At 28.9% G+C, this 69,489-nt stretch overlaps 5 protein-coding genes and 1 pseudogene across 5 annotated transcripts; 2 read left to right on the top strand and 4 right to left on the bottom strand.

Moving 5' to 3' along the window:
• Positions 1 to 22,426: 22,426 nt before the first annotated feature.
• LOC126554541 (zinc finger MYM-type protein 1-like) lies at positions 22,427 to 24,103 on the bottom strand. The gene is made up of 2 exons (XM_050209601.1): positions 22,645 to 24,103; positions 22,427 to 22,581 (listed from the first exon to the last, which is right to left on the bottom strand). The coding sequence occupies exons 1-2, from the start codon at positions 24,101 to 24,103 to the stop codon at positions 22,427 to 22,429; spliced, it is 1,614 nt and encodes a 537-aa protein (XP_050065558.1).
• Positions 24,104 to 39,738: 15,635 nt separating this feature from the next.
• Positions 39,739 to 40,626, top strand: LOC126554543 (uncharacterized). The gene has a single exon (XM_050209602.1). The coding sequence runs from the start codon at positions 39,739 to 39,741 to the stop codon at positions 40,624 to 40,626; it is 888 nt and encodes a 295-aa protein (XP_050065559.1).
• Positions 40,627 to 47,718: 7,092 nt separating this feature from the next.
• On the top strand, positions 47,719 to 48,567 carry LOC126554544 (uncharacterized). The gene is made up of 2 exons (XM_050209603.1): positions 47,719 to 48,240; positions 48,538 to 48,567. Exons 1-2 carry the CDS (start codon positions 47,719 to 47,721, stop codon positions 48,565 to 48,567), a joined length of 552 nt encoding a protein of 183 aa, XP_050065560.1.
• A 1,041-nt stretch (positions 48,568 to 49,608) lies between these two features.
• Positions 49,609 to 50,323, bottom strand: LOC126554545 (uncharacterized; annotated as a pseudogene).
• Positions 50,324 to 50,605: 282 nt separating this feature from the next.
• Positions 50,606 to 52,320, bottom strand: LOC126554540 (uncharacterized). The gene is made up of 2 exons (XM_050209600.1): positions 51,350 to 52,320; positions 50,606 to 51,060 (listed from the first exon to the last, which is right to left on the bottom strand). The coding sequence occupies exons 1-2, from the start codon at positions 51,773 to 51,775 to the stop codon at positions 50,734 to 50,736; spliced, it is 753 nt and encodes a 250-aa protein (XP_050065557.1). The 5' UTR covers positions 51,776 to 52,320; the 3' UTR covers positions 50,606 to 50,733.
• A 4,373-nt stretch (positions 52,321 to 56,693) lies between these two features.
• Positions 56,694 to 57,605, bottom strand: LOC126554546 (piggyBac transposable element-derived protein 4-like). The gene has a single exon (XM_050209604.1). It carries the CDS (start codon positions 57,603 to 57,605, stop codon positions 56,694 to 56,696), a length of 912 nt encoding a protein of 303 aa, XP_050065561.1.
• Positions 57,606 to 69,489: the final 11,884 nt, after the last annotated feature.

The following is a 69,489-nucleotide window of genomic DNA, read 5'->3' on the forward strand; positions in this document are numbered from 1 at the left end:
AATAGTTTGGAAGGTTCCACATATTACTGTTGATGATGAAGAAAGGTTAAAATTATTAAAACTTATTGAAAAAGAAAAAAGTTTGTTTATCCCGTTCAGATCTTTTGAAACTTTTGAATATCCTGAACTCGGAACCACAAAAAAAGTAGTGTGGAACTTGAAGACAGCATCAAAATTAGAAAAAACCACGATTTATCATAATTGGATTCCAAAAAGGACGTAAAAATTCGTTAGAAAAAGATTGTAGTATATTTGATCACTGTAATATAACAAACGTTAAAGTATTTCTTAACTCAATAGCTTATCCATATGATAATTTGAATTTAGATTTTACGAAAAATAATTTCACCTTATTATATGATATGTATACATCGTTTCAAGAATCGTACTATGAAAAAAATATACGAAACCCCTTATTAAGTCCCTCTACTTTTCTATCGAACGCACCAATTGTAGTTATCGATACTTCAAAACAGAACGATTCGGCTACAGCATCATCAGTAGATGTGCAATTGGAAATTGAAGCATCGGAATCTCTTACAGGTGTAACTGCTTATTGTTATTAATTCATGATCGGATTGTTGAATATGTACCTTTTACTAGAGAAGTAAGAAACTAGTGTGAATAATATTAAAAAACTGATTTATTTAAAATACTTGATGTTAAATACTATTAATTAATTTAAAATAAATAAACAAAATGATAATAAAAAAAATGATTTTATTTATTTCAGAAATTTAAACGAAAATGATTCGTTTAACTAATAACTAATCATGTTTTATTTTCAGTAAAAGTAATAGGGTGATTTTTTATACTGAAAGAAGGACATTCCGCTTTAAACATTTTTTGTGTCCCTATAAAAATGGAGCAAAACGCCTCATGGTTTCCCTGAAACAACGTGGGGCGACTGACTCCATTTAACAGCGAGAATTTCTTATACTGCAAGGGGACAATACCTCCTCAAACTTTTTTCATCTCCGCTGAAAAATGGAGCCAGACGCCCCATATTTATACTAAGAAATGGTTAGAAATACCATGGGGAGTCTGGCTCCATTTTACAGCGGGAATTTCTTACACTGCAAGGGGACCATACCCCTCAAACTTTTTTCATCTCCGCTGAAAAATGGAGCCAGACGCCCCATATTTATACTAAGAAATGGTTAGAAAAACCATGGGGCGTCTGGCTCCATTTTACAGCGGGAATTTCTTACACTGCAAGGGGACCATACCCCCTCAAACTTTTTTCATCTCCGCTGAAAAATGTAGCCAGACGCCCCATATTTATACTACTGTTGTTGCTTTCTTTCTTTCGCTGTTTTCTTTGTTGTCATAATGTTGTCATTTTGTTTGTCATAATCAATAGCGACATTAATATAGTTTTTTTTCTTGCTGAACTGCAGTGATAGTTATACATTGTCTTATACATTTTTGTCTCCATTTTTATATACATAGATTTTTAATTTCTTTTTTACTATGACAACGATTTTAGTTTGTATGTCTATTTACTTGCATTATTAAAAAGCGGGCAAGTGAGTACCGCTCTGCTGTACATTAGGTGCCGTATGGATCATTATTATATATTATAGGAGTGTTAAATTTGAATCCAATGATAGTTATCATTGTATACGAAAAACGATTCTGAACGAAGATGATTTGTCAGCCTAGGATATAATTTCTAGTGGTTGGTGAAAAAGGTGGTTTATGTTTTAATGGCCTGAATACAACAAAATTTAAGTTCTTTTATAATAATTGTAAGCTAAACTTATGAAAAACCTTGTATTAAATTTTCAACTCTTAGCTACATATACAAAAATTTTTATGAAATATACCTACAAAATAATTTGCAAATATTCATGGTTTTGACGAATTTTTGTCAATATTTGAACTTCAAATGCTAATCAAAAAAATTGTGCCTATGTATTCTTATAATTTTTTAATCACTATAATAATAACTTATGAGGAACTTTGCATTAAATTTTCAAGTATTTTGATAGGGCCAAAAGATTTAATCGACACAAAAAAAACAATTTTCAGAAAAATTGAAAATTTCAGTTGTCTATAAATAGCTCAAAAAAAGTCAAAATATTTTGAAAATTAAATCACGTAAAGAAAATGCGAATCTTAACAACTGGTAAAATTTTTAAGTATCTACGACTTATACTTTTTGAATAATAACAAATATTTAAAATCGTTTGAGGATAAATCGTTATCGTTCGCTATTTCGTTAAAATTTAAAATTCAAACGCACTTAAAATTTTTCCTATAATGATGCTTTGAGTTTTCTCTATAGATACTTGAAGGTAAACTTATGGAAAACTTAGTGTTGTATTTTTAATCCTTAGTTATAAACACAAAAAATTTTATGATTTTTCAACTTCAAATAATTTGCAAATATTCATGCTTTTGACGAATTTTTGTCAAAATTTTAACTTTAAATGCTAATAAAAAAAAATTGTGCCTATGTATTCTTATAATTTTTTAATCACTATAAGAATAACTTATGAGGAACTTTGTATTAAATTTTCAAGTATTTTGATAGGGCCAAAAAATTTTTATCGACACTTCAAAAATATTTTTTCAGAAAAATTGAAAATTTCAGTTGTCTATAAATAGCTCAAAAAAAGTCAAAATATTTTGAAATTTAAATCAAGTAAATAAAATGCCAATCTAAATAACTGGTAAAATTTTCAAGTATCTACGACTTATACTTTTTGAATTATAACAAATATCAAAAATCGTTAGGTTAGGTTAAACCGTTATTTAACGCGGTTTTGTAAAAATTTAAATTTCAAACACTCATAAAAATTTTTTGTCTGAATCCGGTAGAGTTTTTTTTACAGATATTTGAAGAAAAATGTATGGAGAACCTTGTACCAAATTTTCAAAACTTAGTTATAAAAGAAAAAAAATTTATGATTTTTCAACTTCAAAATTACTTGCAAATTTTCGCGTTTTCGACAGATTTCGTAAAAATTGAACTATAAACTCTTATAAAAAAAAATGTGACTAACGATTTTTAATTTTTTTCAGCTACAATAAAAACAACTCATAAGGAACCTTGTATTAAATTTTCAAAACTTTTTGGTCATCCAAAAATTTTTATCGACACTTCAAAAAAAAATTCGCATAAAATTCGAAAAATTCAGTGGTCTATAAATAACTCAAAAAAAGTCAAAATTTTTGAAAATTTAACTATATACGGATACCACTGACATTAACATTTGGTGAAAATTTCAAGTATTTTCAGTGATTAGTTTTTGAATTACAACCATAAAAAAAAATCGATTTGGTCGAAAACTGGTTTTGCGTAAAAATTGCCGTTTTTCCGTCATTTTTTTTTTGTTTTTCTCGATTTTTTTGAAAACTGTTGGAAAATGTTAACTTTTTACCTCTATAATGCACCAAGGATATTCATTTTTACATCGGAAACCACCCCCATAGTATGAAATTGGAGCATTATTTTGACTAGTTATGCTGTACACAGACACAAAAAAAAACACACATCATTGTAAAATCAATACATTCATCACTTCGTTCAGAATCTAAAACAACCTTGCTATAACATTTTCAATAAATCATTTATTTAATTTAAATGGTTGCCATTGACTACCAAAAATAATTTAGTTTACTATTTGCTGGATAGATGGCGCCTCTGTAATTTCATCACCATCTCGTCATATTTCTCAAACCTGATAACTTTTTCAAATTTTTCGTCCGTAAGAACCTTCTCCACAATGAGCTCTTCAATTTAAAAACAAAAATCAAAACGATCGGTCCAGGGGTTGTTGAGTTATGCGCTTACCAACACATTTTGCGATTCATTTTTATACATAAAAAAAGATAAAATCCTTTATTTAATGGTTTAATTTGAATTATTAATATTGTAAATAGTCCATAGTAATCTGGTCAAATTTATTTGGAATACCTCTGTACTTAAGTCTACCAGTTGAGAAACTAATAACAATTTGTACTACAGTACACTGAGTATAACATCAGCTAAGCTTGGTTACACCATTGATTAAATATACATAGATAGACCATAGCTATACGCAATATGGAAACACGTAAATTAGTACGGATTATATGACAATAGATAGCGTTGGTAAATACTAAATTGTACACAATACACAAACCGGTAGAATAAAAATAAACCGCAATAAAAATAATTCCAAGAATATAAATTAAATTGAATATTGTTATTTACTAAATTGAATGGCTAATCATATAATGATATTTTATTTTCAAATATTATGTTTTCTCATGGCACTACCATGATGATTGCTGAATAAAGTTAAGTTTAAAATGTTAATTTTAAGTAAAATTATTATTTTTTTCAAATAATAATTTTTCAGAAGCAACTCAAGCACACTAAGCAACATTATTGATTTATTTTATATTTAATCAATGAGAATATAGGTACCATAGTTGATTTAGGATCTAGCAAAATATTTTTATTTTAAACAAAACAACTTAAAAACTTACATATCCATCTAAAATTATTAATAATAAATTTTAAAAAAGCTGTGATTTTACACTTTTAGTATCTTTTACAAATTAACAAACACATAGATACATTATTTTATAATCAAAAATTAAAACAAAAGTAAACACAGGTTGGATCAGATCTAAAATCTTAATAATAAATCGTAAATTTAAGACAATAACAATTTTAAATAAAAGTATAGTATAGATAATGTAAATATAATTATTACATTTTACGTAGGTGCTTAAGAACGGCGTTTTACATATAGTTTAATAATAACCTATAAATAATAATAATTAAACACTAAAAAAACATAAAAAAAATAATTAAAAAACTTCCAAAATAATGTTACATAATAATAGGTAGGTAATTAGGTACCTAATAATAATTATCAGTTAATACACAAATTAGAGAAATGAGGATCAAACATTCTTTAAAATCTTAAGTTTAGCAACTGTTTGGTTTTTATTATTTTTAGACTTCCAATTAAAATCTCTAAGCAATTTACAGTTGATCAAATGTAAAATAATGAACTCTAGATGAGGTTGACATTCAGTTTTGAAATTAAAATAAGATGGAACTAGTTTTTTGTAAATTATTCTTTCAATCGTTTTTCCGATTTTATTCATAAATGGTTTTTCAGCTACTATATTACCTAATATTAATTGACACTCTGTAATGAATTTTCTAAAATTATCGGTTGGTTTTTTTAAATAAAAATTTTCTGATTTTATGCCGTAGTTTTTACAAAATATTAAATAGTCCGTTTGTTTATCATAGTTTACTGGGTCTAAAGTTAACATTAAATTTTGACAATCAACACAATTAAATTTTTCATAACATTTTTTTCCTAAGTAACCACTAAAATAACTATCTGAGCAAACAGAAAGAGTTACGATAGGCTTAACTAAATTTTCATTTATTTTAGCCAGTGGTGATATTGAAAAAGAAGAAAGACTAGAGTCGGATTGTTCGTCTTCTTCATTAACGATAGAGTCATCAGTTGGTTTTATAATTGTATTTGTATCAAACTCAAACATAACACTACGATCGTCATCTGCTTCACAATTTGACAATGCAGATGGTTTCATCAATTGCATATTAGATAACATTTTAAAAGTAATTCTAAATGCCTTTGCTGTAGGGTTTGTATTATATCCACCTCTTTGGCGAAAAACGGAAAATGTATTTTCAATTACATCTTGATTTAATCGCGCCGTTAACAAGTATTCAAACCCTAATTTTGATTGTTCTTCATAGATATTAATGACCGCGTTAATTGTCCATTCTAATCCGTCAAAACTGTATGGTCTAGAATGGCCACTGCATTTTTTTAGACTTTGGTACCATGTTTTTGCACTTTCTAAAAATTCGAGTTGTTTAGGTCTCTCTTTTGATATTGCACACATGTAAGGATTTGAACTGTACAATGATCGACTATTTAAACAGTCAAAAAGATTATTAACAAATGTAATAAACTCAGCAGTAAACAATGCTGAAGATGATTTAAGTTCGCCAGTTTTTATACAAGTTTTAATTGCTGCACTCATTGTATTGCTAAATATTTGTAAAGCCAGTTTACAGCTCATTTTTTGAAATTGCCCGGGATTAATATGACTGTCCGTTATTTTAAGAAGAGCTCGACTTGAAGTACTTTGTTTATCAATTAAATATGTTTGTTTTATGTCCGAAAATGAAACTTTATTATCTAAACAAATTATATCGCTTGATAATAAATTATTTCTTAAATTTTTAAAAAGATGTGGTACGTCATATATGGCAAAAATGTTTATATTATTAACTATAAACCATATTTTCTCTTTTGTTAGATTAAGCAGACCTGTTATTCGGGCCTTGATCACATACTATAGCTCTAACTTTTAACCCACAGTTCATTAATTGTTGTACATGATCAATAACTAGCTTACTCAAAGTAGTTGCTTTCATTGATGTAGCAGAAAGAAAATATGAAACAGGCATTTTCCAGCTAGAATACATGCCTCTAATTAAAAAAACCATAGCTTGAGTAGCTAATGCGTTACTACATCTTTTTGTACCCAAATCTTCATATCCTTCAACGACATCTAAATATTTGGAGTACTCTAAGAACTTTTTAATTTTCATTTCGTCAAAGACCAGAGTACAATATTTTTCTTCATCTGACATTGAACCGACTTTTAACGTAAGTTGTTTTAAAATATTTGCATTTAAGCCTGGCTTAAATTTATAAGAACTAATTAAACGTCTAATTGTACTGACCCCAGGTAGATTAATTTGTATGTTTCTTAAAAATTTATAGGCTGACGGAGATTTGTAATAAAGTTTAAGAGCAAAGTTTTGTTCATCTTTTGACCATGATTTCTTTGACATTTTACCTCTCATAATTTGCATATTTACTAATATTTGAGCATCTTTTGATGGAAAACGCAAGGATTTTGTTACATCATGAGAACGAAATAAATGACGAGCGTTACTTAAACTTTTACGGAGCTTTGATATTGTCGAACGTTTACTTTTTAAATTTTTTCTTAAATTTTCTATTGTTTTTTTAAGTTTCTCTATTTCCTGTTTAGAATCCTCGTTTGTATTCGCAAATAACTTAACTGGTTTAAATATGAGGGGACTAGGCATATTAATTGAATTTTGAACTAAATGTTGTGTTTTTGGAGTAAGAATTGGTGTTTTTTGTTCTGATACACGAGAAGAATTTATTTTAGTCGGTGTTGGTATATAAATCGATTTTGTGGGAGAGTATTGCTTTGAAGTTGACATTGAAGGTGAGTTATGCTTTAAAGTTTTAGATGAATACGTTTTTATTGGAGTGCGGATGTGGAAAAAAGTATTTTCTTGATATGGTATTGGAATGGCTGATTTTTTTAAATATTTTTTAGTATCATTGTTGAAGTCAAAATCTTGAAAATGATTCATGCATATATGTTTTTTATACAAATCAGCAGTTTCTAAATGAATGAGGTCGTCATTGCCTAAAAAAGTTTTTTATTTAATTTTTAGAGTAGTTTGAAATATTTTAAAATTATAAAAATAATAGTTTAATTATTATTTAATAAACTTAAATGCCCAGAATGTATTTTTGAAATTATTTAAAAAAAAAAAATAATAATTAAAAAACGTTTCGAGTATCTAACAATATTTTTTTTATAACTTATAATTTAAAATATATTTTACCTGAATTTATAACCCATTGTTGTTGAAGTTTTGGGTTTTTTGGAAATCGGTAAAGCTTAAGACCACTTACGGTTCGTCCACTTTTACCACAGTTGAAATATAAACACTTGTGTCCACTTTTTCGAGACATTTATATAATTATTATAGACGCACACCACCAAAACGTTTAAATTAATTAAATAAAAAACTACTGTGCAGAAACGAGATAGTAATATTCACTACAGACACGTATTGATCACTGATCAGTATAACAAAATAAAACGTTTTAAATGTTTGTTGTTTCAAAAATAAATAGTATATTAATTGACAATAGAATTTTAAGACTATTTATATTCTGTGATAACGAGTTAATACCCATTTATAACACATATACAGCACATAATATTGTTACTCGTGAGCAACAATGTGTAAAAATAAATAGCCTCTAATATCTAAAATACTTCTTGTCTAATGTTTATAAATACTCAGGAAAGTAATTAAAATAGTATATATTCATTTTATGGTGAATATAATAGTAAGGAAATAACTACTTAATTCGCTAAATTTACATATTTGAAATTTTGAATTGTGTCGTTAATACAAAATATAGCTTTTTTTCGAAAATTGTCTAGTAATTTTGTTATAGGTAACAGCTAAAATGATCATATATATTAATTAAAAAATGCTCAGCCATGTTTAATTTATTTCAATATGAATAAATTCTTAAGATATAGGTACTTAGTCAATAGTCGTATTGTAAAGATAAATAAAAGAAAAAAATCTGTTGTACTCTGCAGGATTCGAAATCGGAACCCCTGGGTTCAAAGCCGTATAATATGACCACTGAACTACAAAAATAGCGCACTCTGATGTCTAGCTCCCATACTACTACATTTCTGGCTCCCCCGGTCGGTTATTGGGAGCTTCCATACATTATCATTGTATGGGCTATCTATGTATATTTAATCAATGGTTACACTATAATATGCATATTTGATGATAAAATTCAGCCATTAGTAGTATCTAAACAATAAACAAAATACATAATTATAAGTAAATATTAAGTAATTTAATGTGATAGGTACTTATTAAACTTACATAATGAAATCTTTAAGAAATGGCTCGTCTTGATGTTAATATGTAATTGTTACACACAGAATCAACACGATGTAGAATCATATTAATTTAAAACGATTACAATTTAATACATGGTTAATTCATAATAGAAATAAAATTTTAAAAACCGTAATCAACCAACAACGTCAACATACGGAATGTAAACAAAACATAAAATATCACAGATATAGATAAAGTTTATTATCTATATCAGCAGCTGCAGCTGTTCAAGGTTTATAGATTATAATAGATTATAATCTATAAACCTTGGTTGTGTACAATATTATATGTGATTATATCTAATTCCGTGTACTATACACATAGATAATAATTATGACTACTCTATGACTATACAAACTATACCACGGTTGTAGATAATATTATATATATGGGATATCTACCTTCGACTATATAAGCTAATGGACGCGCCTTATTATATGCTTGTATAGGCACAATTATGTAGCCATCATATTTAATGATATGACGTCACGTTTGGGTAAATAATTTCGTGTTATTTTTAGTTCGTTTATTTGGCGTTCACACTTTTACAGCGTTTGCCCTTTGCCATTTGGAACACATTTTTACTATCGTATTGCCTTATTAATTATTAATATAATTATTGCAATTAAGCATATTATTATTTATTATTCATATTTTCTATATAATATTATATTATATAAAAAAAATGTTAATTTTTCACGTAGCACAGATTGAATAATAATAATAATATAGGAAAAAAACAAATAAATAAATAAAAGAAACAACAACAAGTGTATAGGTATGATACCAAATGAAAATTAATATAATGATAAAACAAAACAACTAGCGAAAAGAGAACTTTCGTTGCACAGGTCGCAACTCAAACAAGTAGTCGCAAGAAAAGTCAAAAACCTACAGAAAAGCATTTACAAGTACTTTTTGATATAAGCTATAAAAAAAAACAACTGTCGCGACAGATGCAGTCTGCGTAGGCGGTGGACGGAGACGAGTCGTAACGCTCGGTTAAAAACAGACAAACGCCGCCGAAGCTCTCGGCGGTCGTCACCCACGCCGCGGGAGCTTCGGGGCTCATCGCCGACTCAGAAACTGGTTCGATTAATCGCTCGGGCGTCCCGATTGATTATCGAACGAGTGGTGATACCTAGGCAAGGGGGTCTAGCGGGTGAGATCGCGGTATTCGTGCGACACGACCGTGTCAAAGTTTTCACGATGTTATAGGTGATAATGCAATTTATTATTTATTTTATTTATTATTTTATCCATTTTAGGTATAGACGAATAGTAATATAGATAATATAGATACATAGAATAATAGGTTAATATAATTATAGAATATAAATTTAAGTAGTGTTAGTTGTTTAATCTATTCTGTAGTTGTAGTGTGAGTATGGCTAATATCAAGAGGCAACTTAGATTAACTTGTAACTAGTAGACTAGAGCACTTGCGATTGCTTCTTGAGCAGTAGCACTCCGTTCTCTGGCAATAACACTCCTTTCTTTTGCTATTACCATTCTTTCTTTTAGTTCGATTTTTTTTTTTAAGTAAATCAAGTTTGGCTTTGTAATAGCTCTCCACTATTGAATTGCGGGTTTCGATACAATTTATTAGTGGCTTCAGCAGTATACTTTAGCCTATCTGCTTTTGAAAATTTGACACTGATACATAATAAAAGGTATGTTAACAATTTATAGTTTAATTATAAGTTATATCTTTAATATTTCTATATAAATTAAGTTTATGTACCGTTTAGATTGAGACAACTCTGGGAATACTATTTTGGGTGGCTGAGTAAAAGATGCATTCTCAGTATTCTAATTATTTAGTTCAGGCATTGGCATAGGTTGTAAGTTACTTTTATAAAATATAAGAATTTTAGATTTAATGCAACAATAAATAATTTATTATTTTTTTATTGTTATATTAATAGCTTACTGAAAAGTACTTGTGGTTGCAGGCATGTGAATAGGTTTGACTGATTCTGGCACACTAATATTGGAATCAAAACTGAAATTAACAGTTGAAACCTGAATATGAGGATCCCCACTTATCGGTACTTCCCCAATTGTACCTAATATCCTCTCTTCAACAGGATCTAACTTTTTAGTCTGAGGAGGACCTCCACCAGTTCCAGAATAATCACTCTTAACACCACTTTGCTTTTTTAGCTTTGGCTTTAAGATCTTGCCAAGTCTATGATTATAAATTTATATTTGTTTATTTTAATTTATTTTGTTAAAAAAACATAGTTATGCCTTTTGTACCTTGTTATGACATTTGTATTGAATTGAGTTAGTCAAACATTGTCAATATGATATGCTACAAATATCTACAATGTAATCTAAATTTAATTTAATAACAAAAGTACAAAATGCATGAATAATATAATTAATACTAAATTGAACGTTAGATTTTAATGTCTATATTGTACCTATGATGTACCTAATAATTTAAATTAGATATATTTAGTTAACTATTTTTGTAATACAACTTAGTAAGATTAGTTTAAAACTTTGTTTGTTTAAATTATTTTTAAATCTAAAAATGAACTGCATACAAATATATACATACATCACACTGTGTCTGTTTATACATTTTCTTAATAGTTGATACAATCTTGTCAAATAAAATTAATAATAATATTCATAGGGATTTTAGAACATTTGTTAATAATTATTAATTATAAAGTGAAAGTCTTCAATAGTTGGTGAATAAACTATAATTAATATAGTTTTAAATTACTAATTAAATATTACCAATTAAGTTAATTTTGAATTTTTGTTTTATCTAGAATATACTTTAGTCTATAACGATTTGTCGATTTAAATTCGTAGAATATTAGAAAATATTGTTGGGAAAAAAGAAAGATATTTTCGTAATTATTTCTACAAATAGCACGGAGGGCTAGTAATGCTTAGTATACTAATACAATTTTAAAATAATAAATAATAACATTGTAACAATGTGACATTTAACCGCCCGTATGACCATATTATATAAGATATGTCCATACCTACGAGCTCACGAAGTCACATTTAAATATTTAATAATACCAGATTATTATTATTGTTATTATTACTTAATATTTATTTATATTTTATTTTATAATTTTTATGATTGTCGACTATCATTTTGTTACAAAAATACCTACCTAGTACCAACTATAAATAGTGGTGTAATATATATTTGTACAATTGCACATTCATAGTTCATAAAATAGTTTTCATTCCTTACTGGCTCGCTCAGTCTTTATAACGCTACTGCAGTTTCTGCGATCTTCAACCGTCAATAAAAAAAATTATTTATCACGAATTTGTTACTTATTGCCTATTGAACATAGCCGTCATGGACAATAATTATCCAAGTAAGTAATATTTTAATTAAATCCAAGTAATTTTACTCATGTTATAACAGTATTGTAGAAATAAACACGTATAGAATTTAGATGATATTGTTATCATAAATGTAAGTATTACAAAATTACTACCGAATACCAATTGTTGGCGATCGGTCATCATTGTACACATCATATTAGCCTAATTATATATTTAAAAAAAAAGGAACTGTAGTGTATATTTGTAGTCGTTGTAGGGGTCCAAAACATGCTCATAGGGTAGTTCACTATTATGGATTTGTTAAGTATAAATGCAATAGTACTTAGTAGGTAGGTATCATTGTATACAATAACAGATTTGAACTAAAACGATTTATAAGCCTGGGATAATTTATAATATTACATTTATATATTAATACCTATTAATTAATTTTTTTTTTATTGATAATGTAATATTGTGAATTGTGATCAGTTTTATAAAAAAATTAAAACGTTTATTTATAGATTATCGTTCAACACCTATGTTTTGTGATTGCATTGCGTTTTAACAAGAGAAACTTTATTAAACCAATTCTTTTTAATGTATACAAAACTGCAATATTAACTGTACACAATATGTTTTTCTAATTATTGTAACTTGAAATTTTTTTTAAAATTTTTAAAACATAATTTTCTCAGTTTTTGGTGAAAATCCAGAGCACCAAGAATTGAACAGCTCTAATGATATACCAAAATGGCCAAACATGACTACTTATTTTGAACAACTAAAATCAAATGATTTAAATGCAAACAAAAACAATCTGATCTTTAAATGCATTTTGTGTGGTCCAAAAGTAAAACACATTTCTACTTCTAAATTATCAAATTCAAATCTTAGAACACATATCAAAGTAAGTATCTGTATTTGTAATTTATAAATGGATTGTATTTTAAGTTAACGAGCCTTATTTCTTAAAGACCAAGGTATTAACCATAATAAAAATAGTTACCTTTGTTTTATTACTTTTATTAGATAATTTTAAAATTGTTACAAAAAATAAATGTTCATACATTGTGCTTTAAGTTCTAGAACCTTTAATAGGTTTTAGATAATTTTTTAAAATGTTATAGAACAATATTATTATATTTTAATGCTAATATTTTTAAATAGTTTGTATTGTTTATTGTTGTTTACTATTAAAATAAAAAAAGTTATAGTATACTCTTGTGCAAAATATTATATTTATATCATTTTCAGATTAAGCATCCAAATGATTTAACAAAATTTAACAATTGTATGAAAAAGAGACCAACAGATTTTTCAACAATACCTTATAAGCAACTTAAATTAAGTGAGGTTGGTAAAGTTCAAACAAAGAAAAAATTAGATCAAGTTGAGTTTGATAAGGCTAATTTTAAACTTATAATTGATACTGTATCACCATTTTCATTTATTGAGCATCCTGCATTTGTCAAATATTGTGAAGTTACATCAAATAAAATTCCTGCATCACGTATAAGTTTTATAAGTTTAATGTGTGATGTTGAGAATTTATACAATAAAATGATACTTAAATGAAATGATCAGTGAATTAGATACAATCAAATATGTATGTGTTACAGCAGCCTGCTGGAGCATATTCCACAGGTAAATATTTTGAGCATTTTGATTCAATTAAGTTTTTCTATTTCATGTAATATTAAGTTTTAATCTTTTTTTATTTTAGATCATACCTAGGATTTACTATCCATTGGATTAATCCACAAACGCTGGAAAGATGTTCGAAAGGACTTGCTTGTATACATATGGTAGGAAGACACACATACGATAACATTGCTGAATTAATAGACAAAGTACTCAACGAATTTAAAATCCAGAATAAAACAACATTAATAGTCACTGACAATGCAGCAAATTTTGTCAAAAGTTTTAGGTAATTATCCTTTTTTTATTAATAATTACCTACGGATTAAACTTAATTTTGAGCTCAACAAAAAATCTAACAATCGTTAATTCATACTTAAGTTTATAAATCATTTAAAAATATTGCATATTTTTATTTATGCTAGTGTACCTAACTCATTTATAGGTATTTAAATTGTTAGAAATAATTGTTTACCTATAGTATTTAATTAATTTTTCAATAATAAATACTATGCTATGTGTACAATAAGACTTATATAGTTCTATCTTCTATATATTTACAATAAGTATTTAAAAATAATATTCAAGTGTTTTAGATTCTGAACGGAGTGATGAATGTATTGATTTTACAATGTTGTATGTTTTTTTTTTTTTTATTTTTGTGTCTGTGTACAGCATAACTAGTCGAAATAATGCTCCAATTTCAAACTATGAGGGTGGTTTCCGATGTAAAAGTGAATATCCTTGGTGCATTATAGAGGTAAAAAGTTAACATTTTCCAATAGTTTTCAAAAAAATCGAGAAAAAAAAAAAATTACGGAAAAACGGGATTTTTTACGCAAAACCAGTTTTCGACCGAATCGATTTTTTTATATGGTTGTAATTCAAAAACTTATCACTGTAAAAACTTGAAATTTTCACCAAATGTTTATGTTAGTGTTATCTATATACAAATAAATTTTCAAAAATTTTTGACTTTTTTTGAGATATTTATAGACCACTGAAATTTTCGATTTTTATGTGGATTTTTTTTTGAAGTGTCGGTAAAAAAAATTTGGATGACCAGAAAATCTTGAAAATTTAATACAAGGTTTCTTATAAGTTGTTCTTACAGTGATAAAAAAAAATCCGAAATCGTAAGTCACAATTTTTTTTTTTTTAAGTGCTTAAATTTCGAATTAATACGAAATATGTCAAAATTGCGAAAATTTGCAATTAATTTTGTGGTTGGAAAATCGTAAAAATTTTTTCTTTTAGAATTAAGTTTTGAAAATTTGGGACAAGGTTCTCCATAAATTTTGCTTCAAATATCTGTAAAAAAAACTCTACCGGATTTAGACAAAAAGATTTTATGAGTGTTTGAAATTTAAATTTTTACAAAACCGCGTTAAATAACGGTTTAGCCTCAAACGATTTTTGATATTTATTATTATTCAAAAAGTATAAGTCGTAGATACTTGAAAATTTTACCAGTTATTTAGATTGGCATTTTATTTACTTGATTTAAATTTCAAAATATTTTGACTTTTTTTGAGCTATTTATAGACAACTGAAATTTTCAATTTTTCTGAAAATATTTTTTTGTTAATAAATAAATAATAATTAATAATATTAATTTTTTTTGTTATTTTTTTAAGTGTCGATAAAATTTTTTTGGCCCTATCAAAATACTTGAAAATTTTACCAGTTATTTAGATTGGCATTTTATTTACTTGATTTAAATTTCAAAATATTTTGACTTTTTTTGAGCTATTTATAGACAACTGAAATTTTCAATTTTTCTGAAAATATTTTTTTGTTAATAAATAAATAATAATTAATAAATATTAATTTTTTTTGTTATTTTTTTAAGTGTCGATAAAATTTTTTTGGCCCTATCAAAATACTTGAAAATTTTATACAAAGTTCCTCATATGTTATTCTTATAATGATTAAAAAAATTATAAGAATACATAGGCACAATATTTTTTTATTAGCATTTGAAGTTCAAATTTTGACGAAAATTCGTCAAAATTATGAATATTTGCAAATTATTTTGTAGGTATAATTCATAAAAATGTTTGTATATGTAGCTAAGAGTTGGAAATTTAATACAAGGTTTTTCATAAGTTTAGCTTACAATTATTATAAAAGAACTTAAATTTTGTTGTATTCAGGCCATTAAAACATAAACCACCTTTTTCACCAACCACTAGAAATTATATCCTAGGCTGACAAATCATCTTCGTTCAGAATCGTTTTTCGTATACAATGATACCTATCATTGCATTCAAATTTAATCTACCCTAGTCCGAGGTCAACCCCACCCCCTAATGTACAGCAGAACGGTACCCAATTGCCCGCTTTTTTCTTTTTAATATTTTAGTATTTCTATTTCTATAAGATAGTTTTTCTTATAATTTAAAATAATATTAAGTATATAAATTATATAATTTATAATTGTACTTATATCATTAAATCTTAAATGTATAATTTGCCAACATAGAATTTAAATACATTTGTATAATTAGATTTATAAAGTTATTAAAATTTAATAATTTGTAGGCCATTTACACTTTATAATTTATAATTGAACAATAAACAATTTTTATTATAGAAATTCAGCAACTTTTTATCGAATACTAAATATAGTTATACTAATTATACTTATAACTTATAAATTAAAACATAACTTTTAAACTATTTAATTTACTATAGTAAAATTTATATAGTAATATACTAATGCGGTTCTCAAACTGTACTATGCGGAGCCCCAGGGCTCCTCGAGACTAATCTAGGGGGCAGGGGCTCCGCGAGCACATCTAAATTAAGTACATATAATATTGTTATTCCTCAAATTGTTACAAGTTACATTTATATTGTATACATTTGTCATTTTGTATATTAGCAATTTATTGATCCATAATTGTTAGAGTTGTAAAATTGGTATTTTAAGTTTTTGGAGCTCCGTGAGTTATTTTAAGCATATCAAGGGCTCCGTGAAAAAAAAGTTTGATAATCGCTGTACTAATGTATACTAAATACAAATTAAAACTATTTATATTTTATCTATATAAATTTATTTATAACTAAATGTGCTATTGCCCTTGCGAGTGGCGGCTTGTCTATTGTTCTAAAGTATCGTGTTTTCGATAACGGATGATGACAATTTTATGTTGGTAAAATAATATAAGCAAATAACCCAATGAATTCTGTGCGCCCGTTCACCATACATGTTTATAAATAGATAGACAATTTGAATTACTGTTGATTTCTTGTTATTATCGTAATGTCATTTGTCGATTATCGAATATCGTACGTTTCTTGTTAATTTGTTACTCGCTATTTACAAAAACAATATTTCACTTGTGCTTTGAGGGAGTGCATTTCTTATTCTGTTTTTTGAAATGTCAAATACAAACTGTATGCTTTTGTGGAAAAAAACGATTGAAATTAAATTTCACGAATTGGAAAAGACACCAAGATTTTTGTAGGATTTCAAAACTAAAAAAACATAATATTGTAAATGACTTGTCAAACTTTTATTCAAAAAAACATGGAAGTGATGAACCAGAAGAAATTCAAGGTTTACCAAAAAAAGGTAAGTAATTTTTGGTTATAAATGATTATCTAGTTTAATTTTGTAAAAAATATATACCTATTTAATATATTAGGTACCTACCTATGTCCTATGTAAATAAAATCATAATTAATATTATAAATATAGAAAATAATATATAATGACGATATAATAAATTATTAATCATTATTTATCTAATGTACCTAAGTTAGATGACTTTTTACATTTTTGTTTATTTAGATAAAAATTTAGGTAATTTTTTTTTAAATGAATACTATTTTTTAAAATTTAATTAGACAATATTAATGAAATTAATTACATCTCATTATCTAATTAAACTATCGATTTTGAATTGTGCCTAAATAGTTAGGTACACATAGAATTTATCATTTTAGTTTTTACCTATTTAATTTATATAATTTTAATTTTAAGGAGAGGACTTAGGTACAAATGTCGAGGAAAACGAGACTGTCTTTACCGATCAATCAAAGAATTTTGAACGTTTGCCTGCATCAACAGCTCAAACTTCATCTATTGGTAAATTACATTTTTGTTTATTTCTATAGTACTTCATTTTTATAATAATTGTCTATATATATAGAAATTAACAATACTTATCATAATTCATAATGCATGTTTATTAACTTAAACTTCAATTTATGTTATTTTATATACATAATTAAATAATATCTTGGCTGAGTAAAGAATTTAATTTATTTTTTGTATTTTATTTTTTAGTACCAAGCAACTTACTTCAAAACTGTATTGACCCTGAAATAAGTGCTGAACATTTATCTATTGATCCGGGGATTCTTCGAAATTTGAAATTATCGCCCGAAGAGAAAATAAATATTATTCAAAGAGGCCCTTGTCAACCTACAGAAATCGACACAAATTTTCCTAACTCAAATGGTCGATGTTTTTTGTCGAAATTTTACTGGAATGAACTTACCAATGGAGAACGTTTCAATAGAGATTGGTTGAGTTATTCCATTTTATTAGATAGAGTGTTTTGTATATACTGTATGTTTTTTGGTAAGAATACACAGAAAGCTTGGACGTACGATGGATTGCATGAAGCGTGGCAAAGACCTAAAGATATTAGTACACATGAGAAGACTACTTCACACATCAACGCAACTGTTACTATCAAAATGAAATTGTTATCCATGCCTGTGTTACCAGCACTTATTGAAAAAATAAAAATGCAAGTAGAATTTAATAGAGAAATAGTTAATCAACTTATAGAGGTCACACTGTATCTTGGCAGACATTCTTTAGCATTCCGTGGGCATACAGAAGACTTCAATGAAAATATTCGTGGTGATTTTAAAGATTTAGTAATTCTATTAAGTAAATGGTCACCATCTTTGGCTATTTATTTAGAAAGATTACAGTCAACCGGTCGAAGTGAAACAAACTTTTTATCCTGGCAACGGCAAAATCAATTAATAGATTCTGTTTCAATTATTATCAACAAATCTATTAAAAAAAAAATTATTGATGCTAAGTATTTTAGTGTCTCTATTGATACAACGTTCGACCATCTAAAAGAGAGCAATTAGCTTTTGTTGTACGGTATGTTAGTTTTTCTAATAAAATCCCAGAAATTCAAGAACGGCTGATTGCATTAAAAGAATCTTCTCTTACTACTGGTCAAAGACTGTTTGAAATCTTTAAAGATATTTGTAATGAAAGAGAATTAAACTAGAAACAACACTTAATTGGTCGGAGTTATGATGGTGCTAGTAACATGCGAGGCGAGTACGAAGGTCTACAAGCATGGTTCTTCAGCAAAATAATTCTGCCATTTACATCTGGTGCTATTCCCATAGATTAAATCTTGTAGTTATACAAATGGCGAGTACTTCTTCTAATGCAGTTGACACATTTGGAAACTTAGAATATTTGTACAGTTTTATATCAACTAGTAAAAAAAAGAATTGCTTTTTTTGAAAAATCACAAAAAAAACACTATCCCAATCAGAATGTTCGCCGTTTAAAGCGAGTTGAAACCACGAGATGTATGTCATATTCCTCAGCTCTAAATAATGTTTTACTTACATACAATGCTGTAATTGAGACATTGGAGTATATAGTAAGTGAAGAAAGTAGAGTAGATTTTAAGGTTGGAGCTAAAGCATCAGGTTTAATTGATTTTTTATTATCTCATCGATTTATACTTACTGCATTATGTATTAAGAAAATATTTAATTTAATAGATCCGCTTACTCGTATGCTTTAGGCTATTGATAACGATTTACTGAGGCTATAAATAATATACAAAATGTCCACACTTCATTAAAACAAATAAGATGTGAAAATATATTCGAAGAAATATTCACAGAATCCAATTATTTTATGAGTGATCGTGCTGATGAATTTGAATTCACTCAATTGGTCGTAAATAGAAGTAGAACTAAAAAAAAACAATTTGATGAAAATTCTAGTGATGAATCAGTAGTAGATCCTAAGCTGAAATTTAAAATTGATACTTATTTTGGCGCACTTGATGCAGCAATAATGGCTATAGAAAACCGATTTCACTCAACTGCACAAAATCTTTTAAGGGATATATCATTCTTCTCAAAAAATCGTTTAAATCAAATTAAAAACGGAAAACTACCTGCAGATGTGTTCTGTACATTTTTTAATTTGTATCAACAGTTTATAGATCGGAATGAGTTGTGTAATGAATATATTCAGTTTGCAAACTTGTATTCTAATTTTGAAAAAGTAACTAAACTACCAAAAAATATTTATCCGTTTACTTCCAATACAAACACTTCTGACATTGAAAGTAATGTGGAGATTTCAACATCAGATGAAAAATTAAACAATGATCAAACACAAAAAGATATTATGAATACTGGAAGCTTATTAACATTACTTCAAATATGCTATTCAGCTGGACTTCATAGTGTATTCCCTACATTATTTATGGCCCTTCGTATTGCTTGTACATTGCCACTATGTAGTGTAACCACCGAAAGAACTTTTTCTAAATTAAAAATTATCAAAAATCGGTTAAGGAGCACTATGAAACAAGATCGTCTTGAGTCATTATTAATAATTTACTCGGTGGAATTGTAGGTTTCGGAACTGTAAAACAGTAAAAACAAACTACCTAGCAATTATAAATGTATTGACTGAAGATGTTGAAGAATGTACAAACAGTGATCACTCATAAGCTACAGGTAAGATAATATGCACAATTCTTTACCTAATCTTTATCTTCATATTATTTTAATATAATTTTTATATTACCGTTTTAGGTATTTTATCTATAAAAAAATCAACAAGATTCGTGGTATATTTGTTCATTTTGGAAGACATTTTACAAACAATAAATATACTAAGTCTTAAATTACAACAAGAGTCTGTTACATTAGGAAATGCTACAAATTTAATTGAGAGCATTATTGACACATTTGAAAACAGCCGTTCAATTGAATCATGGGAAACAATGTGGGAACAAATAAAATAATTTTTAAAAACAAATAATGTATCAATTTACAACTTAACTGACTCAGAGATGAATGGTAATATTTATATTATTTTTAATTAAACATTAATAATTATTGATATTATTTTATTTTTATTTTTAGAATTTAATCGTTTAAAACCAAAAAGAATAAAAAAAGAAACCAACTCATTTAAAAAATTATTTTGTGACAACTACAACTAGTAGCGAGCAAGATCAAATTCCAGAAAATGATTTTCATAAAATAGAAGAGTGTTGGAAAGTAAAGTATTTCCATATTTTAGATGTTTTGGTTGTTAATATGAAAAAAACGTTTTTCAATTGAAAATTTAAAAATGGCAAATGCAATTGATGATTTCATAAAACTAGATTTTATTGGAAGTTTAATGTTCATAGAACACTATAAAGTAAGAATTAGTAAAAAAAATTAATTTAATTTAAAATTTTTACATTTCACTTACTTTTATTGTGATAATTTTGTTTTAGGGATTACTTAACATTGATAAAGAAACGCTTAAATCGGAAATGGTGGTTGCTAAGAATTGTGCAATACGATTGAATGGACATAATAATATAACACTTGTAGATTTAAAAAAAAGTTGTTGAAGCAGAAGTGTACCCGAATTTATACAAACTGCTAAAAGTAGATTTAACCATACCGGTGAATTCTGCTACCTGTGCGCGTTCTTTTTCAGCAATTAAGAGAATCAAAAATTGGCTGCGAAATTCAATGAGTCAAGAAAAATTTACAAATTTATCTATTATTCATATAGAAAGCCAGATTTCAAACAATTTATGTGTTGAAGATGTTTTAAATGATTTTGCTAAATGTAATCATAGAATATCATTATAAACTTGAACGTATGCATAATCGTATGCAGTATTTGCTCAGAAATATTCACGCGAAGAGATAGAGGTTATCTAACGAGGTGTCAGACATAATAAAGAAAAACATCGTAAGTATTTTTTTTTCACAATAAAAATTTACAAATTTATTAGATAAAATATTCATAGGTAATCAAATCAGTGGCGTAGCCAGGAATTACCTGAAGGGGGGGTTTAATGACTTTTTTTTGATCGCCTCTAAAATATATTGTTCAGGAGTGGTAAAACTAAATGCGCTAAAATGTACTGAGTTATACGCTTATATAATAATACATTTTTGTTTGATTAACTGAAGCTGAATAATTATATTTATTTATGTTAATATTAAACATGTAGTACACACTTATTGACTTATTATTATAAACAAGTAAAAATATAAAATAAAAAAAACTTTAAATGTAATATTAATGTTAATATATTTTTTTACATTATAAATTATAAGCTATAGCAATCTTATTTTCCTTGAGTCTTTTGCAAAGTCATTAAGAACTTCATCTGTTGTTAAAATAATTTCACGATGAATATTTAGTAGTGCTAAACTATTTAATCTGTTTTCTCCAATAGTATTTCTAAGGTATGTCTTAAGTTTTTTTAACGTAGAAAATGACCTTTCACTGCTTGCTGTAGTTACGGGAAGTGTAGCTATTATTTGGAAAAGTTTATAAGTAGATGGAAAAATGAGTGGGTTACATGCTATAAGAGCTTCTAATGCATTTTTTGGTTTTTCTGCTCCAACAAATTTTTGTGTCCGTGTCAATACTTCTCCAATTACTGAATTTCAACTACATTTAAGATCTTCACTATACTTTTCTGCCAAACTTTTTATGTTTTCTTCTCTATTTGGCAAATTATTGTTTGGTAAGAGACAGCAAAAATTGGTAATTAGAGATTTATGTGCAATGAACCTATCATGAAGTTGACTAGTAAAATTATCTAAAAATGGAATAAACAATGATATTTTATAGTATTCGTTTGGAAAAGTAATTTTTACATTACACCGATTTTTTTGTATGTTTGTTAAACGAGGTAAAGTTATTTCAATATCAAGTGACATACATTTTTCTTTCACTTTCAAAAATAGTTTCTTAAAATCCTCATCTGCATTATTTCTGATATTTTTTAACACATCACATACATTATCTGCCAGAGACATGGCTTCAATTAAATCTATGTTTTGCATTTTAAGAAGTTTACTAAGAGGTAAACTTATGCTAAATACTTTTGCTAGCAGATGTGTTGCCAAAATAAATTCAGGTTGCTTAATAGCACACAAAAGTTGATAAGCTACTGATGACGATTCTCTGTCTGGCCATGTAGAAATAATCGATAATCCATCAATAACTGCATCAAATAATTCCATAAAAGTAATTATGGAGTCATGCCGATCGACCCATCTTGTTGGACAAAGTAATTTTAGTTTAGTAATCTGTGATTCAGGACATACACGTTTTATTGAATCTAACATTACACTTTGTCGTTTAGGGTATTTAAAAAACACACATACTTTTTGTATGGTACCAGTACAGTTTCGTATAGATTGAATGTTACATGTGTCGGATATTGCTAGATTTAAACAATGGGAGGTGCAATGAATGTAGTGAGCAAGTGGATATTTTTTGATAACGTGGGATTGTACACCATTAAAGCATCCACTCGTGGAAGCTGCACCATCAAAACCTTGGCCTCTTAAATATTTCAAATCAATACCAAATTTATCAAGAGTATTTAAAAGTGTGTTTGCTAAACCCATACCTGTAACATCAGTAACAGGAACAAACGTTAAGAAATCTTCTCTCATTTGCATTGAAGAAAATTCAAAATAACGTACACATAGAGAAAATTGCTCAATTCCCGATATATCGGCAGTTTCATCTGCTAATACAGTGAAACATTTAGCAGCATCAATTTTTGAAATAATTTGTTTTAATATTAAATTTGAACAAGAAGTTAATATTTGGTTTTGGATATCAGCACTAATATAACTTGCATTTCCCTGAGCAGTTTTTAAATGTTCAGCTAGATTTATATCACCAGACATAACTTTAAATTGTAAGAGTGATCTAAAATTACCATCATTTTCAACAGGAGGATTGTCACAGTTTATTGGACCTGAGTCTCGATGATCACGCAAAGGTAGACCTTGACGGCCACAAAACATAACAGTTTCAATAATTGGTTTTAATTTGGCGCGGTTTTGTTCTATCTCAGATTTCAATTTTTTATCCAGTTGTATTATAATAGAATCAGTAGTTTTATTAGACACTGACATTAAACAATCAAACTTTAATAATGTCATTTTATAGTATTTATTGTTATCATGTTTATTAAATTCTTCTATTGCGTTTTTCCAATTTGAAAACGGTGTTAAAACAAATTTACCCAATTTTTGACTACCCGAACCACCTACATGTTCATTAAAAATTACACAATATTTACATAATGCGCCATCGAACATTTTTGAGTAAGCAATCTAAGTCCATTTGTAAAGCCAATGGTGTTGGAATTTTAGATTTATTTTATTGTTTGTTGGATATTTATAATTTTGTTCAGGAATCTACAATGATTGCAATATTTCAATTCGTTTAATAGATTCAATCTTAAATAATAAACAAACTTATTAATAATTAAATATTTCAAATTTATAAATATTAAGTGTAATTATTCTACATTTCTAAATGCAACTAGTACCTAAAATAAACAAAACTAGGTAAACCCTAATTTTGTATAATATTCAATATAGGTAGTATAGTACTAAAAAATATTAAGATTTCATTTTAATAAAGCTGATTTACAAAAGCAGCATGTCATTATATAATTATCCATAGATATTTACATACTAAATTTAAATCAAGCTAAATAAAGCTGAAATTTATTTAAAAATATATATATACAGTGTACCTTACTGGAAACTAATATAAATCATAAATGTATATCATTATATCAATTCCCTAATCATTTAACAGTGTACACACAATTAAATGAAAAATGCTTTACTTAAGTTATCAGAATTATGGATCACCAAAAATCTAAAATATAATTAAATGAGTTTTATCTAGTAGTTCATTGTTATTACCTATTGTATTCAAAATTGAATATTAATTTAAATAAACCAAACAATATTGTGTAAGGATTTAATATTTAACTACTTAAATACTTACCCTTTCAGAACAATTTACAAATAAATCAATACCATTTGGTGACTTTGCTGTTTTATATTCATCCATATTTACTACTGATACTGGTGTGGGCTAAAAATATAAAAGTAATTTAATATTTTTAACTATGACAGAACATTATGTTTTAATATAAAATAATATTTATAAACATCTTACAATTGAGCAATCTGCATTTGTGTTCAAATTAATATTCAATTCTGATGAATCTTCGTTAATCACTGTAGCATTTTTATTGTCAGAAATAGCAACTAAATGAGTATCCTAGATTATAATTATTAATTAGTTACAAAAAAAAAAAAAAAAATAATTATAGATATTTGAAATTTAAACTCATGTATTAGGTAATATATATATTTAAAAAAAATGGGTGACCACTGGGTGACCTCCCCTCCCGACAATCAAATCTCATCCAATTTACTTATTGTATGACATGTACAGATTGTAAATATATTAAATTTCGTTTCAATTAGAAAAAAAAATGATAAAATACTTACATCTAATGATTCAGGAGTTTTTTTTATAAAAAACTGTGAAATAGTTTTTGATTGCCCTTGTTCTTGCTCGAGTGCTTTTCTCTTCAGATTATTCATAGTGATTATTTTGTTCATATTATTACAATGACACTGTTTCACTCATGACAAAATAAATCTATTTTTTCATGGTTTCACTTTCGCAGTGAGACGGACACTATCGTATATGGTACGAGTATAAAAGAACAATTGATAAAAGTATAAATAGAACAATATTACCCGTCGTCGTCGTCGGGTCGCCTCATACATACACGCCTCATACATATACATATGTTTATATTATATAATTCAGAGTAGATGTGGGATCGCTCGGTCGTCGGTGCGATAAGCACGCGACGATCACCGAATAGCGTCCCACAGCCGTACATAAAAAATACTAAAATAATATTAATAATAATAAAAATTAAAGTATTAAAATCATACAATAACATTTTTTTTAAGGCCAAGGGGGGGGGTTGAACCCCTAAACCCCCCCTGGCTACGCCACTGCTTTTACTATAATAATTACACAAAAGAACGCTGTGTATTATTACTTTAACCGAGAGCCCTATATCATATTGTTTTTGCTTTTATATAATATATATATATATATATATTATATATATTTACATTACATATGCATTGCTTCATACATATCTCCTTTTTTTATTAATACCTATATATTTTTTATATAAATCATTTTTTCTATATGATAAACATATCATTATTTTAAAATCTTAATTTTTCTTCAGGTACTTTTACTAAAAAACGTTTATATTTATAACAATAATTGTATCATTTCTATATCATTAAAAGCTTTTATAGATTTTCAAGCTGTAACATGAATTTTCTATAATGTTTACTGTTTAGCATTACAATGATACATTTTATATTTTACTTCAGTTCCTTCGGGCTTCGACCAGAAATCGCAATGATCTTAAGCGTACACATGTAGAAAATTCGAATGAAACAGTAAACGCTAAAAAAACACGTATGAACAGCGTCAATACCCCTGGTTTCATTAAGACAGGCACGTCGTTTGCAGATAAAATCGAGTGATATTATATGAAAAATATAGATAATTTGATCAACTACAATATATTTCTGGAATCATCAAAAAAAGACTTATTACATCCAGCGGCGGATTGGCCCACCGGGATACCGGGAAAGTTCCCGGTGGGCCGGTTGTCATATTATAACTCTGGGCCGATGTATATTTTGGATTAAAAATTTTATGAAAATAATTTAAGTATATTGTATTTAATTATAAGATAAGATTGTTATAAAAACCTAGAGTAAACGTGATATAAACAATTCTACAATCATTTATTCTATGAATAATAGCTGCATGCCTGCATGGTAAATGAACTAAGGTATAGCGATAAAAATGTTATTATCACGTAACATTTCGTGGTAAATGATACAGCTGTTTTGTTGATTACATTCAACATTCATAGACCTTATGGTATCTACTATCTGCTGTATATTAAGCAGCATGAAGACTATAATATTCTAATAATAGACCATAATATACAAATCTTCATATTAAGCAGTATGCATTATGATTTGTGATTACAAATTTATTATTATTATTTATTTATCACTTATTTAATTGTTGTTGTTTATTTTTATATTATAATATTAACTGTGATTTGTGACTTGTGAAATGTGAAACTGTGAACTCTAGAACGCTTTTCTAGATTTCTAATGTCTTATTAGTTATTTGTCTAAAAATTTATAAGCTACCTGAATAAAATGTCGGATAATAAAAGAAAAGGTGGAGCCCAAAAGTTAAGGGAAAAAAAACAAAAATTACTTGCGGATTCAGCTAAGTCATGCCAAAATATTCGCTCTATAATGTCTAATCAAAACATAAAGACTAAAGCAATGGAGGTAAGCAATTTAAAATATTAAGAATTTTACCTATTAGTAAGTTATTCTTATCTAGTCATGCATCATTTTATACTTAATTTATTAATTCATATTTTTAAAGTTAATTTAACTTAAATCAATTTTATACAATAATATATGTATATATTTTATCTTAAATTCTAGGAACAATCTGTTATTGAGAAAAATAAAACAGAAATGTTTCAAAAACCCAATCCTGACTGTATTGTAAGTTTTTTTTAATTATTCTTATCTAGCCATGCATAATTTTATACTTAATTTATTAATTCATATTTTCAATGTTAATTTAACTTAAATCAATTTTATACAATAATATATGTATATTTTATTTTAATTTCTAGGAACAATCTTTTATTGAGAAAACTGTAACAGAAATGTTTCAAAAACCCAGTCCTGACTGTATTGTAAGTTTTTTTTAATTCTTCTTATCTAGCCATGCATAATTTTATACTTAATTTATTAATTTATATTTTCAATGTTAATTTAACTTAAATCAATTTTATACAATAATATATATATATTTTATTTTAATTTCTAGGAACAATCTTTTATTGAGAAAACTGAAACAGAAATGTTTCAAAAACCCAGTCCTGATTGTATTGTAAGTTTTTTTAACTATCATCCTAAACAATCTAATATAAACACACCATTTAATTCCAAAAAAGTATTTTATAAAGATAATAAGATTCAACGATTTTGGCTTACCTACAACGGTAAAGCTTTATTTTGTTCTGTGTGTATTGCTTTTGGGACTGAAATTAATTCCTTTACAATTGGTATGTGTACTTGGTCTCATGTACACCAACGTATTAAGAGCATGAACAGAGTCTTGTTCATAATCATTCTACTGAAGCTTATTTCATGAATTATACAGAATGCAGTATTGATCATCTTTTGTTTAGAGACTAAAAAAAATCAAGAATGAAATGGTTAAAAAGAAACGTCAAGTGCTTGAACGTGTCATTGATATTGTGAAACTTATTGGGAAAAGGGGGCTAAGCTATAGAGGAAGCATACATGAAGCTGCATATACTTTAGATGACCCATCGTTAGACCATGGAAATTTTTTAGAAATACTTTTATTACTTAAAAAATTTGATATTGTGTTGAGAGATCATTTAGACTATGTTATAAAAAAAAGTAAAATGTCTCATCAGTCTGGTAATCTAAGACGTGGAGGACTATTAACACTTATTTCTAAAAGAACTATAAATTTAGTTATTGATTCCATTAGTAAACTAATAAAAAAGTCTATAAGTGAAGAAGTTATAGAAGCAGAAATGTTTGCTACTGAACTTGATACTACACAAGACATATCGGTAAAAGATCAGTGTGCAATTGTTGTACGCTATGTTAATTCAGATGGAATACATGAGAAACTGTTAGCTATGGTTAACTGTACAGATAGCTCTGGATTAGGCATGTTTGAACTTTTAAAAAAAGTTTTGTTAGAAAATGGTCTGAAAGTAGAAAATTGTATTGCCAATGCTACTGATGGATCTGCATCAATGCAAGGACAGTATAATGGATTTTCTGCGTGGCTATCTGGTGTATCGCCGGGACAAATTCATGTGTGGTGTTATAGTCACATACTAAATTTAGTTCTTCCTGATGTGACAAAGTCACCACTTTCTGCTGCATCATTATTTTGCCTATTAAACAGATTAGCAGTCTTTTTTAGGGATTCTTATCAGCGTATGGCAGTTTGGGACAAGAATTTGAGCTCTAACGTAAGACATAAAAGGCTTAAAATGATCGGTGAAACAAGATGGTGGGCAAAGGAGGAAGCACTTAGAAAAATATTTGGTTCTTGGGATAATGATCAAAATGCTTTGTATGTTGAGGTTTTAGTATCTTTGTGTGATATTGAAGATACAACTAAATATTCACCAGACATAAGATCTAAAGCCAAGGGATTAAAAGAACCACTTCTACAGTATTCTACTTTACTTACTGCATTTTTATACCTAAGAATTTTCAAAATTACAACTCCTTTGTCCAAATATTTGCAAACTAGTGGCATGGATATATACAAATCCCAGCAAATGGTGAATGGAGCTTTAGAACAGTTAAAATTAATATCAAGAGATGACCAAGAATTGAAAACTGTTGTTTCAAAATTTATTGAAAATACAAATACAAAATTAGAGACTTTGGAAGATACTGAAAACAAAAATTATGATTTATTAATAGAAACTAGTTTACCACAATTAAGAATAAGAAAAAAAAAAACATTTTGAATCAGTTGAAGATGACCCTATTAGCGATTCATATTTAAAATTCAAAGTAGAAGTGTACAATGTTGTAATGGATGGGGTAGTTAGTAGTATGGAAAAAAGATTTACATCAAACTCTCAGATTTACACTGATTTATCTTGGCTTTCACCTCAAAACTTTCAGCATATAATTCTAAACTATCAAACGAAGTTTTTTTCAATCTTGCCTTAAAACTAAAAATATTTGATCAAGATATTACACCTGAAAATCTGAAGTCAGAACTATTAAGTTTTGCTGTTAATTAGAAGTTTTTAAAAAAATCAGTATCTGAGTCGTATCAAACAACAATGCAGCCTAATAGTGACAAAGACAATATTGATGATGATAATGATCATGATGAAATTAAAGACATAGTTTGTACTACATTATCATCATGTAAAAATTGTGCTGTATGTTGCTTCAATGTACTTCCAAAGTATAAACTTTATTGTGATGCATATAGCAAATTAACTTTGGCTTACAAGTATCTTCTTACCCTTCCATCAACTCAAGTAAGTATTAACTTATAATTTATTTATGAGTTAAATTAAGCCACTATAAGCATTATAAAATATTAAACTTTTGTTTCATTTTAGGTTGCATGTGAAAGGTCTTTTTCGGTTCTTAAAAATGTAAAAACAAGGCTTAGAAGCACATTAAATGAATCAAAGCTTGATGCTTTTATGCTTATGGCTGTGGAGAAAAATTGTTTAAATAGCTTAGATATAGATGAGATTATTGATGATGTAAAACAAAATAGTGATTTATTAAAAAAAGAATTATCTTACTAATTGAATTGCTTTAATAATTATTTGCACGCTTTTAATTTTTGTCACAACTGTTAACCATCTAATTTAAATTTTTATAAAATTTGTTTTAATATTTAATTATTAGTATTGTTTTATACGTGCACGTTGCATGATGCATGAACACTGATGCAAAAAGTAAAGGTAAGTCAGTGATATTATATTAAATAAAAATATAATATTTATTATGAAAAAATAAGACCATGACCAAAAAAAAAAAAATAGTTGTTATATAAAATTATTATTTTTGGATGGTGGGCCGGTCATACGGTAATTTCCCGGGCCGAAATTTTTAGCCAATCCTCCGCTGATTACATCTACTCAAATCAATCTCTACAAAACATCCAATTATACTTATATAATTTAAAACTAGAAGCATAATATAAACGCCCAAACGTAGACAATTCATCGGAAAATCGTGCGTTCAAGACTTAAGCCAAGGAAATGTTTATGGATACAGATATCGAAGCTAAAATTAATCAAGATTTTGTCAATCTTTTGTTAGAAGAAAAAATGTACACTTCTAAAGGAAGTGGATTTACGTTACAATCAATAGACGGTTTATTATTAGGCATAAATAATTATACACCTATGGGTGGATCGTCATATATTCCATTACCAATTGACATCAAAAACATATTAATAAACATATTACGAAAAATATATTTACCATTATAATCGTAAATGTGTTCAGCTGGTTTAAAAAAATCTTGAATTTCTCACTTGGTTATGGTTGGTTGTTGTTGGATTATAATATTTGAACCTGAAAATAATATTATTTATTATTAATTTGATAACCTATGAATATTTTATCTAATAAATTTGTAAATTTTTATTGTGAAAAAAAATACTAACGATGTTTTTCTTTATTATGTCTGACGAGGTTATCTCTTCGCGTAAATAATTCTGAGCAAATACTGCATACGATTTTAGTGAATGATTCTTGTGACTTGGCATGTCTATGTAGATTTTTGATCAATGTAAAGGTTTTATCGCATACACTACACGAAAACATGATTATGTTTAAAACTGAAAAACACTAGTCGAACTCGCGAAACAAGAATGTACCCTTCAACGAAATAGATGGGTAATGAATTATAGAAATTGTACTTTAAATAACAGTGTGAAATTAGTTGTATATAAGCAATTTACTAGCGCATGCGCACAATATAGTGGTAGAAAAAATGAACTACAGTGTTCATTAAAGTAAAATAAATAATTTGATTTTTATAATACTTGTATACAATTTAAAAACACTTAAGAACTCTGAAATAACACGACTTATCACTTGAATGGAAGTAAAGGGACTGATCTCATATTGCTCTGTGCACTATACTTTTTGGCTGAAATTCATCGACAATACTCGGACGTGTCACTTCAGGCTTGTACATGTTTGTAATCGTTGTGATACCGGATGCACTAGTGCGTCTGCTATTAAGTATCAATACATTCTTTATATTATTATTATTGTTGATGTACACAGATATACAGAAGCTAAGGTAAATGAAATAAGATCGGATATATGTAATAATATAATAATATGTATAATTGATACGAACAACTATAGTATTATATGGCGTAATATAAAACAACGACTAATCGTCTTACAGGCTACTACATAGAACGAATATGCTATAGAAATATAGAATGTCTATTCAGCGTCTTCTGTACTACAGTGTGAATAATTTGCTTATAATCTACATAATACAGGGTGTGTTGTTTACATTCAACAATTATAAATTGATAATGACTAATGACTATATAATATGTCCACTTAAAGATATTTAATTATATGGCTGATGTACATTGCATCTAACCCTAATGTGTCTTACTACCATGTCAAATGGTATGTCACCATGATCAAAAAAATATAGAAGTACAATATGCAAGTGATGAAGATGGCGATAACTTAAATTCATCATACAATAATTTTTTTAATACACGTCCCCAACTACGGGGTTATGATAGGTCGTATGGTATGTATTATGACAAAGCTACCGATAAACTTAAAAATAGCAGATTTTCCAGTAACTTTAAGCCATGGTAACATTGGTAACTTAAATATACTCGATAATAACTATTCATGGACTGTTGGACATTGGTTTTTATTATGTGAGAAAGAACCAAAATATACAAACAGCTGATATGGAATCATATTATAATATTTTAAAGATAACTAAAGCTCATTTAAAAGTAGATGGAAAACCTAAGACATCAAGATACTTTAAATGGGTGAACGTTGTTAAACCTTTATATGAGCGTATGAAAATTGAGGAAAGCCAATTAAATACAGAAATAACCCAAATTGCCATTGCTGAATTGAAAACTTCTTTGCGATTAAATCTAAAACCATTTGATAACTATATATCTAGCTCCAACGCTAAACAAAATAAGATTCATAACAATACAACTATAAGAAATGATTAAATTTAGTCCAGTACCAGTTGTTCCAACATTTAAAGAACTTCCAACTGATGAGTTATTTAAGTTTAGTTTATCACCACCCACATAGCAATTAAATGTGTTACACATATTTTTACAACATTCTCTAAAAACATGTAAATATTGCTATAATTTGTTTTTTTTTTTTGTGTAATTTAAGTGTTCAAAATATTATCACAACATTGTGACAACGATTTGTGGCAGAAAATTCCATATTGCAACAATAACTTTTTGAATTATTGTTTTATTTGGGTTTATAAATATTTTGAAAAGATTGCCTTTGAATATTTGTTAAATGTATTTTTAAATGTTGCATAGGTATAGCTTGCTTTTTACAAAAATTAACGTGGTTATATGATTTGTTCATGGACGTAGGTAAGGGGGGGGGGGGTATTTTGGGTGTTCATACACCTCTCGAAATTAAAGATAAAACATTTTAACAAAAAATGATTGTGGATTAAATTTAATGTATATTTGACCAAAACCACTTTCGAAAGTATTTCCTATCTATGCCCATGGATTTGTTATCTGATAAATCGGATTGGAATCTAATCATTAAAATACATTTTACACATTAATAATTATGAGTATCATACTATACATTATAGCATATGCATTATACTGCTATACAATTTTACTATTATTGTTTAAATGTATTAATATAATAATAAAATCAAACATATTTTATAGATCTAATATATAAATGTGAAAATAAAAACCTTTGAGTGATATGTTCTCGGAAACTATTGAACCGATCGTTTTGATTTTTATTTTAAATTGAAGAGCTCATTGCGGAGAAGGTTCTTACAGACGAAAAATTTGAAAAAGTTATCAGGTTTGAGAAATATGACGAGATGGTGATGAAATTACAGAGGCGCTATCTGTCCAGCAAATAGTAAACTAAATTATTTTTGGTAGTCAATGGCAACCATTTAAATAAAATAAATAATTTATTTAAAATGTTATAGCAAGGTTGTTTTTAATAATGCAAGTAAATAGACATACAAACTAAAATCGTTGTCATAGTAAAAAAGAAATTAAAAATCTATATATATAAAAATGGAGAAAAAAATGTATAAAACAATGTATAACTGTCACTGCAGTTCAGCTAGAAAATAAACTATATTAATGTCGCTATTGATTATGATTGAATATAATAGTTACAGATCTGTTGTTATATTTTGTTAAAACCATATAAACAAACAAAAGAATTAGCGAAATAAGTCAATGTCCACAGTAAATTTCAAATTCACTGCAATAGACTAACATAACAAGTTATACTAAGTTTTATTGTTTTACCAACAGGCAACAATACAAAAACCACGAGATGGCACATTATTGTATTTTACCCACTGTAGTAAAAAACAAAAAATGATATAACTTTGAAACTTAAGTGTTAGAAATTATAAACTTCTTATACACATCTCGCGGGGTCCGCAATCCACCACATGTGGATTGCCTACATGTTAATATACTGCTCTCATAATCATAAGAGAGTCTCACGGCAACGGTAAGCAGTGTCGTATACGCCGATTACTCGGACGTATACCAAAATAAAGTTAAACACAAAATAACGCAAAATACTTTATTTGAAGTTTATATAGATACTATGATTATTGTGTAATTGTTATTTTAACCCGATTAGTAAATTATTAAACAAATTTATTTACATTTCTTATTATTATATCTTGCTTACTATGCTAACTGTAATATAAAGTTTACTGGCACCGAATTGCACAATTGTTTTTAACCTATTTCTGTGAATAATTAACTATTGCTTAACTTATTGAATTTTACTGTTTTACTTATTATCTATAGTTTTTCTTAACTTATTTCTTACGTACTAACATCTCTTATAAAATATTCATACATATAATACAACAGCAGAATGACTATAATATTATGACTTGAGTAACTCACTGACTGATAAACGTAGAGCCTGAACAATGCTAGATGGATGCTTACAATTTACACGGTACATTCGTAAAATCGTATCACAAATTTAGTGTGTAATAAGAAAGCATTTTACAAAATTCGCATATTAAAGTGGTCCTTTCACAAGATTTTTGAGAATAAAAACAGTCAATGAAAATGTCTAAGTTTTGAACACCGTTAAACCGAATAGTAAATGACAAATTTATCAAAATTCGAATCATATTATATAGAATTTGCATTTTTAACGGGCAACGAAGTGCACGGGGTCAGCTAGTAATATATAAATTATATATAATATTTATTATATGCACAGTGCACACTCATATTATATATAAATAGGTATGTATCTTTATAATTAAAACAAAATTAAAAATTAAAACAACTTGTACAATTCTTGACTCCAGTTTAAGAATCAATCAATTAAATGAAAAAAAAAACGAAATAAATTGAAAAAATTTAAAGTGTATTAATAATGCTTTCGCTATTGGTACATTTCTTTTTTAAGCGATTGCTTGCTTGTGCCATCCACTTGCTAATTGACAATGCGATTTCTATATCCGGTACTTTTTCAAATTTTGAGCATAGATGAATTGCATCTATAGGAATTATAGTAGGTGTAAAATGAGAGTTCTAGAACTTCCTCCCCCTTAAATTTACATGTAAAAGGATAGGCATGGCCTGTATAGGCAACAACTACACAGCTCCTCCCAAACTTGTATTAATTACTCAATATAGGAAACCCACAACACGCATAAACCCAACACCATCACCAGATCCTACACGTAACCGGCATATATTTTATACCTTCTCCTTCAAACCCATACATTTTGAAGAAAATTAATATATATAATATTCTGATTTCAACTAAATATGACACCTGACCATCAAATATTTTTCCTCTTTTATTTACACACACACACACACCACACACACACACACACCACACACACACACACACACACACACACACACACACACACACACATACACATAACATATTTACCATCACATACATATTACACAAGTAATCTTACATCACACACACACACACACGCACACATACGTCATACATGTATACATACACAACATCCAAACATTATATATTATTATATTATATATAGTTAACATATCGATACCTATTTTATTCATTTACGAATAAGCACCTAGCTAAATCATATGTTATGCATAGGAATGTTTCACACACACAAACACACACACACACGCACACACATAACAGCTTCACATACATTGTCCATAACAAACCCATAATGAGGGATGTGGTACCCCTGTCACCAAGTCAAATACAAAATACAAACCTGTACAGACCTGCAGAGTCATATTTGAGTATTGTCGGTGAATAAAAAAATAGTACATGAAGCAAAATGAAATCAGTCCATGTACTACCCTTCAAGTGTCAAATCGTGTTAATTCAGAGTTCCTAAGTTCCTAACTATTTCATACTGTTATTTAAAGTACAATTTCTATAATTCATTACCCATATATTCGTTGAAGGGTACAGTCTTGTTTCGCGAGTTCGACTAGTGTTCTTCAGTTTTAAACATAATCATGTTTTCGTGTAGTGTATGCGATAAAGCCTTTACATTGATCAAAAATCTACATAGACATGCCAAGTCACACGAATCACCCACTAAAATTGTATGCAGTATTTGCTCAGAAATATTCACGCGAAGAGATAACCTCATCAGACATAAAAAAGAAAAACATCGTAAGTACTTTTTTTCACAATAAAAATTTACAAATTTATTAGATAAAAATATATTCATAATCAAATTAATAATAAATAATACTATTTTCAGGTTCAAATATTATAATCCAACAACAACCAACCATAACCAAGCGAGAAATTCAAGATTTTTTTAAACCAGCTGCACAAATTTACGATTATGATGGTAAATATATTATTCATAACTTTATATACATAACATAGGTTCTTATTTTATTTTTTAAAAAATAGAACAATTAATAAAATATACAAAGTTGTATAAAATCATGGAAAACATATAATAATTTAGATAAAATCCTGATAAATTCATGTAGTAATATATTAATTGATAATATTTCCATACGATTATTATCATAACGCTATTAAAACATACATAAATATATTTGATCATATTATACATAATATATAATAATAAAACATGAATATCTTATTTTTTTATGAAAAACATATACACATTTAATATATAATACCAATAAAAACATAAATAGACATACTATTTATCTAAAGATCTTAATAAACCATTACGAACACCAGCCTATATTACTGTTACTATTATTTCATGTTATACAAAAGAACGTTGTGTATTATTACTATAACTGAGGTCTATATCATATTTGTTTTTGCTGTTATATATATATATATATACATGTAAGTAATAATAGATAATATACCTACTTCATTTTATTAATCTATATTTTTAAAAATCGTATTTTCCATATGATAAACACATCACCAATATTTTATTTTTAAATTCTTTATTTTTCTTCAGGTATTTTTACTAAAAACGTTTATATTTCTAACAACCATTTATCTTTTCTTTCTCATTAAAAACTTTATAGTTTTTCAAGCTGTTACATGCATTTCCATAGTTTTTAGCAATACAATTTTAATTTTTTTTTCAGTTCAATCTCGCAATGGTTATAAGCGCTCATATCATAAGGAAAATTCAAACGAAGCAGCAAATGCTAAAAAAGCACGTTTACTTCTTGTACAGTCTCCCGGCTTTATCGAAATTTCGTCTTCTGCAAATAGAAAAGTCGCATGGTATTACGCACAAAATATTAAAAATATTCAAAACTATATTGAATTTTTTAATTCGATTAAATCAGAATTAGTCGAGTTACTTAAATCACAAGCGACTAAACATCCAATCAAGTTTAATTTAAAGCTGGAAGCTACATACAATATTCCGAATGTTGATAATTCATCAGAGAACCGTTCATTTAAGACCTCAGCTAGACCAATTTTTTCCGAAACTGGTGTACGGGAAATTGTTGAAGAAGGTATTATAAAATTAATGGCTGAGCAAGACGAATATTCTAGCAAGGGAAGTGGTTATACGCTACAGTGTATTGACGGGATATTATTAGGTGTTTATCAATATACACCTATGAGTGGTTCGTCTTATATTCCGTTACCTGATTTCATTGAAAGAAAAAAAGCTGTAATCAACCCGCAAAACTCAGACCAACAGTGCTTCAAGTGGGCTATATTAGCAAAACACGTTACGGGTTCAAATAAACAACGTATAGAAAATTATACAACGCACGAAGAAAAATATAATTTCATCGAGCATACGACGCTCTGCAGTATCCACTTATGTTTTGCAATGGCGAGGACGGATACTCTATTGACATACCATTGCGTAATCCCACTACGAAATTGCCTCTTGAAAAAAAAGTTTCTGCGGCATCCTTTTATGCTTACCGAATTATGATTAGGCAAGATGAAGTTAACCATATTGTATACTTCCGCTCCCTCTTCAGTCAATTTTTGGTCGATATATACGCAAAAATTGAAACTGAAAGGTTGAATTTTATTAGGAATCATCAGAAACAGCTAAGAGCTGAGAACTATATTCATCTCAAAGATGATGTGGGGAGTAATGATGTTAATGCAACTGATCTAGGTCAAATCGTAGTACTTCCTTCATCATTTACGGGCGGACCTAGGTATATGCATGAACGAACTCAAGATGCCATGACATATGTCCGCGTACATGGTCCCCCTGATCTATTCATCACATTTACATGTAACCCTACTTGGAAAGACATCATAGATGCACTGTTTTCTGGACAAAACTGGACGATCGTCATGACATTATAGCGAGAGTATTTCATATTAAAGTAAAGAAATTAATGGCACTCTTGACTTAAGGAAAATTATTTGGTGACGAAAGGTGCTCTATGTATGACATTTACATTTAGTCATTTTTGCCATAAGTGGAAAAACAACCAATGTAGTATATAAGGAGGTGCTAATAATAATAATAAAAAAAATATAATAATATTCACGGCCTATAAATGTATGTTTTCAATGAATATTTAATACACACACACACACAAAATTAAATTGAGATTTTGACGTGATATTGGCACTATCCATACAATTAAATTAAAAACTAATACACGACATACGAAAATGCAAAAAAAGAAAGTAATACAAGGGAAACGCCGTGTCGGGTCAGCTATTATTTAAATTATAATTATTATAATTATTTAAAAACTTGAAAAAGTCTTTCTCAAAATCATTTGCTGCTTTTTTTCGCATCTCTGTGTTTAGTGCTATGTATGGAGCCAGCCATGGCGATTGATTAAACTGAACTACTCTATGAACCTATAATAAAAAATAATTATATTATAAATGTAAAATAAAAACATTTATACATTTACTTTTTCAACTATTAGCCCATTGGCTAAAGCTTGCTGAAGGTTTCGGTAATGAATAATATAGTTTTTTTTCGACTGAAGTGTTGCCATAAGTTTTTTAACTTTTGAGCCAGCTGAGATAATGTTTTGAGGAAGAAAAGGCAAATCATTGTGTTTATCGTGGAGTTCTTTCGGATAAGAAATGTCAACTTTATATATCCGTCCGATGGGTGATGTATTGTTCAAATCATTTAGCCCTTCTAGCTTAGGTTCAACCCACTTAAAACCACCACAGGGCATGTGTTGTGACATTGCCCAACCGTACAGATTATTACCTAAAAAAATAAATTAATATTAAAAAATAATTCAAATATATGTATATTGTATATGTATACTTACAATCTTGATAAATTAACCATGATTTGGGCTTTGTTGGATCATAATCTGGGGTCTTTTCATTATTAGCTTTAGCATACATTCAGTTATCTGCTGTACGTTGACCTGTACGGTCGTTTTGCGTTTTACGTCGGTCGCTTATCGCAGTTACCGCTTTACAATTGTTTTCTAATCGCATAGTGATATATCGTTACCGTTGTGCTCGCGTTTCATTTTCATAGTAATTAGCACCTATATCCCATTAATCACGTACACTATCTATACATAATGACTATTTGTAATAGTTGTTCTACCGCTATTACATCAAGATCCTTATCCATTTCTTGCAATGATTGCAAACTACCATGGCATGCAAAATGCCAAAAACTCACAAAAGAAGACGTTGCATTCTACAACGATGAAGGCTCATACTGGAGATGTCACAAGTGTTCGGCAGAAAAAAGAGCTTCTCTACGAATTGATAACAAAATTAATGATGATAATACAAATCTCTCCGATATTAAGGGCATTATATTACAACTCAAAGATAGTTTTGAAATGTTTAAAAAAGAAACCGGGAACAACTTCGATCTTATAAACAAAAAAATTAATGTGATTGATAAAATCATAACAGATAATCAAAACATGAAAACCCAAATCAATACTTTAGAAAGCAAAATTGAATTCCTTGAACGTCGTATGATTAATAATGAAATTGTCATTGACGGTGTTCCAGAAAATAAATTAGAAAATTGTTACGAAATAGTCAAAAACATCGGTACTCAACTTAATATTAAAATTACAGACCCTATGATTAATGACTGTCACAGAGTTGGTCGTACACAAAATAATCTTACAAGAAGAATAGTGGTTGGATTCACAAGTCACCAAGATAAAGTAAAAATATTAGACTCTCGTAAAATAATAAGGAATCTGTCCACAAAGAATATTGGTATGGAACCTGAAGTGTCAATATACATAAGAGAAAATTTAACATCAAAAAGCAGTTTCTTATTCAAACAAGCTCGAGACTTCCGCAATCAATACAACTATAAATTCGTCTGGACCAAAAACGGGCAGATTTTCCTCCGCAAAAATGAGTCAGAGAAAATAATCAACGTGGCCAATGAAGAGGTAATTCATAATCTAAAATCTAACTCTACTCATTTAAAATAATTTGTTTCTTATTTGCAAAATCATACTCTCACATTAACAGTAAAAAAAATCATCTACAATTTATCAATAACTACATTTATTTAATATTCTTATGTAAACACATACACTATTCAAAATTATTATTGTATTGTCTAAAATTTAAATTGTTATTCCCTAATTACGTAAACAGAAAGAAGGTCTTATTAGTGAACATCTATTTCAATTCATTAGCCAGGTTTTTAACCACTAAATATCACATTAATTATCTTTACAAATATTCATTGAACTTTAAACCAATACACTACTATATATGTCTCTTACGCTATGATTATCTCACTATATTTTATGAACACTAATTATAACACTGATAGTGCATTAGTTCTTGATAACATTAACGATTTGTGTGAAATTGAATGTGTGTATAATAATCTCGACACCGTAATGTACAATCAAAATGCAATAAATATATTTACAATGAATATCTGCAGTATACAAAAACACTTTGATGAATTATGTATTATTTTGGATAATATTGAAACAAAATTTGAGGTAATTATCTTAACTGAAGCTTGGCTAGGTTTAGAAGGTATATCAATTAATAATTTCCAAATGAATGGTTATACGGTCCATGCAACCGAGCATAATAAAAATAAAAATGATGGAGTCGTAGTTTATTTAAAAAACACATTACATGTTATCACAGTATCAGAACTCAACATTCAAAATATAACAGCCCTAGAAATTGTCTTCAAAAAATCTAAAACTGATTTTCTGATTTACCCACTGTACAGATCACCCAATAGTAACGTTGATTCTGCTCTAAATGAACTAAATGATACCATATTATACAGATCTACCCTAATAACCGCTAAATATAAAATTATATTGGGTGACATTAATATTGATTTGCTTAAACCCTCAAAAATTAAAGAAGACTACTCGCTTATAATGGCACAGTTTGGTTTTTTACCGTTAATCAAAAACATCACCAGACCTACCTCGAAAACATGTATAGACCACATATTTTTAAAAACAAAATCCTATAACAATCTGCTACCAATAGTTGTGCATACAAATATAACAGATCACTACCCAACGACTCTTAGTATAGGTAACTTATCAGATAGCCGTAATAACAGTCCGAACCCCTTGAAAATCTTAAAAATTGATGACCGTAAGCTAACTAATCTGGTTCAAAATCATAAGTGGTCAGAAATATTCGACTTTAATGACGTCAATTTAGCCTTACAGTACTTGGTTGAAACTATAAATAAACTAAAAAAAAACTCCACAATAGAAATAACTATTTCATCTAAAACTAAAAAATTAAAGCCATGGGCCACAACAGCGATTATTAATTCCATTAGACATAGAGATCGCTTACATATACAAGTTAGAAAATTCCCTCAAAATCTGAAATTAAAAAGCTACTATATACGATTTAGAAACAAATTAACCAATGTAATAAAAGACGCTAAGATAACGTACTATAAAACTGAAATACTGAATTCCGGAAATAATATAAAACTTAAATGGAAAATAATCAAAGATATAATTGCAAAAAATAAAAAACAAAATCATTTTGAAAAATTAATAAATTTAATTAATGACACAACAGATATAAAAAAACAAAGTAGTATATTAGCAAATCAATTTAACAATTATTTTGCTAACGTGGCATCAGATTTAGTTGCACAAATACAAAACCGTAAAATTGAAAACACCCCCCTTATTACTCCGTCTGAATTAAATAATACAGAAATTCAAAATAAGCCTTCCTTAAATAAATTTGAAACTATAACAACAGAAGAAATATTAAAAGCAATCTCGAAATTAAAAAATGGGTCATCTCCTGGAATTGATAAAATTACAACTGATTTATTAAAAAAACATAGTACCATATTTTGTATACCTTTATGTCACATTTTTAACCTAAGTATTTCTCAAAACCTAATACCAGATAACTTCAAAGTAGCCATAATCACACCAATACACAAAAAAGGTCCAACAACATCATATAGTAACTTCCGGCCAATCTCAGTAATTTCAAATATAGCAAAAATATTCGAAAAAATAATAAAAAAGAGGTTACTAGACTTTTTAGAATCAAATAATCTATTCTTTAAGCACCAATTTGGGTTCAGACCAGGTAAGGGAACTGACCAAGCTATAGCCAACGTAACTAAAACTATATATACTGCCTTAGAAGAAGGAAAAAAATGCGCTACTATTTATCTCGACTTAACCAAAGCATTCGACACAGTAGATCATACCATACTTTTAAATAAAATGAATAATATCGGAATATCCGGTTTCGCTCTTTCTCTTTTTACATCCTATCTTAATAATAGAAAACAAATAGTAAAAATTAATGATTCCATCAGTAATGAGTTGTCAATAAAATGTGGAGTCCCACAAGGTACAACGTTATCTCCTATTTTATTTAATATTCAACTAAATGATATAAAAACACTTAATTTAAAAAGTCAAGTAATATGCTACGCTGATGATACTGCACTAATTTGCATAGCTAATACATGGAACGATGTTTTTAATAATATTGAGACAGACCTCAAAATCATCGATAACTGGTTAGGTGTTAATAACTTATTTTTAAACTTTGAAAAATCAGCTATTATACTACACTCTCTCACCAAGCCCACTTTACCTAGCTTAAATTCAATTAAAATCCACGATAATACATGCCAGATCCATGACCTATGCCACTGCAAATCAATCAATATAGTAAAAAGTTTTAAATATCTAGGCATTGAAATGTGCTCGGATATGAAGTGGGTAGATCAAATTACATCTGTTTGCAATAAGTTGAAAAAATTAGTTTATATAATAAAACAACTTCGTGATATTCTACCACCTAAAGACATTAGAATATTTTACTTAGCTCTTGTTGAATCGCAAATCACATATGGTTTAATAGGTTGGGGTGGTGCCTATGATAATATTCTCTCCCTACTTCAAACCTGTCAGAACACAATTATCAAAGTTGCAATTAAAAAAGACCGTAGATATCCTACCGAAAAAATATTAAAGAGTTTAATGTATTAAATATTAAAAACCTGTACTTCAAAATAAGCATTCTTTATATAAAAAAACACATTATACTGTCCCCTTTGAACCATGGTGTCAATACTAGGTACGCACTAAATAAATACTCCCAATTTTGGCCAAAAAAAACCGGCTGTCGAATGGTATTTGATTTCATAAGGACCCAGATTATCAATTCAATGCCAACTTATTTAGCGAACTTACCATTGCCATTATTTAAGAAACATATCACACACTGGTTAATGTATGAATGTGACTTCACTAAATAAGACTAAAAATATGCCACTCTGTTTACACACATATTATCATTCAAAATCTTAAGTTACCTATTGCTTCCATGTATATATTTATAGTATTTATAATATTAGTATTATTTTCGTCACGAATATTTTGTACCAATCTACCTTTTACATACTTTATCTGTTTTTGTTTTTGTTTTCACTTCTTTTGTACAATTAGGTTATAAAGTCAAACATAAATATTGTAGATGCCTGTTAATTATAATTTGTATGTAAATATGTAATGTATAGTAGATAACCCTGGGCCTCCACACGAGTATGTCTCAGTGAGGCCCAGTAATCTCATAGATTTAAATTTAAATAAAAATAAAATAAAAAAATACCTCATACTTGCTTGTGTCAAACCTCCTCGAATTCCTATAAAAAATTTATATATTATATATGTAAATTTTTATATATAATTATTATAATTACCCTTTTCAATCATCAACAGCATATCATACTCTGTAAGTAACTCTAATTTGACTCTGGTATATTTTAACATACAATTAAAGGAGAATCCTGGTGCTGTATAGTAAAAAGATCCAAACAGTATGTGGTTAAACATAGGTCTCTGAAGTTCTCAAACACGTCAGCCAACAATAAAACATCAATTTTCAGATATAGATCACTGTATTCACCCAAAGTCTTGCATCCAAAGTGACTCCAAACAGTTTTTGCATGTTCATAATCTTCTTCTTGTATATTTGATTCTGTTAGTGTACTGTAGAAACCTGGTTTCTCTGGTAAATTGGTTTGCTCCAGCTTGTTCCAACCATCCGTATGCTCATAAGGGTAAACACCTTTACGAGTAACGAGTGGCAAGTCTGCGGTATTAAAATGTTTAGCTGTTTCTCTAAACTTTTCGAACCCTGGTGTTAATAAATTTTCCGAGAGTGTTGATAAACTTGAAGCCATAAATCTTAATGTGTCGATGAACCGTATTGAAAAGGGGTTGGAAACGTGTTTTGAAAATGAGATGAATTTTTCTTCACTGTTTGGTATTACAGAAATTCTTTTCACATCGAGACCGAGTTCAGTTACAATAAAATGTGCATCATAATTCGATAAATTGTGAAAAAAACATGGTACAAAATTTGGTGTTTGAAGCTTGAGGTTGCAGGTATTACACAATGTTTGTCGAAATTTACCCGATAAGTGACAGTGATCAGCAACTTTATGGTTTCCCACAGAGAAACCGTTTTTACATAAATTACATGTCTTACATAAATTATGTGCTTGTTGTTGTTCTGTAGTAAAGGTTATTGGTATGTTGGTTCGTAGTAATTTTTCAATGTTTTCAGCTATTTCAACGATACTCTTCACAAAATGTTCACCCACATTCTGATTATCTTCATCGCCACGAAAAATTATAGGTGAAGTTGGAATATTAAATTGTTCAAGCAGTTCTGCGGGAACGTCGTTATTTGCTTTAACCATAAAACCATAACTCATGGCCTCGTGTTTTTGAATAGCTTTTGTATTGTTCCCACATTTTTCATCGGATTTTCTTAGTAGTGCTTCAAAATCAGCATATATAACTATCGGATGTCGTTGAGTTTTTTTCCATGCATCGAATTCTAACATCGATCCGGGGGTAGGCATTCGAGGTAAAATTGGTTTGTGTGTTCCGCATATTAACTTGTGTTCTTCAAATCGTATGCGTTCATTTAATTCATATCTTATATATAAAAATGAATCGCAAAATGTGTTGGTATTCGCATAACTAAACAACCCCTGGATCGATTTGGCTGATTTTTTTCTTCAACTGTTCGAATTGCCAGGAGAAGGTTCTCACGGACGAAAAATTTGAAAAAGTTATCAGGTTTAAGAAATATGACGAGATGGTGATGAAATTACAGAGACGCCATCTGTCCAGCAAATAGTAAACTAAATTATTTTTGGTAGTCAATGGCAACCATTTAAATAAAATAAATAATTTATTTAAAATGTTATAGCAAGGTTTTGATTTGAACCCGATACCGTCAAAATATAAAAAATTAATTAAAACTATAATATTTTTGTTTTGCCATGGAAATATTATAGACAATATTTATTCAATTTAATTGTTTGAATAAAATATAATAAAAAATTCCTGGGAAGACCTTAAAAACATAATAATTCATATTTGATATGCCTCCTATACGACGGAGCAATCTAGGTAGAATAACCCGAAATGCTACCAACCAAGCTAATTACCGATCTAACCAAAGTCCTCAAGAACGTGACGACCGAATGAACGTGAAAGAATTTGGATATCACAAACGCGTGAAGCGCGAACTCGAAATTCAACTAATAATCGCGCAAGTTTGAATCGAGCTGCTTTCAGTTACGATGTGTCAATTGACTACAGTAACTACCAGTGTGTTGTTTTTGGTTCTATGAACTCGGTTTGCTCACACTGTAAGGCATTAAAATACAAAAACGAAGCCAATGGATTGTGTTGCGCAAATGGTAAAGTGAAATTGATACCATTGGATCCACCACCAGAACCATTGTACTCATTGGTTTCAGGAATAGGAACAGATTCTATACACTTTTTGACAAATATCCAACAATATAACAATTTCTTTCAAATGACTTCATTTGGGGCAACAAATGTAGTTCGGGAAAATTTTATGCCAACTTTCAAGGTATGTATTATAGCAGTTACTCTTAATTATTAGCGAACAAAATTTTCTGTCACCAAAGTTAAGATGTGTCACTAATCTTCAATTTCTTAATCATTACGAAATATATCACTTAGTCATCATATTATATTATGGTGTTTCAGTTTCAGTGACACTTTTATTATATTTTATATTTGATAGATATTAGTTAAAACTAAATATATACTTTTTAAGATCAAATATTATTTAAGTTTGATCACCGACAATCCATTAATTTATACCACACCATAATATATTTTTTTTATTTACAGATACAAGGGCAAATATATCATAGAGCAGGTTCACTGTTACCAGTGTCAGATAGCGACAACAAATTCCTGCAAATTTATTTTATGGGCAATTCACCACAAGAAATTGATCTGCGTTGTGCACATAACAATTTAGTAAAGAGGTCTATTGTAGAACAATTACAAACTTTATTTCATCAGCACAATCAATTGATTATATTGTTTAAAACTGCCCTGGATCTGATGCCATCCGATAATCACAAAATTGTAATCAGAGCTGATAAAACACCTGCAGGTCAACATACAAGACGTTTTAATGCACCAACTATTGATGAAGTTGCTATCGTTGTAGTTGGAGAAAACTTGGAATCCCGTGATATTGTTTTACGTCGTCGGAATGATCAATTACAACGTATAAAGGAAACACACCGCTCATATGATGCACTGCAATATCCCATTATATTTTGGCAAGGTGAAGATGGCTACGATTTTTCAATAAAAATGATAAATCCCATTGCAGGTAACTAAAATATTAGTTTAGCTATGGCGATAATATCTCAGTCATTATATTATGTATTTTAATTTTATATTTGAATGTTATTAAAACAAAATCTATTTACAGGTTCTGAAACCAACAAAAAAGTCAGTTCAATGAACTATTATTCATACCGCCTAATGATTCGGGAAAATGAAGATAATCACATATTGAAATGTCGGCGATTATATCACAAATATGTTGTTGACATGTATGTTACAATTGAAACGGAAAGATTAACATTCATCAGGTTGAATCAAACCAAACTCCGATCTGAAGAGTATATTCACCTTCGAGATGCGATTAATACTGATGGAAATGCACAGAATGTCGGTCGGATGACTATTCTTCCAGCAACATACATCGGAAGCCCTCGGCATATGCACGAATATGCTCAAGATGCCATGTCGTATGTTCGTCATTATGGTACAGCAGATTTGTTCATCACATTTACATGCAATCCGCAATGGATAGAAATCAATCAGGAGTTATTCTCTGGGCAATCACCCATTGATCGTCATGATATTACAGCCAGAGTCTTTAGACAAAAGTTGAAATCTTTAATGGATTTCATCGTAAAACATAATGTGTTTGGTGAGACACGCTGCTGGATGTATTCTGTGGAGTGGCAGAAACGAGGATTGCCACATGCACACATTTTGATTTGGTTGGTTGAAAATATAAGGCCAAATGAAGTTGATGCAGTGATATCAGCTGAAATCCCTAATGTACAAGTAGATCCTGGATTGCATGAGGTAGTTATCAAAAACATGATACATGGTCCCTGTGGAACTCTTAATCAAAATTCACCGTGTATGATGGATGGTAAATGTTCAAAACCAATTTCAAATTTTTCGTCCGTAAGAACCTTCTCCTGGCAATTCCGAACAGTTGAAGAAAAAAATCAGCCAAATCGGTCCAGGGGTTGTTTAGTTATGCGCTTACCAACATTTTGCGATTCATTTTTATATATAAGACTAGCTGACCCGACACGGCGTTGCCCGTGTGTTACTTTCTTTTTTTGCATTTTCGTATGCCGTGTGTTAATTTTTAATTTAATCTTATTGATAGTGCTAATATTACGTTGAATTCACGACGAAAGATTTGTAATGTGGCAGTTTTTGTGCCTACGTATTTTAAAAAATTCTCCTGAACAGAACCGTCACCCTGGTGATAGGGCGTTGTGAATAAAAAATAATTAAATAAAACATATATAATGATTTAAAAGTAAGTAGTTATAGTTTTAACTGTTATAGTTTTATTTAATTATTTTTTATTCACAACGCCCTATCACCAGGGTGACGGTTCTGTCATGATTTAAAAGTAAGTAATCGCTTTATTGTTAATCATGTGAATCATAATTATTATTATTATCATTGTAGTACTTTGTGGTATACGATGTTTCTTGTTTGATTACCTGGCGCATAGATAAACAAATCTGATGGTTTTCCAACACGGGAACAGGCAACATACAATTGACCATGTGAGAAACATGGGTTTTCTAGATTAATACCACAAACACTTAATGATTGACGTTGACAGGCTTCTCTGTAGGATACACACAATTCACCATCAACAGTTCGTAACTGTTGGAATGATGTTGGGCCACGTACATTGACTAATAGCAGTCGTAAGTAAAAACATTCATCATTGCTTGGATGTACTGAATAAATCCGGCCAATCGCATCGGTGGAATATACATCTGTATATCCTGGAACTGGTTTTCCTTGTTTCCGTCGTATAAATCTCCTTGAGGATTGATTCCAGGTATAATATTTTGGCATTTCAGAATATAGCAATGTTTGTGCGAAATCATCGTTTTGGCATGTCTCAAAAAAACTGGTTAATGTAGTAGATGGTGGCTGAGCAGCTCTTTGTACTGCGTTCTGTGCTGTAAAATACACTCTTTGTCCATTTTCTAAATGCACAGCTAAGTGAACAACAGAAGGGTGTCTCTCATGAATAGGAAAAGAAAATATTCGCCAAAACTGCTCATTACTACTGACATAGCGGCCCATTTGGTATTGGGTAACTTCATCATTGGAATTCTCTGCACCAATTCCAATCACAGCCATATCACTCCCTTTGGCTACATATTTGCAAATGTATTTAATAGATTTCACTGAATGGCAAGATTCAACGTTGATGTGTGCTTGAATGTCTTTGATAAAATGGGTGAAATGGAACAATCCAACGATTATCTATTTCAATATCTTGTTGATTTAATTTTACAATTGTTGATTTTCCATTGTCTGCTGTCGATCTGCGACGATACAATGGATAACCGTCATTACCAGTAATTGTTTCCGATATTAATGTCCGTGGATATCGTTTTGAACATTTACCATCCATCATACACGGTGAATTTTGATTAAGAGTTCCACAGGGACCATGTATCATGTTTTTGATAACTACCTCATGCAATCCAGGATCTACTTGTACATTAGGGATTTCAGCTGATATCACTGCATCAACTTCATTTGGCCTTATATTTTCAACCAACCAAATCAAAATGTGTGCATGTGGCAATCCTCGTTTCTGCCACTCCACAGAATACATCCAGCAGCGTGTCTCACCAAACACATTATGTTTTACGATGAAATCCATTAAAGATTTCAACTTTTGTCTAAAGACTCTGGCTGTAATATCATGACGATCAATGGGTGATTGCCCAGAGAATAACTCCTGATTGATTTCTATCCATTGCGGATTGCATGTAAATGTGATGAACAAATCTGCTGTACCATAATGACGAACATACGACATGGCATCTTGAGCATATTCGTGCATATGCCGAGGGCTTCCGATGTATGTTGCTGGAAGAATAGTCATCCGACCGACATTCTGTGCATTTCCATCAGTATTAATCGCATCTCGAAGGTGAATATACTCTTCAGATCGGAGTTTGGTTTGATTCAACCTGATGAATGTTAATCTTTCCGTTTCAATTGTAACATACATGTCAACAACATATTTGTGATATAATCGCCGACATTTCAATATGTGATTATCTTCATTTTCCCGAATCATTAGGCGGTATGAATAATAGTTCATTGAACTGACTTTTTTGTTGGTTTCAGAACCTGTAAATAGATTTTGTTTTAATAACATTCAAATATAAAATTAAAATACATAATATAATGACTGAGATATTATCGCCATAGCTAAACTAATATTTTAGTTACCTGCAATGGGATTTATCATTTTTATTGAAAAATCGTAGCCATCTTCACCTTGCCAAAATATAATGGGATATTGCAGTGCATCATATGAGCGGTGTGTTTCCTTTATACGTTGTAATTGATCATTCCGACGACGTAAAACAATATCACGGGATTCCAAGTTTTCTCCAACTACAACGATAGCAACTTCATCAATATTGGTGCATTAAAACGTCTTGTATGTTGACCTGCAGGTGTTTTATCAGCTCTGATTACAATTTTGTGATTATCGGATGGCATCAGATCCAGGGCAGTTTTAAACAATATAATCAATTGATTGTGCTGATGAAATAAAGTTTGTAATTGTTCTACAATAGACCTCTTTACTAAATTGTTATGTGCACAACGCAGATCAATTTCTTGTGGTGAATTGCCCATAAAATAAATTTGCAGGAATTTGTTGTCGCTATCTGACACTGGTAACAGTGAACCTGCTCTATGATATATTTGCCCTTGTATCTGTAAATAAAAAAAATATATTATGGTGTGGTATAAATTAATGGATTGTCGGTGATCAAACTTAAATAATATTTGATCTTAAAAAGTATATATTTAGTTTTAACTAATATCTATCAAATATAAAATATAATAAAAGTGTCACTGAAACTGAAACACCATAATATAATATGATGACTAAGTGATATATTTCTTTATGATTAAGAAATTGAAGATTAGTGACACATCTTAACTTTGGTGACAGAAAATTTTGTTCGCTAAAATAATTATGAGTAACTGCTATAATACATACCTTGAAAGTTGGCATAAAATTTTCCCGAACTACATTTGTTGCCCCAAATGAAGTCATTTGAAAGCAATTGTTATATTGTTGGATATTTGTCAAAAAGTGTATAGAATCTGTTCCTATTCCTGAAACCAATGAGTACAATGGTTCTGGTGGTGGATCCAATGGTATCAATTTCACTTTACCATTTGCGCAACACAATCCATTGGCTTCGTTTTTGTATTTTAATGCCTTACAGTGTGAGCAAACCGAGTTCATAGAACCAATAACAACACATTGGTAGTTACTGTAGTCAATTGACACATCGTAACTAAAAGCAGCTCGATTCAAACTTGCTCGCGCTTCACGCGTTTGTGAATTAGATCGGTAATTAGCTTGGTTTGTAGCATTTCTTGTTCTTCTACCTAAATTGCTTCGTCTTATAGGAGGCATATCAAATATAAATTATTTTTTCACTAATCACGAACTAAACAAACACTAACTAACTAAACACTCTGCACAAAACACGATTGTTGGTTGCCATGGATACGATCAGTATTATATTATAAATATTATAGGAAGGGCTATTTTAAAAAGAAAAGGGCTATTTTTAGGGTTTTTCCAGCAATAATTCTAATTTTTCTAGCCGTAAAAACCATCCTTGGACTTCAACGAACATTTGCGAACATTTGCGTTGTTTGTATGTCTATTTGCATGCATTTTTAAAAACATTTTAAATAAATGATTTATTTTATTTAAATGGTTGCCATTGACTACCAAAAATAATTTAGTTGACTATTTGCTGGATAGATGGCGCCTCTGTAATTTCATCACCACCTCGTCATATTTCTCTAACCCGATAACTTTCTCAAATTTTTCGTCCGTAAGAACCTTCTCCTGACAATTACGACCCAAACAAAAAAAGAATGAGCGAAATCGGTCCAGGCGTTGTTGAGTTATGCGCTTACCAAATTTTGCGATTCATTTTTATATATAAGATATACCTAATGAAGGTACATTTTATATAGGTAATAAAAATTTTATGATGTAAATTTAATTTTTCATATTATTCGTTAAATTTGTTTATGTATCAACTATTTATATTAATAAATTATTATTTATATCTGTAGATATATATTTGTTAATTAAAAATGGTGTAAGAAAATTATTTAGTAGGTGCATATTTATTTTGATAATATAGGTACAGTATAATACTATATAGGTTGATTTATTTTTTAATCATTGTTTATGTATGTAGGTACCTGGGTATTATAATATTTTTAAATCTAGATAGGTAATCATTTCAAAGATTAGATGGTTCAGTGAAAAGTTTATCAATACACCTTGACCAGTGCCTTATTTGTCATAATATGATTATTATGTCATAGTTAGGCATTTCAGTATATTTTAGATACCTATTTTTATAAATCTGTTTATTTTTGTCTGCCCCCTCAGATTTCAACCTAAATATGGGAAATAGTGTGATCTTAGTGATCTTACCTTATAGAGTTTCAGTTTTACCACTGACTGCTCCCCCTCCAATAATTTACTTAAAATTATGTCTATGACTTATAGATACCTATAGAGATACTAGAGAACAAAATTATTTCATTATGTTACAACTTACAATAATACCATGTCGTTTAATAGAAAATATAGGTACCATCTACTAGCTATAGGTAGTATACTATTTTAAATAACTACTGATATTGCTTTTACAACACGACACTCTTTAACTTAATTACTAACTACCTATCATACAAGTTATTAAAACAAAATATAAATATCCATGAGTACCTACCTACATAATATAATAATTAATAGGTAGGTAGGTACCTAACACAGTAATACCTATGAATAATATACAATATATAGGTATATTTCTTATTAGTTATTACTGTAATACAAATGGGGGAATATTCGCAATTTGCGATAATGCGAAAAAGTTATTTATTTTTAATATAGAACATAATTATTTATGACGTTTACATGTATATACCTATTCTGTACCCTCTGACTGTTGATGTATTTTATATACACCAGATTACAATGACTAAACATCTCGATAGGTGTCCCAGTAGGTTAGGCGTAGGTGTTATAAATCTAGGGGTGTTAGGATCGAAACCCGGATACCGTTGAAGATTTGTTGCAGGTCGCACCGTGTTTTTTTTCCCTGAATATTAACTTTGTGCACTTTATGCGAGATCTAAGCGATGTCTCAAAACTGACTACTTATAGAAGTTCCTATGTGATGAAACATATACCATTATTTTGTTACATCTCATGTATTAACTTCGCAATACCGGGCATTAAGCGTCACGGTAGTGTCTCAGAGTAGCCTCTGAGTCATAATTAATAACTTCACATGTCTCAATGTGACTAATATGAAATGTCTATGAGAAAATATTTTGCACACAGGGCTACGTCCATGAACAAATCATATAACCACGTTAATTTTTGTAAAAAAGCAAGCTATACCTATGCAACATTTAAAAATACATTTAACAAATATTCAAAGGCAATCTTTTCAAAATATTTATAAACCCAAATAAAACAATAATTCAAAAAGTTATTGTTGCAATATGGAATTTTCTGCCACAAATCGTTGTCACAATGTTGTGATAATATTTTGAACACTTAAATTACACAAAAAAAAAAAACAAATTATAGCAATATTTACATGTTTTTAGAGAATGTTGTAAAAATATGTGTAACACATTTAATTGCTATGTGGGTGGTGATAAACTAAACTTAAATAACTCATCAGTTGGAAGTTCTTTAAATGTTGGAACAACTGGTACTGGACTAAATTTAATCATTTCTTATAGTTGTATTGTTATGAATCTTATTTTGTTTAGCGTTGGAGCTAGATATATAGTTATCAAATGGTTTTAGATTTAATCGCAAAGAAGTTTTCAATTCAGCAATGGCAATTTGGGTTATTTCTGTATTTAATTGGCTTTCCTCAATTTTCATACGCTCATATAAAGGTTTAACAACGTTCACCCATTTAAAGTATCTTGATGTCTTAGGTTTTCCATCTACTTTTAAATGAGCTTTAGTTATCTTTAAAATATTATAATATGATTCCATATCAGCTGTTTGTATATTTTGGTTCTTTCTCACATAATAAAAACCAATGTCCAACAGTCCATGAATAGTTATTATCGAGTATATTTAAGTTACCAATGTTACCATGGCTTAAAGTTACTGGAAAATCTGCTATTTTTAAGTTTATCGGTAGCTTTGTCATAATACATACCATACGACCTATCATAACCCCGTAGTTGGGGACGTGTATTAAAAAAATTATTGTATGATGAATTTAAGTTATCGCCATCTTCATCACTTGCATATTGTACTTCTATATTTTTTTGATCAACTGGATAATTATGTGAAACAGTTGAATTATTTTTTTTTGATAGTATGTTCAATGGTTCGAGAATTGGTCTAAATGTTTCATAAAAATAATTATCAGAATCTATAACGCCACGTTTCATTTCCATTATTTTACGTTTAATATTTTTTTTTTTTTGATGTTATTAAATTTTCTAACAAATGTTTATTCATTTTTATACTAAAAAATTAAATCTATATAACTGTCTTGAATGGATACGGTTAATAGTGTGTGGTCAGTGACAGTAATTCAACTGTATATATATATATTAATATATATTGACAAATAGTTATTTAATTTTTATGAAAGTGTGAAAACCACATCTATATCTTCCCTCGCCCATTTCACGGGCTTCATCAATAACCAAAGTCTTTGTGACACAAATTCGAATAATTGTCTGTTAAAAGTTCTGTGCGTATTATTTTATTCGGATTTGTTGAAATGCTATCTACGGCTTTTCGTTTGCACAACTTCGTACAACTTGACGTTCTATAGTAGATATTAGAATGGTTATGCTTACCGAGTCTTTCAATAATTGTTTTTTTTTCTGAGTCGGTTAGAATGCTTGCAGTACAAATATTATTTGAACACTTCCATTTCATCCTCGTGTCTTTACGTTTTCGAATAAAACGAAATTTATTGTTGTCTAATAATATCAGGTTTTCACCTCGTTCACTTTTTATCATTTTAATTTCGTTGTTTTCCATTTTAATCTATTATTATTTGACGAATAGTTTGTACAACGACTGCAAACTGCACAACTGCAAATCTAATCTAACCATCATTCTCATTTCTCTCGTATCTTATATCTAAGTTACTATTAACATCCGGAAAATCCGATAAAAGTTCAATAAATATCAACAGATTATTGTGCTCATATTATTATCGATTGATTACATTTGGCAACGTTGAAAAAAAAAATTCGAGCGTTCTCAATCGTGTTGCCAAAAATAACGTTCTCAATGGTACCGTTCTCAATCGTTCGATAGCCCAAAAAACAGCGTGTACCATATAGATGTTACCAGCAGTATGGATAATCCGGTGTTTTGTGAAATGCCTAGGCATTATATAAAATGCCAAAAATTACTCGGAAATATGCACAATACGAGCCTAGGTATTATGTATAATGCCAGAAGTGATAAAGGAAATATGATTAAAATAAGAAAAATTGGGTATCGCCTATTACTAAAGCGCGGTTTTTTGCAAGAATTGTTTTTTATTTATTTAAAATTTACAAATTAATTAATAATAAAAATTTATTATTTTCAATCAATCTATTATAATTCATAAAGATAACTGAAAAAAATCCAAAAATGTGAAAAGAAAAAAATATGCAATTGCATAGAAATCCGCGCTTTACCTATTCACCAACGACTTTATTTATCGTTTATTGTAAATGCGTGTGCCGCCGTGTGATGTGTACGATTTGACACAATAAAGATAAGAATCTTAATCTTTATTGCATCAGATTCATACCCTACTATAAAAATAATAATTCTGACGAACTATATTGAACATACTTTTATTATTTTATCGCCATTTTCGTATCTCGTCGCAGTGTAGAATTTTTATGGATACGATTAATATGAAGTCAAATTTTTATAACGAACTACATAAAAACAGTAAAAAATTGGCTAATAATACTAGTTTTTTGTCTGATGAAAAATATAATGAATTAATAGAAATTATTTCAGAACTTAACCTTTTGGCAGGCGCGCTACTGTGTATTACTTTATACGACACAATGCTTTTCATATATATTTAATTAAAATGAAGGATAAATAAATAACTTTTAATAGAAATATTTTTTTGTAACATTTTATTGTTATTTATATAATATTTTATGAATTTATACATATTTTTTTTATAATTTGTTATGATGATTTCAATATAATTGTTAATAAAACACGATTTATTTTTCTATTCCTTACTAAATAAAAGTAACACAGTATAAAATAAATAATTAATCGAATTCTAGTCTGATAAACTTTCGTCATTACATGTCTGACAAATTATTTCATGTTTGCTAGAATGCTTCTTACATGTGTACAACTTGCATTTATAGCATATCATTGTTGCAGATGATCTCTTTTTTTCGATCGTACATAAACGACAAACCCTGCGCTTTTTAGGAGGCTCCTGTACATCTTCTACAACGTTTTCCGTTTGGTATTTTTTTAAAAAAACTGTTACATCCATTGGTAATGTTTTAATTTTCGATCTTGAAATAAGGTGTTCTTTCATAAGACTCATAGACAAATTTTTTAGAAAAATTCTACGCCGATCCGGTGCATCATTCGGCTTTGAAAATGCATATAAAACTTGAGCGTTTATTCCGACAATATTCATTAGACTATAGAAAACCACACAAGGCCAACGTTTCGTAATTCTAGACACAGTATAAGTAGCACACATTTTATCAACAGTATCTACACCACCTTTTGTACTATTATAATCCATGATTATTTCCGGCTTTTTAGTAAAATTATCAAGGCTTCCCTTTTCATGCATCGTAGAAAGTAATATAACAGTTTTATTTTTACGAGGAACGTAAGAAGTGAGCATTTTATCTTTTTGGAAACCAAATATACTGGAGGAAACAGCTTTGTTCTTATGGGGAAGAAACTCAGGAGGAATCTCTCTCTTGTTTTTTTTCAGTGTACCAACAAGAGTTATTTGTTTTTGCATCAAATACTCGGCTAAAGGAATGCTTGTATAGTAATTATCAGTGGTAAGATTCCTATTGGACTTTTCGATATCCGTTATCAACCTTTTTACAATTTCCATTGGTGCGTTTGAATTATCATACGGCCCTTCTGGCTGTTTACCACAATAAACTTCCAAATTTGAAGTGTAAAAATATTTTGCGTCACATAATACATACATTTCGACTACGCCTGATAATGCGATCGCGCGCGAAAATGTCTTTATTTGAAATGGAGGGAAATATTGTAATCAGATCTTCACACGTGTGCATAATAAATAATAATTATTATCACAAAAATGAATTAAAAACAAAAGTATAAACATATTATCATAAAACAATAATTGTTTCGATAATTATTATAGTTTTAGTTGATATTTTGTTTGTTATATTTATTACTCATTAGTGTTTTGTTGAAAAAAATGGCTAATAAACTAACAACACAAGGTATATTAGACCTTTTGGAAAATGGAGAAGTCTCCGATTTAGAAATGACTGATGATGATGAAGACGACTTGGCGTTCGATGGGGTAGATGATTTTCCGGGTGTGGAATTAGATGATTTATTACAGCAATTCGACGGTAATTTTGAAAATGTAATGGATACTGCAGATGATACTATAGTTGATACTTTGGATACTAATGATATTCCCACCCAAATTTCTCCTCCGAGAAATGAATTTCCGATAACACAAAAAAAATATATAAAATGGTTACAACAACCATTTCAGTGTCCAACTATAGAATTATAAGATCTCGAAACACAAGTGCAGGTGGACTATTTACGTAATCCCATTGATTTTTTTTTACAATATTTCGACAACGATTTTTTTGAAATTGTAGCGTTCAATACCAATTTGTATACCGTACAAAACAATAAAACAAATTTTAAACCTACAAATAAGCATGAAATACAAACATTAATCGCTATTCATTTGATTATGGGATGTTTAAAATTTCCAAGGATACGTATGTATTGGGAAGAAAAATTTAGAGTACCGTTGATTTCAAATTCCATGTCCCGTGATCGTTTCTTGCAGTTACGAAATAATTTACATATAATTAATAATTTTGATATACCGCGTAACAATGTAGACAAATTTATAAAAGTTCGACCCTTGTAGGACCAAATTAAAAAAAAAATGTAATAATTTACCGAAAGTTAGAAATGTGTGTATTGATGAGCAGATGATGCCGTTCAAGGGGAAATTATCGGTAAAACAGTACATGAGGGGCAAGCCCAGTCCTTGGGGTATTAAAATTTTTGTTTTGGCGTCCGAGTGTGGAATTATCTATGATTTTATACTATACCAATGCAGTTCAACAGAATTAGATCAAAATAAGTTGAAAATATTTGGATTTGGAGCTTCAGTAGTTTTATTTTTAGTGCAAACTTTGAAAGAAAAAACGCATTTTTTATTCTTTGATAATTTTTTTTCCACCTATTTATTATTTGAACGACTTTATTATCTCGGCATATATGCAGCTGGAACATTCGGAGCAAATCGTTTTGTGAATCCGCTCTTATTAGGTGATAAAATCATGGCAAAAATCGGTAAAGGATCATAGTAGTAAGATTCCTATTGGACTTTTCGATATCCGTTATCAACCTTTTTACAATTTCCATTGGTGCGTTTGAATTATCATACGGCCCTTCTGGCTGTTTACCACAATAAACTTCCAAATTTGAAGTTTAAAAATATTTTGCGTCACATAAAGCATACATTTTGATACCATATTTTGCTGGTTTGCTTGGTATATATTGGATCCACTGACAACGACCACGGAATGGATGAAGCATTTCGTCTATTGTAGTAAATTCACTCATATTATAAGAAGCTTATAAAAAAACATTTTTAATTTTTTTTAGCTACAATAAGAACAACTCATAAGGAACCTTGTATTAAATTTTCAAGTTTTTTTGGTCATCCAAAATTTTTTTACCGACACTTCAAAAAAAAATTCGCATAAAATTCGAAAATTTCAGTGGTCTATAAATAACTCAAAAAAAGTCAAAATTTTTTGAAAATTTAACTGTATATAGATAACATTAACATAGACATTTGGTGAAAATTTAAAGTATTTACAGTGATTAGTTTTAGAGTTACAACCATATAAAAAAATCGATTTGGTCGAAAACTGATTTTGCGTAAAAATTCCCGTTTTTCTGTCACTTTTTTTTTTGTTTTTCTCGATTTTTTTGAAAACTGTTGGAAAATGTTTACTTTTGACTTCTATAATGCACCATGGATATTCACTTTGCCATTGGAAACCACCCCCAAAGTTTGACATTGAAGTATTATTTTGACTAGTTATGCTGTACACGGACACAAAAACAAAAAAAAAAAACACACACACATCATTGTATCACTTCGTTTAAAATCTAAAATTCTCAAACGTAATGTAATAAAAATAATAATAATATTATGGTAATATTTATATATTTATTTATTTGGTAGATAACTATTTTAATATGGTATAAATAACATAATAAATTAAATTGGAAAAATTAAGTATTTAAAATATAACAATAAGTTATTGCATTTACCTTTATCTATTGCAATAACAAATTTAAATAAAATAGAAGATTACTACCAGAAAATTGTCCCTTTGTACAATTTATACATAACATTTTATCAATTACCATAAAAAAAAATTAAAATATTTTAAACTCATTGTAAACAGATAGATTTGTGCATATATATAACAAACTATAAGTATTTAAAACTATAAAAACAAGTGCAATAATGGTGTACCCTAATATAATAGCCAGCTGCCAGGTTAAATTATGACTAGGTATAGATTACACGGATCAGATACTTTATATTAGCAACTAATTTAATATTTACTTATTACTTACCTATGTAACAAAACATTTCAGTTTATCTTAGCCCTTAGGTATAATTACAAATAACAATAATGATTAACAAATTAAGAAAATCACCTATTAGAAATTAAATAAAACTACAAATTCAACTAATATAATACATGTTTATTACCTACTTATTATTCTTTAATTTAATAGGTACTATTTGGGTAAATAATTTTAAGGTCGATAGGTAAATACTTTTTCATAACAAAAGAAATAAAGTTAAAATTAAAGCATTAACACATAATAACATGAAATAGGTACTTACCAGAATGTATAATATTCACTATATAGAAAGGTATTTTGAAATGAATAATACAATATAATAGGTAATCACTGTCCACTGATGGCGATAGGCAACTACCAGCCAGATAGTAAGACACAAATTCCGACAACGAACGAGTGACGACCGTTGGAGTCGTTAGACACAAAACGTAAAACGTTTAAAAAGTCAACATTTTATATTATATTATATTATAAAATCACTGGTGACCGACGGCATAAAAAATAATAGAGTGCAGTTCACAGAAGAGTAGACAAAAGAGGCAAAGTTCGACGGAGAATGAGTGAAGAGTGACGACCGTTGGAAATGCCCACCACCCTCCGCGCCACTACATAGACACTCTATGGCACTTCGTGTTCTCACGACATCATTACGACCGATTATGGACTGTCGGATAGCGGGGCAGCGGGCAGTGGTTGCATTAGGATACATTGGGATTTCCAAATTAAAATAAAAATATGCGTCATGGTGCGGTGGACGGTCGTTTCCAGACGTCTTTTGATCGGTTCGTTCCCCCCGCGGCGGCATATTACCATACCATACATTGTTTCACAACCGGGCTCTGGTAATATGCTTCCCGGAGCGGGATTCCCGCAAGGCGCAAATCGGTCTAGTCTGGCCCAGATAACGCAATGATTTATATTTAAACCTATTTAATTTTGGGTACTATGGTTCAATTACCGATCGATTTTTCCTTTTATGTCGGCAATCGACAAAACGCATAGTGTGATTGATACTAACCTTAGGCCCGTTTCATATGGACGCGTAGGTATCGTACGCTTGCGTTTTTACGTTTTTAGTTTACAATGTTTACATTTATCAAGTTCATACGTGCCACAGCCACTCCGACGGTGTCGCGTTTTGCTCGCCGATATAGCGCGTATGAACTTAACCTAAGAATATTAACTGAGTTTGAGACTTGAACACTTATTTTATATTAATTTTGTTTTTAAATAAGTTACGTAATAACTACATATTATTTTGATATAGAGGTAACTTATTTTTAACATATTGTTGTATAGCATTGTTACAACTATCTTCAAGAAATATTGTCAACGCGTTTTAATTATGTATTTTATAAAAATATTTGTTTTACATAAAAAAAATACATTGTACCAATAATTGAACCAACATGTTGTCAAAATAACTCTAGAAACATATTTTTGAAATATGATATGAATATTTTTGAACAATATTTTGCTCAAACATGTAAAAAACATATTGCACCAATGTGTAATTTTTTAATATTGTAAGTAACATATCTGTTAAGCTATGGTTTCCTAGAAAAGCGGTGCCGTTATCTAGCGGCCGTCATTTTACGGTTGTTTTTTACGGCCGTCTTTACGGTGACCAACCTGTGGTTTCCTAGGGAGTAGGGCGACCGTAATCAATCGTAGTCACTCAGTAGTCAGTACTCACTCGAGAGTAGTAGATCGTGCACTGGTGAAAAATGGACGATTTGGACATAGCATTATTGGTATGTTTGGATGATGAAGAGTCATCAGAAGACGAAGACAATCGTTTGGAGGAAAGTGTCATGTTCAAAAATCGTGAAACTGAGGGTGCATTTCAAATTTTAGTGCGTCGCCATTTGCAGTGTAATGACGAAAAATTTAGGCAATACTTTCGCTTAACACCAGTGTTATTTGACTATGTATTGAATCACATAAGAGATGACTTAACTTATAAACCATATAATAGACACAAAAAGCCCATATGCCCAGAAGAAAAGTTATGTATACTTGTGAGGTAAGTACCTACACTGAATCATATTTTATTATAAATTATACCTATCAATCTGTCACTAATGCTAGTAATACTGGTATATCAATACTATACCGGCCAATATTATATAAAATGTTTAATAAAGTATAATAAATCAAAATATTTATATTATAATATATCGTAGTAAATTATAACAGCCACTTTTAAGAAACGTTTTATTTGTATAAATAACAAGCGAAGTAACATAATTAATTTTAAAAGTATGTTATTGTAAGTTTTAATGATTAGTCAGTCCATCCTTTCAACATAAAACTATAAAACTTTTAGTATAAAATATTTTAAATTTTTAAAAACAAAATATAAATTTAAAATTAACATTTTTCCTTTCCATGTTTTTGTTATTTTAATAATATGTATTATTACCTATTATTAAAATAACAAAATAAATCAAAATAAAATAAATTTTAACAAAACATAATGCAAAAAAACATAATATTATATGAACATTTTAAAAACAATTTCGTGTGTGAAAAAATAATTAAATAAAAAAAATTAAATATATGTTTATGAACGTCATGTCCATTAACGTTATGTCATATATGCATTGTTAATTACAGATGTAAAAAAAATTGGTCATTTTCTGTTAGGCTAAGAACACTTTCTGAAACACCTCTTCCATCTCTTGATGACTCGTCATATATTTGTCCTTGGTAATTTGACGTTCCACTTGTTGCTGGAGATGGCACCGTTTCTGGGTGTATGAAGCTGATTGTTGAACTTGGCCCTGTTGATGAATCTGTCTGTGTTGAATCGCCTAAAATACTTTTTAATTCAGCATTACCGACCAATGACGAAATTTGCATCCTTAATTGCACTTGTTCATACCGAAGAAGCTTCTTTACAATTTTTGCCATGGAGTTAAAGAAAAGGTCGATTTCGTCTAATTCATTAGCAGGAGTTGAGTTTCGTTCAGCTATTTGTTTCAGTAATTGTAATCGTTCTTCAGAGTGTGTTAGTTTTATCTTTTTCTTATCTCTCATAATGTTGTCTTTCTTACCATCCATTTTTTTATTATTATCTTCGTTACTATTGATAATTGTCATATTTTCTTCTCTTTCATCAATCTGGGTGATGTTTTCTTCGAGGTCAGCGTGAGAGTTTTCCATTAATTCACTCTCGTCAAATCCAACCTCATCTCCAACAACATTAGTAATTGTGTTAAGTCTTTGTGATGAAGGAAGACTATCTAAGAATGATAGGAGAACAGACCTATTCTTTGCTGCCTCTCCACCTGAACCAGTACCAGGTTTACTTTTACGCCGAATATAATAATCCCTTACGTAGGCCCATCGTTTACTGCAGTCGGAACCTAAAACATAAATTGTAATTTGATTTCTTATTTCAGACATTTGGCCACAGGAGAATCTTTTCAGTCACTTGCTTTTCAATATCGAGTCAGTCATTCCTGGATAAGTGTCATAATAAGAGAAGTTGCTGAGGCCATTATTAAAAGGATGTTTGAGTTAACCATACTGTCGCCTACAGAAAATCAACTAAGACAAAACAGTAGTCAATTTTATTCAAAATGGAATTTCCCGAACTGTGTTGGGGCGATAGATGGGAAGCATGTAAGAATAAAGGCTCCCAAACGAAGTGGATCATTATATTTTAACTATAATGAGTACTATTCAATCGTTTTGCTAGCAGTCGTTGATGCGGATTGTAAATTCACTGCTGTTGATATTGGTTCCTATGGTAGAGAAGGAGACGCTGGTATCTACCTAAAGAGTCGAATAGGGGAAATGATAAAAAATAATACATTCAATATACCAGCACCAAAAGAAATACCCGGGACAAATACTATTGTACCCCATGTCATAGTAGGGGATGAAGCTTTTGCTCTGCACGAAAACCTGATGAAACCTTATCCAAGACAGTAATCTGTACATGATTCATCAAAAGCTGTATATAATTATCGACTATCTAGAGCTCGGAGAACAACTGAAAATACTTTCGGAATTTTATTCGGTTATTTCAGACTCTTTTTCCTACCTATTGCTACTGCCCCAGAAACTACAGACAAATTGATTACATGTGCATGCATATTACATAATATTTTACGGAGAGCAAAAGTACTTGCTCCAGGTCAAAAACATTTTGATGATGCACTACCAATTCCAACTGAAAATTTAATCCCCATAACAGAACACAATGTGCGTGCCAAAATGAATCACACTCAAATTCGAGAAATATTCAAAAATTATTTCAACGGTCCAGGGGCTGTAGAGTGGCAGCATAGTTATGCAATGCGACATTAATTGTGATTATTATATAATATATTTATTGTGGTAATTACTTTTACTTTAAAGCATCTCTTGTATATTAATAATTAATATATTCATTATTCTTATATTAAAATAGTATCTGTGACAACACGTAAACGATAACAAAAAAAGTCGGCAACTGGGTACCGCTCTGCTGTACATTAGGGGGTGGGGTGGACCTCGGGCTAGGGTAGATTAAATTTGAATGCAATGATAAGTATCATTGTATACGAAAAACGATTCTGAACGGAGATGATTTGTCAGTCTATAATATATTATAATTAAATATTGTCATATATTCTATTTTGAATTAAATATTCCGATTTCATAAAAATTTAAAACTCAAACGCTCAAAACATTTTTCCTATAATGACTCTTAAAATTTTCTCTATAGCTTTTTGAAGCAAAACCTATGTAAAACTTAGTGTTGAATTTTTTAACGTTAGATATAAATACAAACAATTTTATGAATTTTGAACTACAAAATAATTTGCAAATATTCATGATTTTGACGAATTTTTGTCAAAATTTGAACTTCAAATGCTAATAAAAAAAAATTGTGCCTATGTATTATTATAATTTTTTAATCACTATAAGAATAACATATGAGGAACTTTGTATAAAATTTACAAGTATTTTGATATGGCCAAAAAAATTTTATCGACACTTCAAAAAAAATTTTTCAGAAAAGTTGAAAATTTCAGTTGTCTATAAATAGCTCAAAAAAACTCAAAATATTTTGAAAATTAAATCATGTAAAGAAAATGCCAATCTAAATAACTGGTAAAATTTTCAAGTATCTACGACTTATACTTTTTGAATAATAACAAATATCAAAAATCGTTTGAGGCTAAACCGTTATTTAACGCGGTTTTGTAAAAATTTAAATTTCAAACACTCATAAAAATTTTTGTCTGAATCCGGTAGAGTTTTTTTTACAGATATTTGAAGAAAAATTTATGGAGAACCTTGTACCAAATTTTCAAAACTTAGTTATAAAAGAAAAAATTTTTATGATTTTTCAACTTCAAAATTACTTGCAAATTTTCGCGTTTTCGACAGATTTCGTAAAAATTTGAACTAAAAACGCTTATAAAAAAAAATTGTGACTAACGATTTTTAATTTTTTTTAGCTACAATAAAAACAACTCATAAGGAACCTTGTATTAAATTTTCAAAACTTTTTGGTCATCCAAAAATTTTTTATTGACACTTTAAAAAAAATTTCTCAAAAAAATCGAAAATTTCAGTGGTCTATAAATAACTCAAAAAAAGTCAAAATTTTTTGAAAATTTAACTATATACAGATTCCACTGACATTAACATTTGGTGAAAATTTCAAGTATTTTCAGTAATTAGTTTTTGAATTACAACCATAAAAAAAAATCGATTTAGTCGAAAACTGGTTTTGCGTAAAAATTGCCGCTTTCCGTCATTTTTTTTTGTTTTTCTCGATTTTTTTGAAAACTGTTGGAAAATGTTAACTTTTTACCTGTATATAATGCACCAAGGATATTCAATTTTACATCGGAAACCACCCCCATAGTTTGAAATTGGAGCATTATTTCGACTAGTTATGCTGTACACAGACACAAAAAAAAAAAACATACATCATTGTAAAATCAATACATTATTCACTCCGTTCAGAATCTAAAATAACATATTACTATTCTAAACTTTATTTAAAATAATGTTGAATAAATTTAATTTAAGCTTAAAAAAAGTGTTTAACATTAAATTAGTTAATATTTATTGAATTTTTCACTTTACTGCATTTTAGTACTATACACACCTGATTTTTGAAGTGTTATTCCAATTTCGTTCCACAAATTTTGCTTCATCTGGGCTTGTCTATACTCTTGGATTTAATATTGTACAATGCTTCATGATTTTTGACAAAATCAATTAATTGTTCGTCATTTTCGCTCGTCCAAATTACGTTTCCACTCATTATATTAATTAAATATGCACACCGCTACACGCGAAAAACGTTGAACTACTGTTTATCACCGCTATGACGGCCGTCATGCAACTGACAGCACCGCTATTTGACGTTACGGTGACACTCAACGTACTCTAGGAAACCTACTCCGATGTTATTTATAGAAAACGTATGGGTGACGTCACCCAACGTTATATTACGGCCGCTAGATAACGGCACCGCTTTTCTAGGAAACCATAGCTTTAAATATTGAATATGTTTAAATTGCTATGTGGGCACAGATTAAGAAAGGTTTCGGTCTATATAAAGATGTTGTACCACAAACACAATTAGTTTATTATGATGATCCAAACGAGTTGGTAGCTAGATTAAATCTTTTAACATCAGCTCGAAGCGCTGGTAATACCGGTGTAAATAATGAAATTATATCAATTTTAGAAGAATTGCGTGAGCTAGATATTATAGTATAATGATTACGTTAGAAAATATAGCAAATGAGCTACACCGACCTGCAAGAAAAATATTTCCTAGGCGCACTGCTATAACAGGGTCTAAAGATAATCTTTGTCAGGCTGATTTATTAGATGTGCAATCTCATTCTAAACAAAATTATGGTTTTAAATACATCCTTGTTGTTATAAATACATATACAAAATATGTATGGGTTGAATCATTGAAATATAAAACAGCAAAAGAATGCATAAGAGGTATGTTAAATATATTTAAAAAAGCCCAACCAAAATTATTGCAGACAGATAATGGTACAGAGTTTTTCAATAATGAATTTCAAGATTTAATGAAAAAACATAAAATTAAACATTATAGTACATATAGTGTTATAAAATGTTCAATCGGTGAACGTGTAATACAAACTCTCAAAAATAATATATACAAACATTTCACCGCCACATGTACGTGGAATTGGTATAATACAATATTAAAAATTATACACAATTATAATAATACAAAACATAGAGCGATCAAATGTATACCACATGAAGCCAGAATCAATGCATACAAAATTCAACCAGAGGTGCAATTAAAAAATAAAACAATATATAAACCAAAATTTAAAATAAATGATAAAGTAAGAATATCAAAATATAAACATATATTTATTAAAGGATATACTCCAAATTGGACAACAGAAATTTTTACAGTTACAAACATTTTACAAACTAATCCTATAACTTACCAATTAAAAGATGAATCAGATAACATAATTTTGGGTGGTTTTTATGAACAATAAATTAAATTAACCAATTTCCCAAACACCTTTCTTATTGAACTTGTTATAAAAAAAGTTAAAAATAATATGATAGTGAAATGGTTAGGTTTTGATTCAAGTCATAACTCATGGATATCATCGTCAGATATATCAAAATAGTCACATATACTAAATGTTATTATTAAATATTTATTTATTTTAATAAATTGATTTACTTTTTCAAAGAAATTTTATTTTGTTACATTTTTAGTTTATAATAACCATAGACAATAGGGTTAATACTGTCTATCATAATAATTTGATTATTATTGTCATTTGTCTTCACTTTTATCAAGCTTTTACATTTAATATTACACATAATATTTTTTGTGTGAGGTAAATAAGTTAATAACAAGTGTGTAAGCTCACCGTGTTAACACAGGTGATCAGTGTGCTGTGTGAACATGCTGTCTTAAACATGGGGTAATAATCAACATAGGTACTGCAAATATATAAATAGTAACCCACAATCACAGATCAACATGGATACAGGTTTAAAACAAAAATGTAATACCTCTTGTACAATATTGATTCAAAATATTAAAATACAATTCAGTTTGTAGATTTAAAATATAACATACACACAGAATTTTAAAATTAAATTAAAATATTACATTATTATATTTATTATAGACATATAAAAAAGCAATAACGATCTTACGTTTATAAAAATAAATACATTAAATAAAAAAAAAAACCAAAACAAAACAAATTGATCATAAATGGTCACAACTCACAATAATGTTAGATTATGCATTTGGTATAAATATTATCAGTTAGATGGCTTAAAAATAATCTGAAAAAAATAACAATAAAAAATTAATAAATAAAAAAAAACAAACAAATTAATCATAAATGATCACAATAATGTTAGATTATACATTTGGTATAAATATAATCAGTTAGATGACGTAAAAATAATCTGTAATAATAACAATAAAAAAAAAAAATAAATAAATATATATCTACCAAAATATAATGTATTGAAAAGAAGCTGAATCAAAGGCGAGTACAATAAAATTGGTTATATATTTTTTTTTAAATACTTATAAATAAACTCAATAATGTTTATGTTGTATAGTTAATTTATAATGTATATATTTTAGTATACAAATATCACTATTTAATATTACGATCAGTTTATCATCATTTACTTACTATTTATTTATTATTTTTTTTTCCAACATATATTAATAGTTAATTCTATGTATTAGACACAAATATAAACAGATAGATGTCGTTAATGATGAAAAAAAATAAATAAAAAATGTAATGTGTGAACCCGAGTATACACATGATACAGAATGCATGATTTAGTGTGTGGACTCGTGTACTCTTATGGTGTTGTGGATTAATTTTTGAAAATTAAACATGGTTGATAATATTTATAAAATTATTGTTGATTAGTTTAATTTATAATGGCCATATGGTAGTGTACGAATACCACCTTTTAATATGACTCGTTTATCGTCATTTGCACTTAATACAATCTTTTTTATTGTTTTCGAATATACGTGATGTTTGTTCGACTGTATTAGATTCATATCACAGTGTCGCGGTCGTTATCGTTACGACCGCGGCTGCCTTTTCTCGTCCGCGATAACATCTAAACCACTTGCAGAGAGTCTTGGAGCGACTCCAGTCTTACGGTCTAAC

This window comes from Aphis gossypii, unplaced genomic scaffold, assembly GCF_020184175.1.
Source record: "Aphis gossypii isolate Hap1 unplaced genomic scaffold, ASM2018417v2 Contig00535, whole genome shotgun sequence".
NCBI classification, from domain to species: Eukaryota; Metazoa; Arthropoda; class Insecta; order Hemiptera; family Aphididae; genus Aphis; species Aphis gossypii.

Bases quoted from the DNA above. Each gene is read 5' to 3' on its own strand.
- LOC126554546 (XM_050209604.1), bottom strand. From the start codon at position 57,605: ATGTATGTATTATGTGACGCAAAATATTTTTACACTTCAAATTTGGAA.
- LOC126554541 (XM_050209601.1), bottom strand. From the start codon at position 24,103: ATGTTCGATGGCGCATTATGTAAATATTGTGTAATTTTTAATGAACAT. The intron at 22,582-22,644 runs GTAATGTAAAAA...TTCCATTTTTAG, and splicing joins AAACATACAAAAAAATCGGT to ATAATTTTACTAGTCAACTT.
- LOC126554543 (XM_050209602.1), top strand. From the start codon at position 39,739: ATGACTATTTGTAATAGTTGTTCTACCGCTATTACATCAAGATCCTTA.
- LOC126554540 (XM_050209600.1), bottom strand. From the start codon at position 51,775: ATGCCTCCTATAAGACGAAGCAATTTAGGTAGAAGAACAAGAAATGCT. The intron at 51,061-51,349 runs GTATGTATTATA...TTTTATTTACAG, and splicing joins ATTTTATGCCAACTTTCAAG to ATACAAGGGCAAATATATCA.
- LOC126554544 (XM_050209603.1), top strand. From the start codon at position 47,719: ATGACTATTCTTCCAGCAACATACATCGGAAGCCCTCGGCATATGCAC. The intron at 48,241-48,537 runs GTAAGAACCTTC...TCTCCTGAACAG, and splicing joins CAATTTCAAATTTTTCGTCC to AACCGTCACCCTGGTGATAG.